The sequence below is a fragment of the Hippopotamus amphibius genome, chromosome 7 (assembly GCF_030028045.1).
Source record: "Hippopotamus amphibius kiboko isolate mHipAmp2 chromosome 7, mHipAmp2.hap2, whole genome shotgun sequence".
In the NCBI taxonomy this organism is placed as follows: domain Eukaryota; kingdom Metazoa; phylum Chordata; class Mammalia; order Artiodactyla; family Hippopotamidae; genus Hippopotamus; species Hippopotamus amphibius.
In genome coordinates, this window is record NC_080192.1 from 41,900,354 (window position 1) to 41,971,880 (window position 71,527).

General features: G+C 38.8%; 2 protein-coding genes across 8 annotated transcripts; both read left to right on the forward strand.

Moving 5' to 3' along the window:
* Positions 1–8,599: 8,599 nt before the first annotated feature.
* Positions 8,600–40,650, forward strand: NAP1L1 (nucleosome assembly protein 1 like 1). Of its 6 annotated transcripts, XM_057741566.1 has the most exons (17): positions 8,653–8,741; positions 9,831–9,885; positions 18,917–18,953; positions 23,354–23,439; positions 24,886–24,988; positions 31,459–31,600; positions 32,081–32,161; positions 32,879–33,007; positions 34,258–34,329; positions 35,179–35,318; positions 35,757–35,902; positions 35,994–36,013; positions 37,300–37,422; positions 38,167–38,196; positions 38,703–38,753; positions 39,749–39,820; positions 40,517–40,650. In XM_057741566.1, the coding sequence occupies exons 3-16, from the start codon at positions 18,937–18,939 to the stop codon at positions 39,782–39,784; spliced, it is 1,176 nt and encodes a 391-aa protein (XP_057597549.1). In that variant the 5' UTR covers positions 8,653–8,741; positions 9,831–9,885; positions 18,917–18,936; the 3' UTR covers positions 39,785–39,820; positions 40,517–40,650. The 6 variants fall into 6 exon arrangements, with proteins under 6 accessions (XP_057597551.1, XP_057597550.1, XP_057597552.1 ...); XM_057741568.1 differs by lacking the exon at positions 9,831–9,885 and having other exon boundaries at positions 8,600–8,741; positions 32,882–33,007; XM_057741567.1 differs by lacking the exon at positions 9,831–9,885 and having other exon boundaries at positions 8,601–8,741; positions 39,749–39,792.
* A 13,810-nt stretch (positions 40,651–54,460) lies between these two features.
* On the forward strand, positions 54,461–60,289 carry PHLDA1 (pleckstrin homology like domain family A member 1). Of its 2 annotated transcripts, XR_009054828.1 has the most exons (3): positions 54,461–55,674; positions 56,128–56,376; positions 59,400–60,289. XR_009054828.1 is itself a non-coding variant. In XM_057743145.1 (2 exons), exon 1 carries the CDS (start codon positions 54,461–54,463, stop codon positions 55,646–55,648), a length of 1,188 nt encoding a protein of 395 aa, XP_057599128.1. In that variant the 3' UTR covers positions 55,649–55,674; positions 56,128–56,504. The 2 variants fall into 2 exon arrangements, 1 of the variants encoding a protein (XP_057599128.1); XM_057743145.1 differs by lacking the exon at positions 59,400–60,289 and having other exon boundaries at positions 56,128–56,504.
* The last annotated feature ends 11,238 nt before the right edge of the window (positions 60,290–71,527 follow it).

The window sequence follows — 71,527 nt, forward strand, 5'->3', positions numbered from 1 at the left end:
GGTCCTCTTATTTTCTTCTTACCTTTCCTACAGGCATCCTCATCTTCACTCCTTATGTTGAGGATTTCTAAGTCCATACTTGCCACTCGAGTTATTCTCCTGAACTGCATGTTCATTTTCAGATTTCTAACTGCTGGAGGCATCACAGCTGTCTCATATGTGGAGTGTCCAGAACTGAACTCATTTTGTGCACTCCTTCTCCTAATATTGGAAGATTTCATATAAAAGTCAGCTTCTCTTGAGAAATTGGAAAGTCTGATAATATGGAGTCCACGTGACTACAGCTGGCTGGAGCTGGGCAGTTGTTTATAATCCCTACCTCTCGCTTTGTCCTCTACCTGGCTGACTTCACCCAGTATGTTCTTGGCCTGGCAACTGTAAATGTTTGAGTTTGTGACCATGATCGAGGCCATACTATACCATGTGTAAATTAAGAACTATATCGAAGAACCAAATAGCGTCAGTCTTTTCTATTCAAGCTGGAATTACCTGATTTTATTGAATCCTGGTTCCCCCAGGTACTAAACTCATTGCAACTTTGCATAAGTTACTTAAGCTCTCTAGACCTTGGTGACCTCATCTGTAAAACAGTGATATTTATGGTAGCCGCCTCATAGGGTTGTTAGGAGAGTTAAATGAGATAAAACATGTAGGTAACTTAGAACAGCGCCCAACACGTAGTACGCCATCGTGGTTGCTGCTCAGCCCCTCTTCTTTGCTATCTTTTCTGGATTTCTGCGACATATTTTTCAAAACTATTTGTAAAAGAGATGGTTTCACAAAATTTCAGAAAACAGATTTAATTTGGTTCATGACCTGTAAAGACTACAACCTTGACTGTGTGGAAATATGTAAATACCTTTTTGACTACTAAGAAATCACATTTCTGGAGTTAGAGATTCAGTTTGACAACTGAAAGTTGGCCCAAACCAATAGGTCCAAATGGAACTGACAAGCACTTGATACGAAGACATTTCATGACTCGGAGAGAGTTTTTCTGTATATGAAATCCATGCCCGGCCAAAGGCAGAGGTTCTTGTTTGAGAAGGTTTGTATCCACACTGTATTTCCTGTGTGACCTTGAACAACGAGACCCAAACTTCTTCCATGTGGCTGTTCTCTTGCCAGGAGTGCTGTCCTGTTTTTGTCACATGGCAAGTTCTTACTTCCCCTTCAAGATTGTTTTCAGTGTCACTTCTGATACTCTTTTCTCTTGCGTCAAGTTGCAACTACTTGTTTACACGTCTGTTGCTCTCAGAGTGAACTGCTTGAATTCTGACACATCTTATGCGCTTCACTAGAAAGGGTATGATGACCGGTTCAGGCTTTGGTGCCAGGCTACCCGGATTCAAATCCTGGCTCTGCCACTTATGGGCTGTGTGGCACAGGGACAGGCGCTGGATCCCTTTGAACCTCAATTTCCTCATCTATAGTAATTCACAGGGTTGTTGCGAGGATTAAATGAGCTAATATTTGTAAAACTCTATAGAACAGTATCTGGAACATGGAAGACATTTAATAAACGTTAGTGATTATTATTGTTGTTGCTGTAGACTTGATTTTCCTTTATTTCCATATTTTATCTCATTTCCTCCAGTTGCTCAAATTTACTCTGCTACAACTGATACAAATCTAATTTTACTGCTCTTTGCTTCTTCTAGTTTAAGAAACAACCGTTCAAAATATGAATCACAATTTGATTCTGCAGAAACAGAATATTGAGAAATGAAAGATATTGAATGTCTAGTTTTGGCAAAAGGTGCATAGCCACATTCCACTCCTTTAAAAAATTATCCTATAACTTCTCCCTGCTCCCTGGTAAGACCTTTCCAAATTAATAAATTGATTCCTTTTTATTTCTGTACTCCACTCTCCTTCCCTTCTACCCCCATTACAATGTGTTTAATATATACCTGTTTGGATATACTAATTCCTGCCCCATCACATCAGGGAGTACTTAATATTAACATGACATAACTGATGGTATTCACCTTGATCATTTTAGTTAAGGTGCTGTTTGCCATGTTTCTCTACTATAAAGTTATCTTTTTTCCCTTTCCATACTCTTTGGAAGTGAGTCATTAAGTCCAGTCCACAACTAAGGGAGGGGATGGGGAGAGAATTAATCTTCACCTCCTGGAAAGAGGAGTACCTACATCTATTCTTTGAAATTCTTCTGTAAGGAAAATATGTCACTTTTCCACTATTTATTTATTAAATAATTTTTGTATCATTATGGACTCATGGATATTTATTTTATTCTTTGTGTTATAATCCAATACCATCATTATTTTCTTACTGAAATGGTTTCAGCTTTGGCCATTGGGAGCTCTTTCAGATTGGCTCCTGTGTCCTTTTGACATGCTTCCATCACTTGTATCTTTTTTCAAACTTCCTTTCTGGCATTATGAGATATTCCAGACTCATATTTTCCCTCCCCAGTCCTAGAATCAGCCATTTCTCCTTTTCTAGGAAAATGGTATTTAGAAATCAAAATCAGGTTGCTGGGCATATGCTTACTGCTACTGGAATGTCGCTGCTTCTAGGCCCTCTCGATGGACAGAGCTAGGAAACATATGTATGTATACCAACCTATGTATACACACATCTGTCTACCTCTATCTATCTATCTATCTATCTATCTATCTATCTATCTATCTATCTATCTATCTATCTATCATCTGATCTATCACATGAGTTTCTACTGATGTCTCTGGCCTTAATTTAGCACCCCAGGGCTCATTTTAGCCTTCTCTTCTTGCTTATTTATGACATTTTCTCTAATAATGATAGAACTGGCTCCCATTATCTACAATTATTTACTTATTTGTTTGAGCCTACTATTATGAGTTAAACTTCTCCCAAAGTTTATATGTTGAAGTCCTAGCCCCCAGTACCTCATAATATGACCTTATTTGGAGAGAGTCTTTACAGAGGTAAGAGTTAAAATGAGAGGCAAGTTAAAATGAGATCATTAGGGTGGACTCTAATCCAATATGACTAGTGTCCTTAAAAAGAGAGGAAATTTGGACACAGATACATGCATAGAGGGAGGAAGATGTGAAGACACAGGGAGAAGATGAACATCTACAAGCCAAAGAGAAAGGCCTGGACCAGATCCTTTCCTCATAGCCCTCAGCAGGAACCAACTCTGTCAACACCTAGATTTCAAACTGTGAGTATCCAGAACTGTGAGACAATCCATTTCTGTTGCTTAAGCTACCCAATTTGATACTTTGTTATGGCAGCCCTAGCAAACTAATATAGATTTTCCAGTGTACAGGTACTTTAGTTTTGAAATTCCTAATACTTATCCCTATGAGGAACAGATTTACCAAACAGAGTACAAAGTTTATGTGTAGCTCTTTTTGCTCTTAGCCTTATAATATCTAGTCAAAACACTGTTTTCCAGAGGCAGTTTCTTTTCTACCTACCCCTTTAATATATATTATATATTTATAATATAGTTAGATTAATTTGTCACGGCCTGCATTCCATCCATCCCAGGATTCCTCAACATCTTGGTTGATTTCTTCTTTTAATTTGAACACAGCAAATGGATTTTGACAAATGCATCAAGTCTATAGGTATCCACTACCTGTAGAATATGGAAGAGTTCCTACCCTAAAACATCTCCTATCTCTGCAGTGCCTTTGGAGTCAACCCTTCACTCCTCCTGAATTCCTGGCAACCACTGGTATGTTTTCCATTCCTATAATTTTGCCTTTTCCATGTCATATGAATGGGATTATATAATTTAGCACCTTCTGAATCTGGCTTCTTTCACTTTAGCAAAAACACATTTGAGATTCATCCATGCTGTTGAGTAAATTAGTAGTTTGTTCCTTTTTATTTCTGAGTAGTATTCCATTGTACCACTATTTATCCATTCACTTGTGGAAAAATATCTTTGTTGCTTCTGGTTTTTGGCAATTATGAAAAAAATTGCTATAAATATTCCCCTCTGGGGGTTGTGTGTGTGTGTGTGTACAGTTTTTTTTTAGAAGGGGTTTATCTGCATACTGTATTTATTTACTTATTTATTTATTTATGGCTATGTTGGGTCTTCATTGCCGCGTGCAGGCTTTCTCTAGCTGTGGCAAGTAGGGGCTACTCTTCACTGCAGTGTGCAGGTCTCTTATTGCGGTGGCTTTTCTTGTTGTGCAGCACAGGCTCTAGGAGCTCAGGCTTCAGTAGTTGCAGCACGGACTCAGTAGTTGTAGCTCGTGGGCTCTAGAGCGCAGTCTCAGTAGTTGTGGTACATGGGCTTAGTTGCTCGGCGGCATGTGGGATCTTCCCGGACCAGGGATCAAACCTGTGTCCCCTGCATTGGCAGGCAGATTATTGACAACTGTGCCACCAGGGAAGTCCCAGTGCAGACAGTTTTCAATTCACAGATACGAGATAGCTAGGTCATATGGTAAGTGTATATTTAACTTTATAAGAAACTGCTAAACTGACTTAATGACTATACCATCCTGCATTCACACCAGCAATAAATGAGGTTTCCTATTGTTCCACATTTATACCAGCATTTTGTACTATCCGTTTTTTTTTTAATTTGAACAATTCTAATAGGTGTGTAATGATATCAAATTGTAGTTTTATTTATTTATTTAATCTTATTTTATTTTTGGCCACATTGTACGGCTTGTGGGATTTTAGTTCCCGGACCAGGGATTGAACCTGGGCCCTCAGCAGTGAGGGTGCAGAGTCTTAACCACTGGACCGCCAGGGAATTCCCTAATTGTGGTTTTATTTTGCAAGCACTGTGTTTTACAGATTTATCCCTGTTGCCATATTACATCCCATGTTCTGCTGCATAATTCTCTATGTTGTGCATCCACTACATTTCACCCTCAATTCTCCCAATAACAGACACTCCAATTGTTTCCAAATAATGCCATGAAGTGTATTTTCTTTATGCATTATGATGTCAGAGATTTCAGTGTTTCTTTACATTCTTTTCATCAAGTTATTTCATACATGAGGGAAAATAATATCCAAATAAATATTCAAACCACATGCAAACCACATCTAAAAATCTTCTTCCATAGACTAGATTCTCAAATTTTTTCACATAGACTCTATGATAAATGTAGAACTGATACAATTGTCTTCACAAAAGGATTATTTAGTAAAGTATTATTATTTCTGGTTTGTTTTCAATAACATTTCTTTCCTTTCACCCTCCCTCTCTTCCTTTCCTCCTTGCTTCTTTCATTTCTCAAAATAATATTTATTGAAGGTCTTTGCCTAGTCATTGCAGTTATATAATAATTTGGGAAAAAAATGGAAAAAAAGAAAACCAACCAGCTTCAAAAATAAGGTATTTAAATATGCATTTTTTAGATGATAATTATGATTGGTGCCATATTTTACATACTGATTGTGAGGGGAGAAAATAAACATTTATTGGGTACTTAAATGCAATCATTGCTCTGGGGGCTTACATATATTTTTCTATTTCATGCTGTTGAAGAGGCAAATTTTATTAGAATTATTAAGGCACTTTTCAGATGGGGAAGCCTAAGGGTCAGAATGTGTAAGTACTTTTGCAAGGTCACAGTGTTTGGACAAAACTAAGCCTGTCTGACTTTCAAGCCTATGTACTTTCTTACAACTTGCCAGTTACAGACACAAGCATATTTAAGGCAGCATCTCTGTCCCTGACTTCTCTAGTTGAGCTCTACGTGTCTGTACCCAATATTGAGAAATGTGGAATATAGTACTTTTGTGGTTATCAGTGTGGATTATTTCAACTCATGAAAACATGTTTTCAAATTTCTGACAAAATAGCTTTGATAAAATATTTCGCAAAAAATAGAGTCATATATGATTAGATAGACTTCAGGGCAATTCCTTCAACCTTTAAACAAAACCAAAACCTCAGTAAGAGGGTTATAACATTTAACTTTTATGGAGTGTTTACTATCTGTCAGGTGCCGGTTAAGCAACTTACATGCTGTTTAACATTGCACAGTAAAATAGGGATAAAGCTTGGGCTCTTTGACTTCAAAGTCACACTTCTAAACCACTGGGCTACAATGCTGTAAGCGTGTACCAAATGAAAATAATGGGGAATGAAGAAAAGAACTCTAACAAAAAGTTTAGCATGATCCAAGATCAGTGACCAGAGCCATCATTTATTGTAAATAAATTACATGAGTTAACTACATTGTGTGATTTGGGGGCCTAAGGGGGTCTAAGCCATGAGAAAAGCTCAGTGGTATGCTCAGCTTGGTCACCTTCTACCCCTTTATGTCATTTTATTTTCTCCACAGCTCTTTCACTTACTAAAACCTAAAATTATTTCATTACGTGTCTATCACTTGCCCCGCCTTAACAGAACACAAGTTCAATAAAATTAAGAATCATGTCTTTCTTGTTCAGTGCTGTATTTCCAGTGTGTCAAGTTGTTCCTGACATATAAATATTTGTTGAATTAATGCATAAATGGTTACCCTTCTTGGGGCTTAAATGGGAGAGGTTTAGATTTACAAACTGTGGTTCAAAGGATCACATTAAAAGGCATGCCTTATTAGCAATTTATTAGTGTTTCATTCCTTAGATTGGCTAGGATAATTGAAAGGGAGGAGGAGGGACTTCCCTGATGGTCTAGTGGTTAAGAATCTGCCTTCCAATGCAGGGGACGTTCGTTCGATCCCTGGTAGGGGAACTAAGATCCCACATGCCGCAGGGCAACTAAGCCTGGACCCGTGTGCCACAACTAGAGAGAAGCCTGCATGCAGCAACAAAGATCCCGAGTGCCACAACTAAGACCCAACGTAGCCTAATTAATTAATTAATTAATTAAAAATAAAAGGGAGGAGGAAGCTGGAGGAAGGAGCTGGAGAAAAGGGGAAAGAGAGAATATAAACTGGTAATGATAAAGCCTTTAAATATGGCGGTGGGTGGGACTCTCTGGAGTGGGATGGAAACCATCACCAAGGCTAACTTCTCAGTTTGGTCTCAGACGTTCAAACCACAAAAGTTTATGGAAAGGAGGTGAAAGTTATTTACCTGTGCTCTTGAGAACTCCATTGAAATTAGTGCCAAGTGTACTGACATTTTGTGAACTGGTCTACCTAGTTTGTGTATTGTGAATTGTTCATGAGGAGTAATTACTGATGTGATTATAATCCTTACTAGCCTCACATCATTGTCAAGTAGGATGTATATGAAGACAGAAGGTTGAGAAAAAGTAATCACAAATGATGAACCAAAATGAATGGATAAACTGAGGCATCTGTAGCATAGAGTGAGAAAGGCAACTAATTTCAATGAGGTTGGGGAGTGCAGAGGAAAAAACTGTAGCCTCTAAAATGGAATAGGGGTAGTTGCTAAAATGTGAGAATTACAATAGATGACTCTAAACAGTTTGAAGTTTCAAGGATACAACAGAGGGAACTTTTATGTGTATTACAGATACCTATATTATATTTGAAATTAAAATTAAGAAACTTTGGTAGTTATTCGTTATTTCATTTTAAACAACAAACCAATTAAATGTTAACACAAAATAATCTTTTATATGAAAAGTAACTACTTTCCAAAACAAACAAAAAAGTTGAGTAGAGTGGCATTGTTTCATGTTTTTGCAAATCTCTTTAACGTCTGGTTGAACAGCAGATGACTGGATTCTAATATTTGCTTCTGTTTTCAGTGTTTCCATATCACATGTCATGTAGCCTCTGTAAAACTCCACTGTACAGTTATGAGAGAATGAGAGTGCCAAGGCAAATAACATTTTAGTATCATTATGGAAATACTTTTGACTTCCCCGTTGAAAGAGTCTGGGGACTCTAGGACCACACTTTGAGGACCACTGTTTTAAGAGTTAATATTAGTCAATCCAGTTTCAACTGAAAAATAGCCATGAGGTTTCACACGCCCTGAGGCTTTACATTGGATTTACTTTTTCAAAAAGATGAAACACTGTCCTCATTATAAAGCATCCAGACAATACACAAACGTGCCATTTTCATCCATCAAAAGTACTAAAGGATCGCAAGTCAGGTAAAAGGATGGAGAGAGAGGAATGAAGAGCATCACGGGAAGGAGACCCACTGAGTAAGGAGAAGCAAAACCAGCAGAAGACGCCGCCGAGGTGGTCCGGAGGAAACAACGGTGGTTCTGAGGGGGAAAAATGGGCGGGGAGAGAAAATGGTTACCGGGGACCGGAGAGTTGCAGAAATTAGGCCGACACAGGGTGGGGAACTAAACAGCGCCCGCCGTCAGAATGCGGCAAGCCGGGGCAGGGCGGCTGACCCCCGCCCTCATCCTTCCGGGTACGACGCAAAGGGGGGTGAGGTGGGCCGGGGGCGCCGCTTGCGGGTCAGGGCCTTTCCCGGGAACGGAAGGGGTTGCGAGCTCCTTTCCAGCGAGGCGGGTAGAAAAGAGATGGCTGGAGGCGTAGTAGCGGGGCGGAGGCAAGGAACCCAAGCTTGGCGCTGGGGGTTTGGAGGTCGCCCGCCAGGGGCGGGAGGAAGGACGGATCTGTTGCTAGGCAACCACCCTGGACCCGCCTCCCGATCGCGTTGCTAGGAGACAGAGAGGCCAGGGGGAGGGCGGTGGAACGGGCCTTACGTGCTGACGCTAATTGTATATGAGCGCGAGCGGCGGGCTCTCGGGTCTTTTTTAGCGCCATCTGCTCGCGGCGCCGCCTCCCGCTCCTCCCGCCGCCGCCCTGAGTCACTGCCTGCGCAGCTCGTCCGCCTGGCTCCCCGTGCTAGCCGCCGGTAACGGACGGGGACGCGAAGGGGCAGGGGGAGGTGGAGGCGGGCTGCGCGGAGGGAAGGGGTGAGGGGACGGGGAGCCGCGAGCGGGGGCCGCCGGGGCCTCCCGGGCCGTCCTGTGAGGCCAGAGCCCAAGCCTCTCGCGGATTCTCGAGCCCGCAGCGGAAGAGGCCCGCCGCATCGGCCGGCGCTTCTTCGGAGAAGCGATCGGGAGACGCGCGGGGGTCGGTGCGGCCCGGGAAGGTCGGGGGCCGTGCTGGGCTGCGCCGAGCTTCTCTCAGCCCCACCGGCTTCTCCGCGCGGACGCGGGCGAGGCCGCGGCGACGCCCGGGCGCCCCGAGGAGGCTGCGGCCGCGCCGCTAGGGAGCGGGAGGCGCCTGGGGTGCGGCCCGGGCCCCAGGCCGTCGCCCACCGCCGCCCCGACGCCCCCGCTCCCTCAGAAATAATCCCCCGAGGGAGGCCGCTGGGGGATGGAAAGAACCGCGGAGGCTGCGAATTCCGATGGGAGGGAGGGGCGGTGAGGGGACGGGGCCCCGGGGCGGGGAGGGGGCGGGGAGGCGGCGAGGCTCCCGGGCTCCCCGCCCACTGGAGGCGGCGACGGGGCTGGGAGGGGAAACCCCCGGCGGCGTCCCCCAGCACGTGGCCGCCGCCGGGGCCTGATTGGAGACCCCGGTCTGGCTGTCCGTACTTTACAAAGTTGTGGAGACGGTGGGATGCGAACGTCAGTAGGGAGCCAGTAAGTCCAGCCCTTGGGTTTTCCGCTCTTCCCTGCTTCTCTTTGGTCTTGATCTTTTTACTGGTACCGGAGGGAAGTGTGAATGTTAGGTGATGGATGATGAAGCGGGGCCTCCGCTGCTAGGATTTTAAAGAATTAACGCGTGTAGGCGCTTACGTTAGCTTTATTAGCAAGAGATTCTTTTGTGTGTCTCAAGTACAAAGTAGAATTAGGATGGGTATCTTGACCAGAGTGTTTTATTCGGGGAGAGTTGAACCTAGTCAAGTCTAATCCTGAACAGTTCTAAGGTGGAAAGTAAGGGATTTGGCCTGCAGTGTCTTTAATTCTAGAACTTCTGTTGCTTCCTTACAAATTAGTTCCTGCGTTCACGTTCCCGCTCCAAGATACTTAGCTAGCTGTTTTGTTTTTAAGGTGAGTGGGGTTGTGGTGGAGGAGGTATTGTGGGGTGGAGTGAGGCGTAAATGTAAATATATTGAGCCAGGTTTGCAGCCTGCTGCCCTGTCAGTGCCCCCGCTTTGCCCTCAAAAGAAAGAGGCAGGGAAGGCAGGCGGGGAATGAGGTGCTATGGGAGAGGGCTGGGTTTTCAGAGTACAAGAACTGGGCACATGATGTCCTCAAGAAGCCCCAGTTTTATTCTCTCACTGTCTGATTAGTTAATTCTGTAAGAATTGCACTTTAAAAGCTCACAACTTAAACTGCTTGCCTAATTTCAGGACAGCTGAGCTGGAAAAACGAAATTTGCCATTTTTGATATTAGGTAGCATCAAAATACCATTTCAGTTTAGTATTTAGTTCCTATTTTCTTGTCGGCTTTAATTAATACTACTTCTATACTTCTTTTACTTAGGAAGTAATACGCCTTACCTTTGGATAAGGGAAAAACCTTATATTTAGAAGAACTTATTTAAAGCTGACAGGAGGTAAATGAGGTTTACAGTGATCTGGGACTAAAGTCTCATGCTTATTTCGAAATCGTCTGAGTTCAGATTAATGGCCCAAATCTAACATGTGCAATTTACTTTTTAAGAACACTGGTCCTTTCATACTAGTCATGAATTCTTTCTGTTGCAAAGTACCTATTTTTGATATTGGACCTGTCGACAGGGAAAACTATTAAGCTAATACTAAATGTGACACGATTGTCCTTGTCCTCTAGAGATTAAAAACAAAACAAACCAACACTTGTACCAGAACTGATTTAATCCAGGTGATGTTGCTTGTTTTATTACTTACTCAGCTTGCGCATATTGCCTCGAGATGACTGACTGATTCTAAACCCCCCAAAGTGTATTAAGTACAGTGTTGTTTTGTAAGAAAAGGGGCTAAAAGAGGTAGAATCTGATTGACTTCAAGGTATGAAGATGTCAAAATACTGCTTTGCTTACTTTATTTTCTGCTTGATTGTAAATTTGAAATATTAATGAAAGAGATGAATCCTTATCAATTTAGAAAACTAATGATCAATCTATTCATATCCGCAAGTCTAATCAAACCTGTAATTACTTGTGTTCTTAGTTGATTCTTCGAGTAAATATTTTAGCTCCTATTTGGACATATATCTTATTTCATGAGCCAAACAGGCAAATTGGTTGTCTAGATATAAAAAGTTGAGTTGTGATGTGTGCTGGGAAGAAACAGAAAGCGGGGCAAGTGGGAGATAGAGTAGTGTCTATAACCTTCTTTACATGAAGGAATTTGTTAAAACGGTACCATTAAGTCCCATTTCATACTAATTTCATCTGAATAAGTTTTCTCCCTGTTGGGCAGAATAGGGGTTTAAAGGTGAGCATTGTGGCTTTCAGTCATCCTTGTAGCTTGCTTAGTACTCTGACTGCAGACCCCTAGATCACATTACTGGGCTTGCCATGGAAAGTGGCCTCTACACTCTGGCTTTTACTGCTACATAGTTTGATGTACTTTTACTTGTTCAGAAGTTTTGTACATTTTGATTTTTATTGGGAAAGGGGGCTATAATTTTGGAGAGTTTATTAATTACTTTGAATTGTTTTCCCTGGTAAAGCGGGTGCATAAGAGCACGGCAGGCATAAAATAATAATCAGCACTTCTTGCATGATTGATTATTCAGGCAGTGTTTTAAATTACTCTAGTGTGTATTAACACATTTAATGCTCCTAGAGATAGGTAGTGTCAACATTTTAATGAGGAAACTGAGGTACAGAGCAGTTAAAGAATTTATCTAAGGTTACATAACTGAGCAATGCTGGTTTATGATAAGGATTTTATATTGGTTTAAAGGGAGTTCCCTTAAATTGTTAAACTGTATGCTCTGCTTGCAACTTAAAAACACTCTTGGTTGGATTCCACTGGGCTTCAAGGGAAAGTTAAAACACTTACAATGATGAAGATTTCTTCCAACATATGTCTGATATGTGAATAAATTGTTTTAGTTAATGCTGAATGAATTTTCTCCAGATTTTGTCTGCTGTTGGGTCAGATGATTCTCTAGAAAATGTGATCCCTTGGACAGAGATAGTGTTCTCAAATAGGAATTCATTTGTTTTGGGACTCTCATACAAAAGTCAGTTCTAGGTTGACTTTTGATATCCCTAAATTGAAAAAGTGAGCATAAAGAATGAGATGTACTAACTGCAAAGTTGTGTTGGAATCAAGTAAAGTACTGAGCCCCTGGACCACCGAAATTGTTAATAGAACAGCAATGTCCAAAATACAGATTTGTTTAGAATGCGTTTGGAATGAGATACGAGGTCTGAAGTAAAGGGAAATATCCTCGGGATATTACTGGTTCCCTTAAACTCTTTTGCTTTAAAACATTAGTAGTTTTTTTGGTTTGTTTTGTTTGTTGTTTTTTGGTTTGTTTTTGTAATCCTTTTGAAATTAAAAAAAAAATTCATTTAAAAGTTTTTTTGCTGTTTTATTTTTGACTGTGCTGCAAAGCTTGCAGGATCTTAGTTCCCCAACCAGGAATCGAACCTGCACTCTCCACAGTGAAAGTGCAGAGTCCTAACCACTGAACCGCCAGGGAATTCCCAAAACATTTGTAGTTTCTAATGATTGGCTATTTCACCATGAAGTAGTCATTTTCTGTAAAAGACTGTAACTGTAGGTTACTGTGTAGCAGTAGGCTTGTAGGGGAGGCACCTTGGCGTTTGGAATAGTGGAATTGGCATGGGTATTAGAAGTCAGAGTTTTTAATTCCTAGTTTTTTCACTTGTGCGTTGCTGAGCAAGTTGCTTACTATTTTATCTGCAAATAGGAGAGCCTATAGTAATCTTGTACAGAATAAGCTCTGTAAATATTCGCTTTCTTTCCATCTCATTGAAAGTAAGGAGAACAGAATCTGGTATTCTGGAATGGTAGGTCATTTGATGTCTAGACATCTGCCTATTAGAAAACCAGAAAATAATCAGATGATGAACTGACTGAATCACTTCCCCCTCTTTCTCCAGTGGAAGATTTTCTTTGTGTTCAAGTTCTTGGGTTAAGATTTGCCTTCAGTCATGTTATGAACCATGTCTTTCCATTGAGATCGTCTATAACATATATTGGGTAGTGGGTTGAACTTTTTATTGTAAACTTGAATCTCTAAGAATGTTTTTCCTTAGAGTGTGTTTTTTCCAATGTTAGTACAGTGATACCACCTTTTAGTTAAGGATTGTATTTTACTTTGAGGCTTTTTGTATTCTTACGTTGTAGATGTCTAAGTGGGATGTAGTTGGATTTTCTTAAATTAGTCTGACAGTTTTAAAAGGGAGCCTTTAGTTGATTTATGTGATCACTATGATAAGGTTTAAATCTGGTGCGTGTGTTTGCGCATGCGCGCGCTTATTTGTCCAAAACCTGTTTTTCTTCTAGGTTGATGTAAAAATAGGTATAATTTACTTGATATTTCTTGTACTTTGGAAGCTACATGTGCTTTTTCTGAAATTTTGGGGTCAAACTGGAAATTACAACATGCTTACTTAAGAACGTTAGAACAGTCTATTTCTTCCCCCCTTATTCTCACCACTGACTTAGTGTTATGGTAGTTTAAATTTAACACACTACACAGTAGTGATATTAGGCCTTTTAAAATATTTGTTTAGATACATGCTGATATCCTTATTGCTTCTCATTTCTTCTTGTATCTTTAGACCTTCTGTTTGGGATCACTTGCCTTCTGCCTGAAGAATTTATTAATGAGCACTGGAGATATTTTTGCCTGAAAGTACCTTTCACCCTCGTTCTTTTTTCTTTTTAAGTAAATTTATTTTTGGCTGTGTTGGGTCTTTGTTGCAGTGCACAGGCTTCTCATTAGGGTGGCTTCTCTTGTTGTGGAGCACAGGCTCTAGGCACATGGGCTTCAGTTGTTGCAGTACGTGGGCTCAGTAGTTGTGGCGCACGGGCTTAGTAGCTCCTTGCTCCATAGCATGTGGAATCTTCCCGGACCAGGGCTCGAACCTGTGTCCCCTGCATTGGCAGGTGGATTCTTAACCACCGCGCCACCAGGGAAGTTCCTCACCTTCATTCTTAAAGGATGTTTTGGTTAGGTGTAATATTCTAAGATCCTTAGTTATCTTCAACACATTGAGCACATAGCACATTCTGTTGTCTTTTGGCATCTGTTGAAGAGAAAACAGCTGTCAGTCTTTTGTGCCTTTGAAGTTAATTTAAGTCTTTGTGTGCTTTTGAGGTGACTTATGTCTCAATTATCTTGCATTTTCACTGATATATCTAAGTGGATTTTTTATTTATCCTGATTGGGATCCATAGGGCTTGTCTTCCGTTAGTTCTGGAAAATTTGTAGCTGTTTATTTCTTCAAATATTCTGCCCATTCTCTCCTCTACTTCTAGAACTTCTGTTAAATCTTTGTTAGACATTATTGTGTCCTCAGATGTGTGTTCAGTATTTTTTATCCTCTAGTCTCTGCCATACTTTGGAAGATTTCTTCTAAGCTTGCTTCCAACTCACTTAATTCTCTCTCCTGCTGTGTTCGGTTTACTGTTAAACCTGCCCATTTAGTTTGATTTCTCTTATTTTTATTTCTAGAAGTTTGTTTAGTTCTTTGCCATATTTGCTCATGATGTATCACCTCTAGTAAATGACTGTTTCTATAGACACTGCTGCAGTCACTGTATTTCCAAACTTCATAAGCATGATTGTTTTTCTAAGTTTATACTTTTTAAAAAAATATTTTGCTTTATTCTTATTTAAGTTGTGTTGGGTCTTCATTGCTGCTTGTGGGCTTCTAGTTGTGGTGAGTGGGGGCTACTTGTCGTTGTGGTACGTGGGCTTCTTAGTGAGGTGGCTTCTCTTGTTGCAGAGCGTGGGCTCTAGGTGCATGGGCTTCAGTAGTTGCAGCACGTGGGCTCAGTAGTTGTGGCAAGTGGGCTCTAGAGCGCAGGCTCTGTAGTTGTAGTTGCTCCACAGGCATGTGGGATCTTCCTGGACCAGAAATTGAACCTGTGTCCCCTGCATTGGCAGGCAGATTCTTAACCACTGAGCCACCAGGGAAGTCCCAGTTTATAGTTTGTTTATGGTCTTTTTGACAAGTATTTAAGTCTTTCAGAGGACTGTTTTTCTTGTATTCTTTTCTGTTGCCTGTATTCTTGAAAACTAGTTTATGAATAATTATTTAAGGTCTAAGATGGGGCATCTTTCATTTACATTTGGATATAATGCAGGTGCCTAGGAATGCTGAGGTGGCTTTAAGCTTATAGCTTAAGGTTTTGGGGGCAATGCTAATGAGGTGAATTTGGGCTTTTGAACAGAAGGACTTGTTTATTATCTCTGAGAATATAGCACTTTGAGGTCCTGCTTAATTTGGCAAGGTTGCTATACAGATTTCCTACCTTGGATAAGTCCAGGGCTTTTGGTTTCACCAGACAGTAGTTCAGATTTGAGGTTGGCAGTTGCCCTCAGGGCAAAAGTAGCTTCCTTCTGCTTGTGCTTTTGCTTCCTGTTTCCCCTTCATTTTTGGGTTAGTAATTTCTTACTGTCTTATTAGCATTTTTCCATGCATTTAAGATTTTAACAGATGTTTTATTCTGTACTTTAATTTTCATTGGAAGAGTTGGTCTGCAAAGTCTAGCTTGTCACTACCACGAGTGGAAATTCTTCACATCTCTTAGAAAGCAATTTCATACCTAATAAATAAAATTCTCATTGATTTTACTTAATGTTGTTGACTGCAGTAAAAAAAAAAAAAATCAATGTAGGTGTTAACCTATAAACTTGTGTTTCTCAATGTGATCTGAATGTCTATTTTTAGCCCTTATCCTAGCTAATTGTTTTGCAGAAACACTGACCCCATGTGAAGGATAATTCAAAATGGACAGAATGAAAAAAAATGTGTATGTTTATTGAATGTTAATTAGGTATCAGACACAAATTTTTTACATGAATTTACTTCTTTAATGAAAGAAATCCAATGAGGGAAAATTTTTCTCCTACTTTTTGAAGATGATGAAGAAATAAGGCCAGAAGTTGTTTGCCTGAGCTAGATTGCTGCAAAGTTGGTGTCAACCCAAATGATGTAACTACAAAATTAGGCATATTTTTCTTTAAAAAACAAGTGTATACAACCAAGAAATCTAATTTAGCCAGAATGGGCAGATTGGAGAAGGCATGTCTGAAGAAGTAAATGCTATTGTGTTCTGTCTTGAATTCTCTTTAATAAAGGATCAGAAATTTCACTATAAGAGTTTGAATTCTAAATGTAAATGCCACAAAGTGGGCACTGAGGGTAGCAGTGTAGCCATTCTTCTGTGAACATGTTAAAATGTTATAAAAATTTGAATTTAGAAGTTTTGGGCGTTTTTTGTTTCATACTTTTGATAATTGCTGGGTTTACTACACTTATGTTCAACCCAGAAAATTCTAAAATGTTATTAAATAAGTGTCTGTATAGGAAAGCCAAATAATGCAGAATGGAATGTTAAGTTCTGATTTACTTCCAATCTTTCCTCTCTCAGAGGTAACGGCTGTTAGGTTTCTGGTGTATCTTTCCAGATATGTCTTATTCATAAGAAAGTATGTACATGTATGAGTGTGCATATTCATATATATCCAGATTGGATTTTGCCATACATCTTTTACCCCTGCTTTGGTGCTTTTTCCATATCAACTCAGCTCTGCTTCATTTTTTTATTGCAAAACATTCCCTTGTATGCATATTCTACACTTAAGTTTATTTTCTATAAGTAATTGTAGCACCATATATGTATGTATATAAAATTATAAAATTTGTATACTACTCTGAAGGATACAATGCAGCAGTTGGAAAAGGCAGATATAATCCCTGTAATCATGAATTTTATGGTGTGGTCAGTTGTGGGAGACAGACCGTAGTCCAAAAAAATCACAATAATTTATAATTACACACTGGAGACACCTTATGATACAGGGTGGAGAAAGCATCTCTGAAGAAGGAAATGCCAACCTGTTTTGTCTTAAAGAAGTAATACTTTGAGCTGAGAGCCAACGAATGTATAGGACTGGGATTTTAGAAGAATCTATTAGGCAGGCATGAAACATGCAAGGCCCTTAGATCCTTTAATTTTTTTCAAGTGGATAACCAAGGCTGGAGATGGACATATTTAAGGCTTTTGTTATTCCCATGGCCAAATTGTTCTCCAGAAAGGTAATAATAGGAACACTAGCCATGTTGCAGAATGCATATTCACCATAATTTTTCCTGCATTAAGAGGAAATCCTTGCTGATTTGATAGACAAATTTGAATCCCACTTGCATTTCTTTGATTCAATACTTTCCTTATTTTTGAATTAGTATCTTTGTAATTTTTTGCTAAATGTTTTGTTAATGCTGGCTAATTAACCAGCATCACCAGATAAATTTATCAATGCTGTTGGAAATTATTTACAGCAAACAATTTAAAATAGAGTAGGATATATCAGGAAGAAATATTTTCTTTATAATTGTCTAAAGGGTGGATGTTGGGTCAGTAATAACACTCCAGATGATAAACACTTCACTGCTGAATCCGTGACTTAATTCTTTAAGTGAAAAGCCTACTAAGCATTTGGTATGAGGAATCACGTCTTGTAGCATTTTTTGAGTTAAAGACGAAGGTTTTAATTTTTAAAAGATTAAAAATTGATTTTAATGTGGCATTCTGAGCTTAATTTTTTAAAAAGTAATCTGCATTACCTATGGCATTCAGCCATTTTTCTGGATCAGTGTAACACATTTTGTCTTAAGTTTTGGTTTTTAAAAGCTGTACTCTCTAAGTGTATGGTGCAAAAGAACTTAGGATATGCTCTGATCAATCCTAACAGTACTCAGGTCTGATAACCGAGAACATGATGGGCAATGTGCCAGCATGGCCTGGGTAGGCTGGAGGTGTGGTGTTCAGTGAGATGACGTGAGGTACATTTGAAGAGAGGGAAGGGTTACTTGACATAGATTGGGACCAGAGCTTTATAACTGCCATGAAATAGTTTAAAGGGCTGACATTTGATAAAAAGAATTGTTAAAAAAAGAGAGATCTCGAGAGGGAGCATAATGAGTTCAGCTTTGCGGCAGATTTTGGCTTTGTAACATGAATTTGATAAAAATTAATACTGTTAAAAATCAAGTGGGTTTGAGAGAAATAAAGCAGTTGTCCATACAAAAACTTACACACAAATGCTCATAGCAGCTCTATTTATAATACCCCCCTGCCAAAAGAACAGCTGAATATTTAAACATACAGTAGAGTGTATCAATATGTTTTCAATGGAATACCAGTATATAATAAAAAGTAATGAACTATTTGATGAACGCTGCAACATAGGTGAATCTCAAAATAATTTTTCTGAATGAAAGAAGCCAGACCAAGGGGGAAAAAAGTACGTACTATATGATGCCATTTCTATAAAATTTCAGAAAATATAAACTAGAGTGACAGAAAGCAGAGCAGTAGTTGCCTGCGGTGGGAGGCAGGAAGGGGAGGAGGGAGTTATTCTAACAGAGCAGGGGAAGAACTTTGAGAGTGATGGATATGTTCATTATCTTGACTTTGTTGATGGTTTCATGGGTGTATATATACGTCAAAACTTGTCAAAGTAAAAAAAAAAAAAAGTGGGTTTGCTCTGTGAGAGGTACTAAGGAGCCCAAAAATTTAAGCAAAAACTGACCATTCATGGTTGTTAAAGGAATTTGAATAAAGACTCTGTATTGTTCCTTTCCTGTGATTCTAGCATGCATCAGATTCATTTAACCAACAGTGCTATTTTAAAAATCCTTGCCTGGTAGATTCTGAATGCCAAGTAGTAACTTACTTGTTTTAAGCAGCATCCTCTGAAAAATTACTTCAGTGACTAGTGTCAATGTTCCATGTTTTTTCTTGGAATAGTTTTAACATGGTATTAATTTAAAGTGTTTTGGTTTCAAATGTTTTTATTGGTTTTAAATAAGTCGTCTGCTCTATGCTCTTTTGTTTTCGTTTTGTTTTTTTTCACACTGTTGTTTTCTCTCCATAGATATTTGGCGTTCGTACGACATGGCAGACATCGACAAGTAAGTGACAGATAGTTGGTTCCTTTTTCAGAAATTTGGCATCACTTTATACTGTGTGATGTAGTTAACAGCAGTGCTAATTATGTATTATGAAAATGTATGGTAATGACTAATGCTTAGTGCCTACTCTTTTAAAAGTTGGGTACAATGTATCCAAGACAAAATATAGTATACATAATCACTGTCATAAATATAGTAAACCATTTGTCAGTATTCTTAGGAAAGTGCTGAGCACAATAAGGTGTCATAAATATTTGGAGAATTCATTTTTACCATTTCTCAAAGATGTTACTATTTGCATTGTAAAGTATTATACATATAAGATAAAAAGTATATAAAATGTATGTGTAGAGTTTAAAGAATAACAGGACACTTGTGTGCAAGTTTTTAAAAATGGGTCATTCCTTTTAGAAGTCCTGTGTGCCCCTTCTCCATTGTATCCTCCTTTTCTCTCCAGAGGTGTCAGTACTATCTTGGCTTTTGTCTAATTCACTTTTTTTTTTCTTTAGAGTTCTGCCCTGTAAAAATTCTTAATCAGTGTTTACTTTTGAAAATCTGAATAGCAGTCACAAACTTAGCTGTGTAAAGAAAAAAGCAATGTTAGTTGGAGGGTCCAAAGTAGGAAAATAAAAAGTAGAAGAGACTATCTGGGTCTCTTCAGCTTTCCTGAGTCTTTACAGGGGCTTATTTTGGAGAAGTCATTGGGCAAGGTCATACATCCTGGAAACAGGTTTATTGAAGTTGGCATCTGGCAGGGTTCTAGTGTGGGTGGATGTCTTGAAGAAGTATGGTCAAGGAGAATGAGATGAGCTGCAGTATTTGTTGCTATTTGTAATTTCACAGTAGTCTGCCAATGCAGAGGAAAAGGTAAAACAGAACATTTCAGGATGAGGGGGTTGTAATGTGATTATCCACAGCTGTTGTAGGCAGCAGACCATGGCAGTGGGAGGGCAGGAAGCTATCACAAGGGCAACACATTCAAGTAATTGTAAGAATCTGGCCAGTCCTCTCATGCATACTGTCTTCAGCATAAAAAGAAGAGTGGCAGCAGGCATTTTAGTGGTAATGGCTATCAAAGTGATTGTCTCCTGAATCACACTGCTCCAATGTGGATTGCTTTGACCTTGGTTGCACAGTTGTTATTGTGGATTTACTTTATTTTCCTGGGGTTTCCTTTTGTTTCTCCTCTCTTGGGTCGCTATTTGCTATATAGCCCATGCTTGCTTTCTTTGGTTCTTTGGTTTAGTATTTTCTTGGAGGAGTACAAGGGAAGTAAAGTATTTTGAGATGACATGACTGAAAACAACTATTTTACCCTTCTGCTTGACATTTGGGGTGTAGTATTATGATTTGGGAATCACTTTTCTTTAGTTTTGAAAGCATTGCTCCATTGGCACCTTGCTTCTAGTGTTGCTATGTTGAAGTTCAAAGTTGTCACAATTCTTGCTCATTTGTATGTGACACTTTTTAAAAAACATAGACATATATATCTGTTTCTGGAAGCTACCCTGGCTTCGGAACTCAGAAATTTTTACGTTGTTAGGTTTTTTTTTTTTGTTTTTTTTTTTTAATCCCTCGTGTTAGGCATTCAGGTGATGAACCCTTTCAGTCTGGCAACTTGGTAGCTATCAGTTCTAGGGAATAGTCTTGGCTTTCTTTGTTGATTGTCTTGTTCCCGTTTTCTGTTTCTGGAGCTTCTGTTATATGTTGGACTGGTTCTTGTAATTACCTTTTGTCCTAGTTTCCATCTTTGTCTCTTTGCTCTTCTTTCTGGGCAGAGCTGAAGAAACTCTCTCTTAACTCTTGCATTGAGTTCCTAAATTTCTATTGTTTTAGTTTTTCAAGCATTCCTTTGCTCTCTGTTCCTATTTTTACAGCATCTTGTTCTTATTTCATTGATTGTAATATCTTTTCTCTGGATGGTCTTTCCCCTGTATAGTCTGTTTGATCTTAAATTTTTCTTTTCTCTGTTTTGGTCTCAATGTAGGAGGCTTTCCTCAAATAGAAGGAAATACTTGTTTGCTCATTAAGATTGGGTGGGGGGAATGCATAGTTGAAGGATGTTTTTTAAAAGTTAATTGGAGAATTTGAGTGTTGGGGAGGGGAGTGCTCGTCAATTTAGGATTTATGTTGGGCTCATCATGGGGGCATTTGTTGTGAGACCCAGTGTCAGAATGGTGTTTTTCCTGGGCAGTAAAGAGTGTATGGGTAAAGATCTTGCTTCCAGTGTGTGGGAAACTAACTTAGAAGAAGGAAGCCAGGGAAGGGTCTCTGCATTCAGCATTCTAGTATATATCTGTGATCCTCTAGTCTGAGCTCTCAGTTCCCTTTCCAGAGAAGAAACTGTTCTGCTAGAGTGAGAGAGAGGATCTAAGGATTTAACTGTTTATCAATTTTTTCTTAGTTCTCCCTATTTTATCTACCTTCACCTCCAAGCTCTAGTTCTAGAAGTGTCCTTTTTAAGGTTCTGTGTTTAGTCTGGTTCTCAGCTCTACCACTGTTGACTTAGATTTCAGTTCTCAGTGGATTTGCTGCTCTTGTCCCCTTGTCCTTCAGTATTTGTTTAAAAACCTCTTTATCATAATTTATTGGAGATTTTGGAAGGATTAAGATCAGGTGAGTATGAGCAGTCTGCCGTCTAACCCTCATTTTGTCTTAAACTTTGAAAAAAGAATTAATTGGTTGTGATAGCTTGATTCTACCCTCGCCTCCCACCCCATTGTTTACTGTTGGATGCCTGTGAGCTCTTAGGAAGGTAGGAGGAAGAGGAAGATCCTTGTTCTTTAGAGCAGGAGTCAGCAGACTTTCTCTGTAAAGGACCTGATCTTAAGTATTTTAGGCATTTTGGGCCTTGTGGTCTCTTGCAGAATCAGCTCTGCTGTTGTAGCATGAAAGAAGCCATAGACAATACAGAAATTACTGTGGCTGTGTTCCAATAAAACTTTATTTACAGAAATAGGAGTGGGCTGGATTTGGCCATGTGACACCATTTGTGGACTCCTGTATTAAAGCTTTTAAGTTTGAGATGTTCAATGAATGATTGAATGAGATGACACTGGAGGGAGAGCTGTTCCATGTTATCTTTAGTTAGTGACCCTTAACTCTAAGTATGCTTAACTTTATAGTGCGTAAAAGATATTCCCAAAATAATCTGTATTGTTTCTGATGTTAAGGCTGGTTTTTTTTTCCCTTAGTTGACAGAAACAAATTTTTCTAGCAGAATACAGTTCACCTTTTCTGTAGTTGTTCTATATGAAAATTAGGTACTATTTGTTCCTATATGAAAATTAATTTTTCAAATGGTATTTGAAAGACATGAAAGCAACTAAGTTTCTAAACCAAATACCATACTAAAATGTAAAATTACATAAGGAATTGTATGATGATCTGTATATTGACTTAGATATCCTAATTCCCCATTTTAATGCTGATTGTAATCTCGTGTTCAAAAACTAGATTTTTAAGATGAAATGGGAAGAATATTATTACTTTTTAATCTTCTCTTTCAGTGGTGCCATCCTTCTGGCTTTATTCTAAGCATGGAGTAGGCTCAGGTCTTCTTAACTTTTACTTTTCTTCCCCATCTCTGCTATGAAGTAAAGAAAAAGGAAAGTCCAGAGATAGTAAGTATAGGCTGATGTGGTTGTTCCACAGCCATCAGGGATCCAGGATCCTTCTGTTTTTCCAGACTCCTTTATTTATTCGTCCATTCTCTGGGATGCCTCATGGTCCACCATGGCTGCTGGAGCTCTAGCCATCAAATCCCTGTTCTAGGGAGGGAGCAATTTCAAAAAGGCCTCTAGCTGTATACTGTTCTATTAAGGAGGCTTTATATATACGAGGGTGAGTCAAAAATTATCCACACTCTGGTTATAGTAAAACTTACATAAATTCTACAGCCAGAGTGCAGATAATTTTTGACTCACTCTCGTATATAAAATTCTACATTGTTTCTTTTTTATCTCACTGCCAAAATACGTTTATATAGCACATCTAGCTGGAAGGTAGACTGGGATATGCAGACTTCTTCGCTTTTGTGTATTACCATCTCATAAAATCAGAGTGCTGTTACTAGGAAGAATGAAACCAATAGATATTGGGTAGAAAGCATATACTTCCTGACATTACATTTTCTGAATCACAACCTATCAAACCACATTTTTAAAGCTTAAAGTATGAACTTTATATTTGACCATATGCTTTTAAATGAAATTTTAAGTATTTCCAATTTGTCCTTGTTTACATATGAAGTTAGAAAACTGAATTACCTTTTGGATTTCCTATTTCATATTTTTGAAACTGGCATATTAACCTAGAAAATGAATTGAAGTTTTCTGTAATTTTTTTTTTTTGGGGTAATTGGTACATTGGAACCTTGGTGTGATACTGTAATATTGTAGCAAAGAACAGTCTGAACTTGATCAAGATTTGGATGATGTTGAAGAAGTAGAAGAAGAAGAAACTGGTGAAGAAACAAAAATCAAAGGTATTATTTTAAATTACTTCAGGAGCCAGTAATTGCTGGCTCATGTCTTCTGGAGGGTAGTAGTAAATTTTCATTCTTTTTTTGGATACTTGTCCACTTTACTGACTAGCCATACCTGCAGTAACAGTTTTGTGTGTAAATGTATGTTTGGGGTGGGGAGGGTGAAGAAGGGAGGGGAAAAAAGGAGGGGAGTATGGAGATGGAGAGGAGTGATAGTGACCTAGCAGAAGTCACTGTGTGTACCCTCTACTGCTGGAGTGACATCATAGCTTGTCAAACAGCTGCTTAGGAGTTTTGTCTGCATTGAAGTATATTATAGGTGGTGGTAGGAGTTGTTTCTAGTGGAGCTTCTAAACAACACTAGCTTAGACTTATTTGAAAATATTTAGTATTTAATATGTAGAAAATATGTAGTGTGTGTCTGTTTTAATCCATTCCAGCCAGTCAAAAAGAGACATTAAATGTAGACAAAATCATTCAAAATTTTCTTTAGCAAATTATTTTTAAAGGGGGTAATAATGGTAGTGGGGAATTATATACCACAGGTACGCCCTGTAGCTAGGGGCCAAGAATATCAAGGTACCAGATGACTCAACTTCTCATTTTTTAGCCAAGATGAGGTTTATTGTGAAAAGACTACTGAACTTCTAGCTTCAGCTTTCATCTTGCAGCGTTTTCTTAAAAGATACAGCACTGCGTCTTTAGTGGCTAATGTTGGTATTTCTGAAAGCATGTTGATTATCACAACTGTATATCATCCAGTAATCAAGTTATTATTAGAAGTAAATTGATGCTTAAAAACATAAATTGGGAAAATTAATGGCAATTTTTTTGTAAGCCTGTATTGATAAAGAAGATAAGATAGCAAAATAATTTGTTTAGCATAAATCTAGGTTATTTGGGGATTGAGTATAATTTTTAGATGCCATTAATAACCAAATTTTGTTTGGCTTTAGTTACAACCTTTGACTGTATCAACTGTTAACTTTGTTCAGATACAAACACATTATACAAGCATCAAAGAAACATTCAGGTCATTCATTTGACTGTCTTTCTCCCAAGCTTGAAACTGTCACTATGTTTGCAGTTTTCTTGTTTGTGTTGTCTGATTTCAAAGGGTTATCAAGGATCATAGATAGGCATCTGGATGAATCTTTGAACTTCCCAAAACACAAGGTGGGTAAAATACATAATAGTAGGAGAAGAAAGGATAACGTTCATAGTAGTTGTGGCAATGGCCTTGAGAAATGGTGTGCATTAGGCATCTTTAGGAATCTGAACTTTCCTGTACACTGGGTTTTCCTGGAGTGAATTTTCTTTAGCTTGCTGCTCATCTCATACCAGCATTTTATGGGCTAGTCAGGAAAGCTTCATGTTTGGATTGTCCTATTAAAATAGCATAATATATTTTCATAAAATCCTTTCGATGCCCTTTTTTTTTTAAAGCGCGTCAGCTGACTGTTCAGATGATGCAAAATCCTCAGATTCTTGCAGCCCTTCAAGAAAGACTTGATGGTCTGGTAGAAACACCAACAGGATACATTGAAAGGTACAAGTTCTTCTTTTTCATAGTCTTTATTTATCTTTCTATAATCAACATTGCAGGTGTATATTTTTAAGGCCATCAGGGACTTATGTATGTCACAGTGGAAAGCTAATGTTCATTAGTATCCAGTATAGGATTATTGGGAGTTTAAAATTTTGTTGAGTACCGATTTAGAGTTGGTCTTTTAAAGTTTATTTTGGTTCATCTCCATAGGAAGGATACCGATCTTAAATCATTTCTGAGGTTTGTTAGAAATGCACAAAATTAGAAGAAATACAGATTTCTTATTTATTTCATTGGTGATATAAATCATTAATAATAGCCCAGATATCTTATTCTGCTTATAATTTTTTTTTACACAACTTTATGATTTTAAGATCTATCCACATATATATCTCTAGTCATTAGTTATTGGCTTCTAAATGCTTCGTGGTTCTCCGTGATGTGTGTCCACTGTGTTTTATTATATGCTTTTTCTTTGATGGACATCTAGTTTGTCTCCAAGCTTCATCAACACAAATTCCATTGTGATGGTTATCCTTGTGCATGTCTTCTTAAGGAGCAGTGTAGGAATTTCTTTGCAATATGTACTTACCAGTGGAATTGTTACTTATGGGATATGCAGGCCTTCAGTACTACCAGGTGCTTTCTGCAATGACTATATCCAGTATGTGAAGGTTGCTTCATCCTTGTATCCTTGCCAGCAATTGGCATCATTCAGCTTTATAGTTTTTCTGTTTTTACCAATCTAAGCAGTGCAGGCTTATTTTGTTTTATTTGTGTTTTCTGATTTCTAATGAGTTGGGCTTCTTAAATAACGATTATGAATGAGCCTTTTAGATTGCTTATTTGTACCTTTTTGTCCATTCACATTTGGGGGTTTACTGTCTTTTTCTTGCTTTGTAGGAGTTCTTACATAGTCTAGGTTTTAATCCCTTGTCAGTGTTAGAGTTTGTAAGTAATCTATTAGGTCATTTCTGTTAATTTTGTCCATGGTGTCCTCCATTAAACAAATCCTTAATTTTTATGTTTGTTAAATTTTTTTACCTGTGGCTTATTCTTTTGAAGATTCTTTTGAAGATAAGTCTTTCCTTGCTCCTACATTTCCTATTGCCTAATTTTACCTTTTACCTTTAGGTCTTTAATCCCTCTAGAGGTCACCTTTGTATTTCATATTAAGTAGGCATCCAGTTCCTTTTTTTCCTTTCTTTTTTGGTGAGCTAGGTTTTATAACACTTCACTGAACAGTCCATTCTTCCTACTTATTTGTGTTACCACCTTTATTACATATCAGATTCTTATAAACACCTTTGTTTGTCTCTGAGCAGCACTCATTGGTTTTTTGCCTGTTCTTTTGTCATTGTCCCACTTCATTACTATGGCTTTATAGTATGTCTTAATATCTGGCAGGGTGAGTTGCCTTCTTCTACCACCCCTCACCCACCGTGGAACATATCTTACCATCTGTAGTGCTTTATACCATGTATGGTTGAGAGTAAGTTTATTAAGGTTCTCTTAAACAAACCAAAAAAATTCCTTAAAATAATAAACAAAAAAGAACTAAAATTTTCATAGGAATTCCAGTATCTTCTTAGTATTAAATTGTCTCATCCATATCCTTGTATTTATTCAGATCATATTCTGTATCTTTTATTACAAAGTTTTCTTCTTGGTTAATTCCTCTATTTGTGTTGCTGTTGTGAATAGTATTTTTTATTCTATTTTCTGATTGGCTATTCTTGATAAAGAAGTGCTATTGATTATTTATTTAAAGTTGATCTTGTGGCCAGAAACTTTGCTACTATTACTGTACAGTAATTTGTCCTGTTATTTCTCCCATGGCCCGAAGGATCTTATCTGCAAATAATAGCAGTTTTAACTCTAATCTTCCACATTACACTACACTGCATGTTTATTTTTCTTTCTTTATAACATTGGCCAGGACTTTTCAATGCTATGTTAAACATTAGCATTAAAAATGGGCGCCCTTGTCTTATTTCTAATCTTAACCAGGAATGAAATACAATCTCTTCATTAATTTGGTGTCTATTTGTGATTTTTTTTATGGCCTTTTGTTTTTCCTTTATCAATTCATATGGTCTTTTGACTTTTTTTGAATCTATTAGTTAAATATATATTTTTGGAAATATGAGTTGGGTAGTTAATATTTTATTTAGGGTCCTAATCATTAGTAAAAAGAGCTTTTGTGTGTGTGTGTGTGTACAATCAAAAAACTTTCAGAAGGTGGTAATTCTATCCCCTGGTTTTAGAGTCAAAAGATTTAATTGCCTAGAAATGAACAGGGTTGCTTTTACTTTATTTTCTGTTTTCTGGAACAAGGTGTATAAGATAAGAATTCCTTGAACGGTTGGTAGAACTCTTTTAAAAATTGACTTGGCCAGGCTTCCTAGGTGGCGCAGTGGTTAAGAATCCACCTGCCAGTGCCAGGGACGTGGGTTCAGTCCCTGCTCCAGGAGGATCCCACATGCCGCAGAGCAACTAAGCCTGTGCGCCCCAAGTATTGAGCCCATGTGCTGCAACTACTGAAGCCCACGCGCCTAGAGCCTGTGCTCCGCAGCAAGAGAAGCCACGACAATGAGGAGCCCACACACCACAACGAAGAGTAGCCCCTGCTCACTGCAGCTAAAGAAAGCCCATGCACAGCAAAAAAAAAAAAAAAATTGGCCTTTGGGATTTGGATTTGGGAACTAGAGATCCTGGGGAATTTATCCTCTTTTTTTTTTTTTTTTAATGTGCTAACTGACCTCTTCAGTTTCTCTTGTGCCAGTTGTGGAGTTTTATATTCTTCTAAAAATGTATGCCTTTTATCTAGGTTTCAAAATTGATTACTGTATGATTCATATTTTTTTAAAAACTGATTTTTCCTTTTCATATTCTATATTTTGTATCTTCATTAGTTTTGCCAGTTGTCTCAATCTTAATGTTTTAAGACAGCCTTTGATTTTCCATTTGCATATTTTTTTGTTATTGTTTGTGTGTGTGTTTTGTTTGTTTTTTTCCTGGCTTTAATGTCATTTCCTTACTTGGGTTTGCTCTCTTCCCTTTCCAGTTTCTTAATTGCATGCTTAGTTCATTTAGTTAAAAAAATTAATCTGTATCTTTTATGGCCATAAGACTTTTTATAAATGTTATGTGAGTGTTAAGTCTGAAGATCTATATGCCGAAATCAATAGCTTAGGCATATTAGTTGTATTGTTCAGATTCTTTTTATTTCTGCTTAGTGACTGACTGCTTGATCTAACAGTTTCTGGAATGGATGGTAAAAAATCTTCACTTAATTTATCTGTCTTCCTGTAATTCTGTCAGGTGTGGATAGTGTCATAGGTTTTGTTTTGTCTGATACTAAGATAGCTGCTCCAGCTTTGTTATGGTTTTTATTTATCTGGCATGTCTTTTTCCATCCTTGTATCTTACTCTAGTATGATTGTTTTCTTTATTAGTAATTTCAACTTATCTACATTTCTTAGAAGTGGTATTGTTTTTGGAGTTACTTGCTGTTCTCTTATTATTTAATTTATGGTACTTTTTTCTTCTTTTTTGTTTACCATTGAATACATCAAGCCTTCTGCTGGTTTTAAAGTTAATGCATTCTGGTTTTTGTTATTATGGTGAAGTGGCTAATAACCTGATACCTAAGTTTATTTACTCTTAAATTTACCAGTATGTTACTTTCTCTAGGCCTCTTTTTTTCCTTCAAGGCAACAGTAAAATTTACCAAGATATTTTTGATTCACCCATATGTTATATAGCATCTCCTGGATTTTTGTTTCTTTACTTTCTGAAGATTATTTTTCATGAATGTAATGAGTATCTGTGGCATACTTTCTAAAGCCTCATATACCTTATGCAATTTTTATTTTGCCTTCGTATCTGAAAATTTTAAGTTCAAAGTTCTTAAATATCTTAAAAATTCACTTCATTTTTTTCTTGTATACAGTGTTCTCTTTGAAGCCTGATATCACTCTGATTCCTTTTCCTTTGTAGGTGATTTGCTTTTTTCATTGAGCACCTTTAGAATTTTCTTTTGTCTTTGATAGTCATAAATCTCATTGACATGTCTAGTGGTTCAAGTAAGGATTTTCATATGTCTGTAACTCTGAAAAATTTTTTATCCTCATTTCTTCAGTTACCCACCTCCTCTTTTTCAACTATTGTTAACATTTGTCATCTGTGTCTCCATATCTCATAGCTTTTCTGTCTTTCCTGCTGCCTTTCTGGAGAGCTTTTAAACCTCATGGATTTTTTTCTCCAGTTGAACGTGTCTTGTTTATGCTATTCATTGGCTATTTTAGTTACTGTATTTTTCATACTTAATATTTGCACCTTGTTTTAGATTTCTTGGTCTTGTTTCATAGTTGTACCTGTCTTTCTTCATCTCTTTAAATATATTTACATTCTTGTTTAAATCCTTAGTCTCTCTAATAATGCTTCATTTGCTAAATATGTCATTCTTTCTTAGTACTCTTCAGGTGTCTAGTTATTTTAGCCTTATAGCTCCAGCACACTGGGCCATATCAGTTACTCTAGTGATGAGTATTGAGGGTGGAATAAAGATTAGACTTTGGTTTGTGACAGCTTCATGGAGAAAGATAGAGAAAGGGGACTGGATGAGCCTAAGGAGAGCTCCAGTCACCTCAGGCTCAGAGTTGGCTGACAATTCCAGGCAGTATTCTTAGCTGCTCTGGGAAAAGGCGGTCTCCTCTGGTTGTCATCCATTGTTCCTGGGTTGGAAGGGGTGGAAGAGTGAGTGCTTATGGGCTCTGAGCCAGTCCAGCTTTCATCAACTCTTCATGTTATCCTAGGAGCAGTGGCACTGGGCTCTGTAAGGGTGAAGGGGACAGGCAGTGAGTGTTGAAGGCATGTGTAGAACTTAAAAGCTTTCCTGGCAAGAGCTTTCTTCCAGCTTTTCCTCACTGCTAAGCACTCTGGTCACCACTACCACCACCACCACCACCACCACCACCACCACCACCACCACCACCACCCCTCCCCCCACCCCCATCCCTGCCTTCCCAGTTGCAGCTCACTGTGTCTGTACCAGTTAAAGACAACCTTCAGTCTTACTCAGAAGTTGTTCATTGCTCATGGTGTGTGTGTGTGTGTGTGTGTAATAGTTGTTTCCTTCTTGGTTCTAAAGTTTCCAGGGTTGATTTGTTTTTTTTTCTTTTTTTTGAGATGAGATGTGGGGAGGGTAGCTGACCAAGGTATTTCACAACCTTGACAGAACATTCTACTTTTAATTGTAAGAAATAAAAGTTGATACTTCAGGGTTTTGCTTTTGTTTTTTGTTTGTTTTTACATCTGATTACCTTAACTGAAGTGGTTGAGTAAGAGAATTTGACCACAACAGTCTGTCTGTGGCAGGAAATTCTAACCTGGATTTTGTTTGGATCTGTTGTATAGATTCCCTGAACTTACGGAACTTTTGAGTGTGAACATTTTTGGGGTGGTAGAGGGATTCATAAGTTTAAAATCATTTTTCGAGGTTATGTATAACCTTTAAAAAAAAATCTATGCCCCATAGTGAATTGTATATGAATTTTATCTCAGGAAAGCTGTTATTTTAAAAATCTGTATCCCCTCTTCATTAAATATTATATACTTAATATAATTTCAAATTCCAAATTAAATACTGAGACTGAAAAGAAAATAACGGTATAGGATACCATTCTTTTTCCAAAAATGCATGTGCTCATCTCCTTTCCCATAATAATAATTGATGCAGGTGAGATATGTAGTTGACCCTTGAATAACAGGACTTAATCAGTAGTCGGCCCTCTGTATCTTCAATTCCTCCACATCCATGGATTTGACCAACCACAGACTGTAGCACTCTTAGTATTTACTGTTGAAAAATATCAGCATATAAATGGACCCATGCAGTTCAAACTTGTGTCAAAGTGTCAGCTGTACATATTTTATTTTTATCTATTTGCTTATTTTGGCTGTGCCGCACAGCTTGTGGAATTTTAGTTCCCTGACCAGGGATCGGACCCCATGCCCCTCCCTGTATTGGAAGCATGGAGTCCACTGGATGGCCAGGGAATTTCCTCAGTTGTATACATTTTTAAAAATAATTCAGGTTATCATTGTTAGGATGGTTAGTCTGTGACTTTTTAACTTTATAAGATAGACTGCATTTTACACCTGAGATGCCAGCGCTAACAAGCCCAGTGCTGAACTTGATTACAGGGAGAGATTTAGGGTTGGTGGTACGATTTACATTCTTATCAATTTTACTGTACCTGATTAAATTTCCTCTTTTGAAATGTTTTATGGTCAAGAGGTCTGTGTATTTACCTCTCTCGTATTTTAATTACTTTGAACGTACCTTTTGCTTCAAAGGAAAGCTATCATTCACTAACTTTTGTGCTTCAATTTCAGCATGATGAAAGAAGTGTGGCTTGTGCTTTACGGTGATGCTATATAACTGGTGCTTTCTAACCTTTCAGCTTGCCTAGGGTAGTTAAAAGACGCGTGAATGCTCTCAAAAACCTTCAAGTTAAATGTGCACAGATAGAAGCCAAGTTCTATGAGGAAGTTCATGATCTGGAAAGAAAGTATGCTGTTCTCTATCAGCCTCTATTTGATAAGGTAATGCTTTCTTTTTTTTTTTAGAACTTTTATTGAGATACAGTTGACATAAAATAAACTGCATATATTTAAAGTGTACAGTTTGATTTTTTTTCTTAATAGTTATGTGTATATGGCAATCCCAATCTCCCAATTCATCCCATCCCAACCCCCGCCCCTCCCCACTTGGTGTCCATATGTTTGTTCTCTACACATGTGTCTCTATTTCTGCTGATAAGGTAATGCTTTCTAATACTCTGTTTATCTAAAATTCAAGAAGATAGTAAAGCTCTGGAAATATAAACAAATTTTTGTTAAAATTTTCAGCAAAATGGTTATTAGAGGTATTTGGGAGAACTATCAGTAATAGCAATTCAAGTTATATGAATTAATTAAATCTATAAGTGTTCTTAATGAGAAACATCTAATTTTTAGCTTGGATGCCAGTGTTTTTAATGCAAGTTTTTTGGTTTATGGGTTTTTTTGTTTTTATCATTTTAGCGATTTGAGATCATTAATGCCATTTATGAACCTACAGAAGAAGAATGTGAATGGAAACCAGATGAGGAAGATGAAATTTCGGTTGGTATTAACTTTAGTGTGCTTTTATACCTTGGAAATAATTTTCTTTATTGTGAGATGGATAGTGAATGCAGATGAGCCACTGTTAGCCAGGCTCCATCTATACCCAAATTCACCTTTTTCTTGCATTTTTATAGCATTTTAAAGTTTATAGATTCATACAGACTTTTCCTTTGAATTTCATGATGACATACAAAAGGATTGTTCCCATTTTTCAAGTGGAAATGGAGGCTTCTAAGTGACCTGCCTACAACTCATAGATGCCAGAGTTGTGATGCAAATCCGGTGCTCTGTTACATGACCCTGTTTCTCCAGCGTTGATATTTTAACGTTGGTAATTAAGAGGAATGTACTTTGATTAATAACACCGATGGGTGAGGCAGTGAACAGGGTTCACATTTCTTGCTTTTCCTCTTTGCTATGCTCAAGTTTTGTTATTTTTCTTTTTCCAAGAAGCTAAAATTTTTCCTATAGCTCATGGCCCTAGTGGCTTTCTTTTTGGTAGGGTATGGTAGAAATATTTATGGAGGTAAGGTTTGGTATGGGTAACAGCAGTGTTTACACAATTAGACTAGAACTTGTTGGGCTAAATGTTAAAATTAGTCATTGAGTTTTTGTTGGATTCTCTGCCACTGCATGTAAGTTAAGGGGATGTAAAAAAAGTTTATCAAGATGTCAAATCTAGGTATCCAGTAATGAATGCTGTCTTTTATTAAGGAGGAGCTAAAAGAAAAGGCCAAGGTTGAAGATGAGAAAAAGGATGAAGAGAAAGAAGACCCCAAGGGAATTCCTGAATTTTGGTTGACTGTTTTTAAGAATGTTGACTTGCTCAGTGATATGGTTCAGGTAATTTTATTTGTGAAAACACCAGTTCACCTCAAAGGGTAAACCTTTGAAATTTAAATGGCTGTGATGAGTAGTCTCTTTATTGTTGACTTTTATAGAATGATTGCTTTCCCTTTTTTGGAGGGCGGCCGTGTAGTGTGGCTTGTGGGATCTTAGTTCTCTGATCAGGAATTGAACCTGGGCCCTCAGTAGTGAGATCGCAAAGTCCAACCACTGGACTGCAAGGGAATTCCCATGATTCCTTTCTTTTAAAAGAGCTGTTATTGGTAGAAAGAAAATTGTAGCTTTGATTAATGTAATCAAATATAATTCATTTACAAAAATTAGGTAATGAAACAGTCCCTATGGTAATTGCTCGTCTCACTCTTTGATGCTTTCTCATATATCCCCATGCCTTCTGTGTTTAGATGCGGAGTATGGAGGTAGGGTGGGGGAGTTTGGATTGTCTTATCCCAGAGACCTTTTCGGTCTGAAATAACTGTTCCAAGGGACATTTGCATTTTAAAAGAATACTGTTAAAATATTTACCTATTTTAAAAATTGTTGTTTTCCCTGGGAAACCAACACAGATGTCACCTTCCCTGGGAAACTTTGCCTCTCCTATTCTGAATTGTTTCTTGAGGCACTGTCATCTGCATTGTAGTACTTGTTACCTTGTATTGTGATTGTTGGAAGTTAATGTCAAGAAAAAGAAGCTGTCTCAAAACTATGCTTATTGGATTTCTACTTTTTAACAAAGTAGGAAAGGAACAAGAAGCAGCTGGAAAAGGTGGCAATTAATGATCAGGAAACTTTTTTTTTTTTTTTTAATTAAAAAATTTTTTGGCAGCACCACGCAGCACACAGGATCTTTAGTTCCCACAACAGTATTTGAACCTGTGCCTCCTGTGGTGCAAGAGTGGAGTCTTAGCCACTGGACCACCAGGGAAGTCCTAACTGGGAAATGTTTTTAAAGCAAACATGCGTTATTTAGATTTTTGGTTTTCAACTTTTCAGCCCATTCAGTCTATATAATGATGTGGTTCTCTATTTAGTCACCTTTTCTTCAGCCAATGGCAATAGAAGGTAGAACTAAGTAAAATAGCTTCATTATAAGGCATAACCTGGAGAATAAGTCTTACGGTTCATAATTGTACATAAACTTTAACAGTAAAATGTCTGTCAGTTAAGTGCTTATTGTCCGATAACAGAACACTAGTCTTAAAATGCCATTTACATACTCATTTTAATATTTTTTTTTTAATTTGAAGGAACATGATGAACCTATTCTGAAGCACTTGAAAGATATTAAAGTGAAGTTCTCAGATGCTGGTCAGCCTATGGTAAAAGAATTTTGAAATATTTTCAGTTTTGTTGCATTAGATGTTTACAAGTAGATAAATGGAACTTCCTAAAGAAAGGGTTAGATGTGTCTAACCCTAAAGGAAGGGTTAGACATGAGAGTGAGAAGAAATTAAAACTGATACTTAATTGTTGGTAGGAAATAAATGTTTGGACGTTGATAGTTGTGATAGCAGTATTTATTCCTTTTCCTCCCTCAGAATTTAAACTATTTTTGAAATATAGTCAATTTTTGATCCTAGATTAAAAATGTATTAAAAATAATAGCAAAGGAGCATGAATAAGAAAATGCTTATTCTATTAAAAGACATGTCTGGGAATTAAAAGAAAAGAGAAAATGTTAGAGGGCTCCCACTTCCCCCATTATGAAAGATCAGCCAACAGCTTCTCCCCAAAACCATCAGTATTATGCAAAGCATGGGGAAAGGTTCTATAGGCTATAGATTCTTATGTTACATGTGATAAGTTTGGGCTTTTTCTCTGTCAAGCCAAGTTCTAGTCTAAGATTTAAAGTCCTCTCTGTGGAGATGGAGGGAGGGTTGGGGGCAGTTGGTCAGTTTATTCAGCTGTACCTAACCTATATCATAAACATGTTACTAAATAGTAATGTTAGCTGAACTCAGTTTTATTCAGTTTGTTTTATGCCACATTTTACTTTTAAGATAATTTGGGATTCATCTGACCCTTTCCCAGCGTAGGACTTTGTCACTTAAGATTTTATATGTTTTATAAAAATCATAGATTAAGCTTTATTTATTGAAACAATTGAAATTTATCATGCAGGAGTTTAATTACTTTTTATGCTTTTTTTTTTTTTTTTTTTTTTGAAGAGTTTTGTCTTAGAATTTCACTTTGAACCCAATGAATATTTCACAAATGAAGTGTTGACAAAGACATATAGGATGAGGTCAGAACCAGATGATTCTGATCCCTTTTCTTTTGATGGACCAGAGATTATGGGTTGTACAGGGTGAGTTTAATTTTGCTACTGTAATAGAATGGTACATCTGTTTTTGTTTTACTTATGATTTGTGATATTTGGTATTTTCTGGTGTGCCTGCTTGGTACATACATGCATATTTATCTCCAAATATTTCAGTAAAATGTTTTCTGAGAAGGGCTTATCCATTTTCCTAGAATTTTCCGTAAACTATTACAGATATTTTTCCAAAGGAGTGCACATTTAAATGTATTATATTGCGAGTTGTGGTAATTGTAAATATAGTTTTTGAGAAAATTTGTTTAGAAATAAAAATTTTCTCTTTGTACTGCTACAAAAAGCAGCACAAATTTCCCCTCTAAACTCTGAAATTAAATAGAACATTTAATTAGTAAAATCTCAGCTTTCGTAGCAATTGAAAGTAATGTGTTAATTGTGATAGACAATCTTTCCCCTTTATTTTGGAAGGTGCCAGATAGATTGGAAAAAAGGGAAGAATGTCACTTTGAAAACCATTAAGAAGAAGCAGAAACACAAGGGACGTGGGACAGTTCGTACTGTGACCAAAACAGTTTCTAATGACTCTTTCTTTAATTTTTTTGCCCCTCCTGAAGGTAAATAGTGCTTTACTTTGGGTATTTATGGTTGTTTTATTATAAGTTTGTTTACTTTTTATTCATTTTAATTCTTTTCTCAATTTTGCAGTTCCTGAGAGTGGAGATCTGGTAAGCTAAATTATTTGTTGAATTGTTTACTATATATGAAATTAAAGGACTAGTCCTTAAATGTGGGAAGTGGGGTAGTTGCCACTAGTATTTTGTTCTAAGGCTTGCAATGCATAGAGGAAGACCTTTACACATCTGAAAAATTAGTCCATTTAAAATGCTTTTGGTGCTTCTACTGAGAAATGGTAAAAGGCTGAAGATTTTCTTTTCTTTTGAGACTTGCAAATAACTACTGTGAGGGATTAAAGTTTTCAAGACTATAGTTTTCTTCCTTACTGAAGGTAGGATGTATTAAGTCATTTATAGTATTTACTAAACACTAACCACGTTCTAGTTAGAGTCCTTTCTGTGGTTATTATTCCAGTGGAAATTTGGTTTATATATGTGGTCATATAGCCGAAAACTATGACATGTGCCTTTGCATACAGCCTGGAATGAGGAACAGCTTTAAAGAAATCTGTACAGGCAGGATGGTATGTTTTGAATTTGGCTAAAGTCTGTTACTAAATACTGATGGTAACAAAACAGTCTTGAGTAGTTATGGACAGAACACCTCTGCCTGTGATTAGAATTCTTTACTTCAAAGTCTGTACCCCCAATCCTTTGGTGTTTTATTATTGTTGTTATTAGAGTGGATTATGTTGATGAATCAAAATAAACATTCAGGAATTCACATAATATTTACTCATTGTTTAGTAGCACAGAACTAGAATTTTAGTTTCATAGAACTTTAGTATCACGGAATAATTTTAATTTTGAATGTCAGCAGCACTTCTATGCTGTACTTTGCCCTTAAGTAGAAATCTTAGATTGACTTAATCTTTATCAAGTAGGACAACATCTCATTTGGCATTACACGGCTGCTGAGGTACTGTCTTTTAGGTAGCGTGAAGTGATCCTTTCTGGTCTTATATTATGTGCCATACACAATGTTATTTAGAAAAGCCTGAGATTCTTTTTTTTACTATTATTCCAGTTGGTGTTTTCAATAATTAATTTTTTAAAAAGAAAGTTGCAGTCATTTAGCAAAGTTGCTTTTGTAACTTTTAAGCTAGAGAAAACTAAGCAATAACCAGTATGTACACTGGTCTGCTAACTTATTTTCTTTTATTAAAAACCTTAAACCTACAATATATGCAGATGACTATTTGATCATACACATGTAAGCTAATTTTGAAAGTTTAAAAGTGAAGTTGATAGTTTCTGCATATGATTTAATCCAACAGTCTCACATATGCTGAATTAAATAAGTTATTAAATTTTGTGCTTTTATTTTTCTTTAACAGGATGATGATGCTGAAGCTATCCTTGCTGCGGACTTTGAAATTGGTCACTTTTTACGTGAGCGTATCATCCCAAGATCAGTGTTGTACTTTACTGGAGAAGCTATTGAAGACGACGACGATGATGTGAGTGCATCTGAATCCTGCAGGGAAAGCATTTGGTGAGGGTGTGACAGTCGAAATTGGTGAGAGCTTTCATGAATAGATGCAGTTGTTAAAAAGGAAGACAGAGTAATTCAAAATTAGGCTGATTACTTAGATCCTATAGATAACGTCCTTGAATTGTTTTAAATAGGTCCTCTTAGGATCTTTGGGTTCATTTGTTGTAGCTTTTATTTTCTTGCTGTTAGGAAGGCTACTTTCTCTGAGATGGTAAAACTTTACTGTGTTGGTTTAGTGTTGTACATCCATTACATGTCTTTGACCAAACAAACCTTGTACATTTTTTAGTGCTGATAAAAATCTTCATTAGGAAGCATGGAATTTTTATCCAAAGGAGTATTAAGTTACGATTAAGGTAGAATTAGACTGCTGTCAAATATTTTGGATATCTTTCTTGTTAAATGGCATACAAATAGGCCTTAGTTCCAGTTTGTACAGGCAGGTAATATTTACAGTCATCTGATCGTATTTCATCCTTGATTTTACTATGTTATTTTAATTTTTTTAAAGTGTCAGGGTTAGATAATGGCACTGAGCTGGGTGATTCCTGAAGCTATGTTCCTTGTTTTAACTTATAATCAGTCACTGTAGGGAATGTATTTTTTCCTCTCTTTAGATATTAGTGGATATAATGGTGGATATTAACTAAATGCTACTTTCAAATGTTTGTTAGCATCATTCAAATGTCATCCTTTTTTCCCTTTTTAGTATGATGAAGAAGGTGAAGAAGCGGATGAGGTAATGTTTACCAAATGAGCAAATAATTGTTTAACACATTGAGAAGCAAATTGAGTGACTTAATGTATTCCTTTGCTATAAATCATTACTCTGTGATATGGGATAAAAACGTTTTTGGAAAAAAATATGATTTTAGAATTCTACAGCCAAACAATGTATGTATGAGGTTTCAATAAATAAATTGCAAAACTCAGAACATTTTTTTTATTTCAAATAATTCTGTTCTGCTGCAGGGTTATCAGCTCTTTGAAGAAGTCAAAAGCTGCAGTAAACTTTTTCAACGTTGGCTGCAGTAAATCTTTTCAATAAAACCTGTCTGGATGTCTCAAGTTGTGTTGGGAAATTTTTCATTTAGAAGCTTTCAAATTAAATTGCATTGTCACCAAACTGTAATCATGAAAATCTGTTGACTTATAGAGTAACTTGTATTAGATTCTCCCTACATTATGAGCCATTTCTTCCTACTATGTACCTACTTCATGGATGCATTTTGAACTTTAATATAGGAAGGGGAAGAAGAAGGAGATGAGGAAAATGATCCAGACTATGACCCAAAGGTGAGCAAAGTTAGCGCTTTCTGTTACATTTAAGGTAGGTTAAATGAGTTAGTGTTTCTGAATATGAAGTTTATTTTTGTCTTTAATAAGTCTCTCCTCACTGGCGTTTCAACAGTGCATGTAATTTCAGCGCACCTTTCCTAAGAAACTTTTATTTTTGGTTCTGACCTTAATTTTTTGTAGTTTCAGATTAAATAGCGCTAGGATTCTATTTTAATGGCACATTATCTTGGACTTTTTTAATGTTTTTTAGAAGCATTTAAAATTACTTACTGTTTGTGTTCTTTAGGTTGATTTCTCCCCAAAGGAAAGCTTATAAACATAGGTCAGTTTTTAACTCATCCGAAAGCAGGAGTGCACAGGAATAGGGGAGCAATACTTTTAGGTTCTCCCAGCCACCTTTTTTCTCCATGTCTGAGAATCCCAGTTTCTTATTCCTGGGAATTTGTCATATCAGGGTTAGTAAAGGACTATATCTCCCACAAATGCTTAGTATGTTATCAGAATTCGTTTGAAACTTTCTCTTTAATGTATTCATTGATTTGCTTATGCTGTAAAACATCCGGAAGATACTTTAACCTAGTGAGCAGGTAAGAGAGGGTAGTTAAAAAAAATCAAATACTCTAACAGGTGTGAATTGGTCTTAACAGCTAGATATGAATGGAATTAGTGTTTTTGAATAGCTGATCTATTAAAAGGCAAAAATAATTGGTAATATGACTTAACATAAATTGCTCGGCTATTTTAAGATTGTAGCTTAATGTGTTCCACTTTATGGAGTTTATTCTACAACATAAAATCGGGGCTTTATTTTAGCATTTTTGTGACTTGGTAATATTTGAATAAATAACTTGCCATCATTACTATATCATTTTTTAAAATTTGGCAAAAAATTTGACAAAACAGTGAGATAATGTGATAATTAAGATAGTTAACTATTACTGAAAAATTAACTGAAGAAAAAGATAGATTGACTTGTTGTTTTCCTTTAACAGAAGGATCAAAACCCAGCAGAGTGCAAGCAGCAGTGAAGCAGGATGTATGTTGCCTTGAGGATAACCTGCACTGTAATAGCCTAAACACAACTATTATTTACTTACAGCCTTATGTTTTTGTATTTTCTTGGTAGACTCAGAAGTTTTTTTTTTAAAGGAAAGGAACTGATATTTTAAAGACCAGATTTGTTCTACTTAGCATTTTAACTAGTTTTTCTGCCAGATACATTGAATGCACAAATTCTCTCACGCATGTTCGTTCATTGCTACATAGTTTGGTTCTTCTTGGAGTATTTTTATCATGTAACTATTAGATTACAGCTATGAAAATGAGCAGAACTGTGAAATGAACCAGATTTTTTGTCTTGCTAATTTTTTCCTGAAGAACCAAACTATTTTTTCAGCTGGTAGTTGAGGGGGTTTAAGTTTGCTTGCACTAGCGCTGTGCCTTTCATTACTTTGTTGGAGAAATACAGTGAATTGTACTAAGACAATTCATCATTTAAAAAACAAAACTTGTCAAGACAAGTATATGGTTAAGAATTTCCAGTAAGACTGCACCTGATCACTTAGGTTGTTAATGGATTTTTGTATTTCAGGTGACATAGTTACTATAAAGAAATCTTATTAACTCATAGTATGGTTATTGGTTACCACAGGGAGGTGAATAAAGCCTAGTATTTTCAGAAGTTAAGCCTCATTATTTTTATTTTAACTGTACTTTTAAAACTTAACCTCCATTAACTAAGCATCTTTTCTTTGTGGTAGGGTCTACCTTCTGCTTCCCTGGAAAGGATGAATTTACATCATTTGACAAGCCTATTTCAAGTTTTTTGTTGTTTGTTTGCTCGTTTTTGTTTTTGCAGCCTAAAATAAAAATGTCAAATATAATTTTAGTTCTCCAAAGATAATGTCTTAATTTTGTACTAATTCAGGTAGAAGCAGAGGCCTAGCTTAAATCATATACCCAGTTTACCATATTATTGAAGAAAAGGGTGCCAACTTTGGAACAGGTACTATATCTACTAATAAGAAAGTATTACAAAATCTTAAATGATTTAATGTTTTGAGTAGAAAGATTAAAAGGGTAAATTTCATTTCCTTTGGTCAGAACTAGACAGAAGCCCCAAGCCTCTATAGTTAATTCCAATCTTATTGCTTCAAGTATGAGTATGTCACTCACTTTCCCACACCTTTTGTTTCACTATGTATTAAAATGGGTAGTACTGTTTACTTAACTACCTCACAGATGTGTTAAGGCATATTAAGTTAAATTTTATGAAATGTTTCTGTCTCATTAAAAGCTCAAAAGTTTGGACCTGTTTGTACCATAAGTATGTGATATTCAGCATTTTATTTATACCAAGGTTTGATAGTTAAACTGGAAAACAAGGTTAAAGTACCTTTATTCTGGGTCTGGTCAGGCAGGCAGCACTTGCAGATCTTGTGTGGCTCCTGTTTTAATAGAAGTGGATGGATGAGCAGCTGCTTCAAAAGGTCCAAGGATGTTTTTTCAGCTGTTTTAATTAGGACCATATTATAGTAAATACTGCAGACATCATGGGACTAGAGTAGAAATAAGACCATTTCTAGAGGGGGGAAATGCCATTAAATTAGAGACTGTAGAGCCACATTTAAAATACCTCAGGCTAATTACTGTTACTTTGAGGATGAACTTTTAAAGCTTTGACAGTGAGGATGGACTAATTGGGTTGTAATTATAGGAAGCCCTAGAATTCTTGCTCTTAATAAAATTATGTTAGGTTCATTTTTAGAGGGGATAGAGCTTCTGTTTTAAAACTTTAGTATTAAAGTCTTGGAATGTAAACACATTGTTATTTGTATAGTACTATCCATTCTTCTGAGATTTTAAGTAACTACTGGAAATCCTTAACCAATTGCAGTAGCTTGAAGGGAAAAAAAAAATGCCATGAAAACACCTGTTTTTCCTCATTTTCAAAGTGATTTTGGTTGTTTTGATTAGACAGTCTGTGTGTTTTATTTTTTGTTTTTGTTTTGTACCCATAGCTCATCTGAACACAGCTTTTTCTGAACTTAAAATTTTTTTAATCTAAAGATAGAATCCCATTTTTAATGAACTTGAAGTAGCAAAGTCACTTTTTCCCCCCCCATTCTTTTAGAAAATAGCTGTTGCCAAAGTGAAGAGGTAGACACTATTTGTCTTGTATTAAGGGGGAACATGGTTTGCAGAGGAATTTTTTTTTTTTAATAAAGTTGGAGCTTCAAGGGATATCATTGTTCATCTATGCCATCTCTCCAGTTTCAAAATGGTTCTATTCCATTCTAGAAATTTGACATATGTAATTTGAAATCCTTAATAAAATTTGCATTTAATTTTATAAAATGTACTGGTGGTATTTTGGGTGGTTTTTAAAAAAGAATGAGTATGTATACTTTTTTTTTTTTTAAGAGCGAAGAGTAGAGATGTTTTGAGTAGGCTATTGTGTGCTCAGGCCATGATGGCCTATAAAATGTGTAATTTTTTAAGAGTGTACCTACCAAGCCTTGCTAAATGGAGTTTGTTATTGGAAGACTAGAAAAGAAGGAATTCCATGTTTCTGCATATTATACTCGGAGTCAACTACAGATGTTTTTGAGGCCCTTCAGATTTTGTCTTTACATTTTCAGTTTATAGTTTTCTGTAGACCAGGCAGTGACTACCAAGAAATTCTCTCATTTCTCTGTAGAAATGGTAAAATCCCATATGATCACCTGTAAAGTAATACTTAAATTTTTTCTTTCTTTTTATTTAAATATAGTTATAAGCAGAGAACAGCAGTCCCATAAATTGATTGGTTTTTAGTTTAACATGGATCTCTGAAGGTTATTTAGTTCACTGAAGCTGTATTAGTAGTTGTATCATAAAAATGTCTTAATTGTGTGGAATTGGTTTACAGAGTAGTACTTTAAAAAATGGGATTCTACCTCTTTCCTTTTTAACACATTTAATAACAACATATAAACCTTAAAAGGACACATTAGCTTTGATAGAAACATTTTAATTAATTCTATGAACAGGTTAATGGTTATTGATTGGTTTATGATAAAGTCCTGACGATAACTAAATTAACTGTTTATATTACTGCTGCTTGTAAGACAGCATGAATTTGTGGTTTATCTGAATTCTAGGCCATTCCCAATATTGAAAATAAAAATAAAATTTTGAATCATTGTGAAAGCCTCATTGTACCATACAGAAATATTAAACTTTAATATTCACATATTCTTTGAATGCTTGGTTTTAGGGCTTTGGTTTAGTCCTTTTTTTATGAGTTAATCTTATAAAAATTTTAGCCTTTATATTTTTGACTATTTAAATCAAGCCAAATGTTATTTTAAATGTACAGAATTAATGGATAGTTTAGAAGAAGCATACGTTCTTTATAGGAACCTTAGGAAAGAGAAATCATATGCTGATGTAGTTTTTAATCTTCTGCACTGTATATATACTTGATAATTGTGAACTGGATTTTGTTTTGAAAATATGTTTATGATTTAGGTAATTTGCTACTTAAAGTACTAAGTCTCTAATAGCTGAAAACTAAATGTAAATGATAATGGTGAAATTAACAGATTAAATTATAGATATATAGTGGTGATTTTGTATACTGGTTTAAAAATCCAGATGCTAGAAACTATAACTTGGAGAAAAGGCCAAGTTTTTGAACTAAGTAAGGATTGCTTACTGACTTAAGAGAAATGGGAACATCTTTGTTGGAGTGTGGAATTACTTTATTTAAGGATAAATGTTTATTAGAGAACAAATTGATGTATTCAGTTAATTATATTTTCAAAAATAATATACACTGTATCTTGTTTTTCTTCCCTTTGACATTATACTGTACTTTAAGTTTTTCAGTTTTTTAAAAAATTGAGGTATTGACTAAGTGTAAAGTAATTGAAAAATGGAGAATAACAATTTAGAAATAAATTGCCAGCAGGAAATAAGTTAAATTGCTTAATTTTCATATTGAAAAATAAGAGTTTATAGCCCTTGTAGATCTCTTATTTTGAGTTTTATTGTTTTGGAACTCCAGGGGATGTGTTCGCTAAAAGCAGTACTTTTTAGTTCTCCATCTGTGCAGGTGTTTGTTTTTTGTTTTTGTTAGAGAAGCCTGTGTCTTCATTGGCCGGCAGGCTGCTTGAGGGGGTGAAGCGGCAGGGGTGGGTGGCCCCGAGTCGAGCCGGCTGTCCTTCCCAGGCTGGCTGTTAGGTGATTGAGAACGCGCCTAGCTAGTGACTGATCATCCCAGGCTTGATTTCCGCCCGGGTCGAAGGCCTTGCCTCGCAGACGCCCACCATGTTGCCCATCATCTTGGGCAGGACGATCACGTTGCGCAGGTTCCTTGTTACCACCGTGGGCTCCTCCTCGGGCGGTGCCGCCTACCTGGCCTAGCGCAGGCGCTGTAGCAGCCGAGCGTTGTAGCAGCCGAGCGTTGCAGCAGCCGAGCGTTGCTTCCTCCGCAGGCCGCGCGGCTGCGGCCACCGCCAGGGCCTCGGGCGCCGCAAAGCTGCGTCAGCCGCTCGCAGGGCGTGTCCAGCGGCGGGTCGAGGTCCGCTTCTGCCGTCTTGTCGGGTTGTCAGAAAGGCTAGGTCTTAATGTGTTTTAAATTTTAAAAAGAAGGAACTGGGGATAAGTGTTGAAAAATGCAAGTGCCGGAAGTGGACAGATCTCATTTCAAGAGTGAGTGGTGTTGATACTTATCACCTTTTCATTCATGATGAAGTCAGGCAGTTGTGGCTCGGAAACTTTCATGGAGTGGTAACCGTTTCTGCCAGAATACTCAAATCTTGTGAGAGCTTTTAGCTAGGGGTTCACGTATGAGGAGGAATTTGTGTGGTGAGGGATGGAGCCTCTGAGCAGAGAGCAGTTGAGGTGAAGGGAAGGTTTAGGGGAACGCCGTGAGGGTCCTGCAGTAGGACTCTCCGTGGCACTCAGAAGGCAGTGAAAGAGTGGGAGACGTAGGGGCCGTGCCATGGAAGGCTTAGCTTTAGAAGTCCTTTTAAAGGGTTTTTCAAGTGACGATGACCTTTCCACAAAGATAACTTTAAAACAGGGTAAGACAGAGTCAGCCATTTGTAGGTAAGAACCTTGGGGCTGGTTAGAGGCGGGGTCTAAAGTAGGGTAGCGTGTCATAGTACGGGATGGAAAAAAATTTTGTTTTTTTCCCAGTAGATTCAAGGTTATCTGCAGTAAATCCTCTTAAATTCCAGGTTGCTTTTTGCGGGGAAGCCCTTATCGATACTACAGCTTTTCTCTAACTCTAAAATCATAATAGTTGAAAGAATTCCTATATATTCTTTACTTGAAATCACCATTTCTTGATTTTGCTAGAATATATCTTTTCTTAAACTACTTGACAGAGTTGAAGACATTGTGCCATTTTACCCTCTAAATGCTGTATCTTTTCAGTAGGAAGACATTCTTATAAAATCGCAATACGATTAATCAAAATCAAGAAATTTTACTCTGTAACCACAATTCATCTTGAAGATTAAATCATATCAAGTCTGATTAATGGTATCCTTCTCGGTTCCTTTGTGCTTTTGGTGTGTCCAGCAACGTTTGAGCACTTGCATACTTTATTGCTCAGAAAGATTTTTGGGCTCATCTTAGGCATTTTTGTCCCAGCTCTGAAATTGGCTATTTCCCCAAGGATCCCTGGTTCCCTTTAATAGGGAGTGGTACTTAGAAACCAAGTCTAGGTGATGGGTTTACTTATTCCTGCGATGTTCTTATTTCTAGGTCTTCTCAGGTGACAGACTTAGGGAATACATTAAAAACTGAGTACACACTGAATACTTCACAGTTAATCCAACACAGTAGGATTTTTTTCTAGTGTTACCCCAGTACATATTTCTAACTACCTTCAAACAGGTGGAGTTAGTAGTAGCTGATCCAACTGGGAATTGTAGGTGAGGTTGCAATATCAGAATGAAAACGAAGAATAAAAGTGGAAAAGATTTTAGACTAAAAACTTTGGCAGCCCTGAACAAGTGACTCTTAGCATGTATTTTTAATGAATATGGGAATAAAATAGTTGACACATTGGATAGTAGAATGGTTAAATAGAAGCTTTGGAATTCTTCTGCCACTTGGTATTTCAGCTTCATTGTTTTGACATCCTGTGAAAGGTTGTGGTGGGCATGGATGAGAGAACACATTAGTTCTTGGAGTAGTTCAGGAGTACTTAGAGCCTGATATATACAATGAGCAATTAGTAAACATACTTCCTAAACATAAGAAAACCTAGAATTTGTGGTTGGGATCACCTAGAATTGTTTCTGGCAGTTAATTTCAGAATTTGTTTGGGTTTTTTGTTCTGTTTTTTGTCCTGGCTAAGATGTGTCCCTACTTGATGTACAAAAGAACCCTGAGACTAAGACTGGATAATAAATATAAAACTATGCCCCCATTTTGAAGGTTTTTTGATGTTTTTTATAAAAGGATAAGAAAAACAGAAGAAAAGAATAATTTGTTGCTCTTACAGACAGTTTTTAAAATCTCATTTCATTTTAAAAAATGCTGATTTATTTTCTTTTGTTAAATCCAGAAATTGTCTGGGTTAAAACTAAATGAAGCTCTTTTGTATTTAGATGCTCCAAAACTTCCAAGTTGTCATTACTCAGCCCATCGCTCTCCACCCCTAACATTTATTAACCTGCATCCCTCGACGTCGTGGGTGGATGATCTAGGGGTGGACAGTGAGACGTGTGTCTTCAGGCCAGATGTGATTTGAGATTTGCATTAGGTTGGTTGTCTTTGCTATTGAGTTGGCTTGGTGAGTGGACCTAGAACCTTTAGAGCAACTTGAACATCAACAAGCTGCCCTGTTTAACCAGCATTTGTACTGTTTAAGTTATGCTTGGCTGCCTTTTCTTTTACTTCCTTCCTTCTGCTGGGTCTTTTGTGCACATATCTTATTAGCTCAACACAGTCTCTTTTTCACTGAAGTAACATACTTTTTTTTGGTTCTTTAGTTCTGAACTGGTTTTGCCAGTTCAAGAAGTACTCTAGGAATGCTTGTCCACTACTGGATTCTCTAACTTCCAGTGTGGGGCCACGAAGATGGTAGATGTACAGGAATTTTTTGTACAGCAAATGTGTAGATCAATTAGGGTGTATCTGGACTCCTTCCAACTTACCAACCACAATACTGTATGGGGCCATGTAACAAGTTAAATGATTGATTCTCATTAGTTCAATCTCCTAAGTCAGTCAAGATGCTCCAAGATTCTCTGTAGTCACATTTCTACATTCTGAGTTGCTTATTTTGAGAAAACCAATAAAAAAACTGGACTGTGTATATTCTACAAACTCAATGGGACAGTGGTTGTTGTTGTTACCTACTATTGCATAACTAAGCCACTCCCCAAACTTAAAGCATCAGCAAGATTTATTTTTGCTGACTGTGCTTGAGTAGTTCATTTCTGCACTACTGAGCATCATTGGTAGCTTTGAAGGATGGGGACTAGAATCACCTGAAGGCTCTTCATACACAGGTGGTCAATGCTGGATGAGACTTCAGCTGGGATGTGGCCAGAAGTCTACCTAGACTTTGCTTCACAGCATGGTGGCTGGGCTCCAAGAATTAGGCAAAATTTTATCCTACCCTGGAAGGTCATCACTTCTGTACTCTATTGGTTATAGTCAAACCCACCAAGGTTTAGGAGGACTCTGCATCTTGCTAGGAGATTGATAAAGTTTGAGGAAGGTGAGAGCAACTGGAATCTTGTAGTGGCCACAATTTGTCTTTGGAAAATACAGTTGGCTACAATGCTATCAATAAAACAAAAGCTACAGTAGTGTCCCAAAATGAAACATCAAGGAAGGTTAAATTATATATTGTATGCCTGTTGATGGAGAATGTCTTTATCATACTGGAATCTATCTGAACAATTGAGATTACCAAATGTACACATAATTGGCTCATTCTGAATCAAAAATGTCAAGCTTGATTACTAAAGGAAACTTAAATGGTAAGCATAAGATGATGATTAAGTACATATTTCTTTTCACAGGTTGGGTAATACATAGGGGTTGAGAAGAAAGCTTCTTCGCTATAGTGTTTGTGTTTCAGACTAGGTGGGACTTTGCATTATAAATCTTAATCAGCATTAAAAAAAAACTCCCAAGTGTGTATTCAACCGATTAAGATAATAGAAGTAATGCTTTATTGCCTAATACTTGTTTAAGGATGGTAATTATTCCCTCTCGATACGTAAGGATAAAAGTTAAGTAACAGGGCTGCACAGTTGGTCTGTGTTGGAGTCAGTATTTGATGTCGGCTTTTTTGGCCTCTGCCTGTGCTCTCACTTGCTCTGAGAGCTTCATCCTCTGTTGTCCTTGACATAAGGCTTCCATCTTTATAGCTGCTTTTAGTCTGAAATGGCTGCTGCCACTTTTACCCACTATTTGCAGGTTTTAGGCAGCAGGTGGGGCTGAAGGAGGCAAAAGACTCCTGGCATCTAGCCGTCATTAGAGATGAGCCTAGGATTTGTGTTTACAGCACCAAAGTGGGGCTGGTTGATATAGCAGACCCTGGATATCTAAAGCTGAAGCTAAGGTGGTTAGAAATTGGGAGTTAACAAAGGCTGGAATCACAGCCACGCATGCTGAAGAGCTTCAGGTTTAGGAAAGGATTGAGAATATTCGGGGAAAGAGGCAAACAGCTGCATTTCAGAAATAAGTAAACCAGTTCCAGAAAGGTAATTTAGGAATACAGCCTGAAGATGAGTTCCAACTAGAGTCTTACTCATCATCCAGGGTTTTTCGCCTTATATTATGTGATATGTTTCCCAAGAACACTTGCATACAACAGGTGAGGCTGAGACAATGACATAAGCAAAAATGTAAATAGAATCTCATTAGAAACAACTACTAAATGTTCCAGTTTCTGACCTATTAAAGGATGCTGATTGTTAAATACTTTGTATTCATGAGTTGTGTGGCAGTTTTGTTGTTGCCTCTAACCTGGGAGTTTGCTTTTCCTGATGGGTTTAGTGGCATTGTGGAAGCTTGCCATAAAAAGATTTCCTGGGTTCTATCTTTGGTAAAAGGTGTTCCTCCATCTTTCTGGGCCTGGCCACCCCACAGAATTCTTTTACTCCATCTCTTTTGCTCTTTGGTTCTCTGTCTGCTGCCCTGTCACATGTGACACACCCTCCACTCTCCAGTCCTTGGTGTACGAAATCTGAGTTCCTCTTCTAAAGTTACCTTGCCATTTACAGCAGCACCCAAGCAAGTTGATTATACCATCTGCTTTCCTTCATCCTTGAAGTTTTGGAAGGAATTATCTATACTCACTGCTTTTACTTTTCCTCCTCTACCACCTAAAAAAGGCCTTTGTTCATATGCTGGTTTACTCATTGTTTTGCAGTTATCAGTAATGATCAAATTGAAGGCTGTTCTCAGACTGTGTGCCATGTTGCAAAAGAAGACTGCAGAAGGGAGTTCCCCCTGTATTCTAGTCCTTAAAAGGAGAGATTTGCCAACCTCCTATCTGTCAGATAGTTGAGTTGCAAGCAAAGGAGCATTTACCTAGTTTAAATAGAAATGGGTTCAGGACATTAGGTGCTTATGGGCTCTTAGTGGAAGGCAGAGGCTTGAAAGTTAATCTGCTGGGGCAATGCTCAAAGTAAACTTGAAAACAAGTTCACCAATGCTTCTGCTGTCGGTCACTGGAGTACCTGGTATTTCTCTACTGGCACCTCTGAAGACCCAGAAGTCAGAGTATTAGTACAATATTGCCTGTTCAAATGTTCAAAAGTGTCTCATATTCTGAATTTTGGACTGAAAGAAGAGCTGAACCTCTGCTCTATTTCATTTACCCTTTCATGTTTCCATTTATCGCTAAACAGCTAACATTATGCTAGTAAGTATCTTCAATGAATAACAGATTCTCCTGAACTCCGTTACTTGCTGACCATCTTCAGTAAAATGTCTTTAGCCTACCTGCCCTGTTTTGAATGTCACTGTATTTCCAGCCAGAGCTAACATTGTCTCCTTCAGTTTAAGCACTGTCAATTCACAATTAGTCCTCACCGTAATCCACTGTGCTCCTAGGTACAATGGTGAAAATACTAACCCAAAATATTAACTATCGATCAGACTGGAAGTAATGCGGTATGATTTGGAAGGAATTAGCTAAAACAAAGCTAAGAGGTGGGATTTGAATTGGACTTTGAAAAATGAAATATTACTGAAGATTTGGAAAAGGAAAGAGCGCAAAGTAGATAAATGAGGAGCTCAGTTAGGGTTGAGTGGAAGGAGAGTCTAAATTGTAAAGGCAAGTAGGGCTTAATTCTGTGGAGGGTTTTTCATGCTAGAGTAAGGAGTTATCTCAGATGAATGGGAGGAGATTGATGTATTAGATTCAAGTGGTTGGGCTATTATAAGAGCATGAATGAGAGAAATGAGAACCTAAAATTTAGTCTATTGGCAGAACAGGAAGGACAGAGACAGCTGCTTGACAGTGCTTGATCTATAAATGGGTGCTGATAACTTTTTAAACTTTCTCAGTTGCTCTAAGCTGTGTTACATAAATTGGTCACTAGGAGGCACAGTTCATCAACTTTAGGCGAAAAGGCAGCTAGAGGACGCATCTGCGAAAACTGGATAGTTCTGTATTCAATCGAAGAGTTAATGAACATTTTCAACTCGGCATTTTGGAAATAAGAATCTATAAAATGTTTTTATTGAATAGAACTTTTAAAATATGGAGGAGATGAATGGCTAAGAAATCTAAATTACAGTCTGAACGTGGGCCTTTGTGCACTGATGAAGCTGACCTGACTTGTATTTTCATGAGTACTTGGCTTATAATTATTTCTTAAGACATTTGAACTTTATCCAAGTCTTTAATAATGATATTTTTCATGAGTTTCTACTGTATGTTGCAAATTAAGAAGTTTATAGGTCAAAAGTTTTATAATCTTGTGATCAAGTCCTAAATGAAAGTAAACACTATAACTTTCCAACTTCTGTTAAATGTATTTAAGCCAGTATTGATTAATGAACTTCCAAGCAAGTATCTGCCAGCTAAGAGAAACTGCTACAATTTCAGTTCCATTACTATTTCCTTTTTTTTTTTTTTTTATTACTCTTACTAGCCAGCAATAGGATGATGTATAAATACCTCTCAATATTAAGCTTCATGTTCCTCAGGAAAAGAAAGGTTTGTAGAACTTATTTTAGATAGCATTTAGAGACTATGGTAGCATTTAGAATTCAGAGAGGGCTAGCATGTATAGTAGTTAATTCATTTTTTTTTTAAACTATCACCCAATATATGTATTGGTATGGCAAGTTTGAGAAATTTTTTCATAAATTCTTGTTACAGTTTGAAAACTTTAAACAGTAGGATGCATTATGAAAAAAATCTGTCAAGCATATGAAGACATTGATTTTCCTCTTACGACAGATGTGGGCTTTTGAGTCAACTTAAAATTTCTACATATGTTGAGCTCCTTCTGTGTCCCTAGAAATGTATTAGGTGATTGGGACACATCAAAACAATAATCTTTGCCCTCTTGAAGAACTTACGTTCTCTAGCAATGGAAACAGAAATAAGCAATAGGCATTATACATTATATTAGGAGGTGTAATACATGCTATGGGGAAAATTAAGGAAATTGGGTGGTGGCAATTTTAGAGTGATTGGGAGAGGCCTCATTGAGATGACATTTGAGCAAAGACTTGAAGGAAGAAAGTGATTGGGATGACTTAGATTATGATATAGATGATAAGACAACGAGGGTAGAATCAGGGAGGCAAATTAGGAGGCCATGGCAGTAATTCAGGTGATGATCTGGGTGGTGGTGAAGCGAAGAGAAATGGACACAATGTGGATGTAGTTTCTTTTTGTTTTTTTTGGGGGGTGGGGGGGTGCTTTTTTTTTTGAAGGACTTATTTAGATATAGTTGACATACAATAAACTGCATGTATGTAAAGTGTATAACTTGATACTTTTTTTCTTATTAGTAATGTATATATGGCAGTCCCAATCTCCCAATTCATCCCACCCCCCTCCTCCTCCCACCTGCTTTCCCCTCTTGGTGTCCATATGTTTGTTCTCTACATCTGTGTCTCCATTTCTGCCTTGCAAATGGATTAGTTTGAAGGCAGAACTGATGGAATTTCTTGACGCAATTTGTGGATTGGGTACTGGAAAGCGAGTAAAGGATTATTGCAAGGCAGGCATGCTTCTAAACATTTGCCATCATGGGGTAAGAGTGCAATGGAGACACCAGTGATTAAATATTTAAAAGTTCTGTTCAATGAAAATATGTCCAATGCTACTATCTAGCCAAATACACCTTCAGAAATACCTGGAAGTCCGGGTTTGAATTTCAGATTCATAAAAGTCCTGTGCCAGAACCTTCCTTGCAAGCAAGCTGATCTATCTGTGTCCCACCTTCCTTCTCTTCCCATCCCTGCCTCTGAATTGTATGGCAGGGGGCCTCCTGCACGTTTGTGTGGACATCCTGGCCTGAATGTTCAAAATCTGTCCACCCGCCTTACACACCAGTGCACACAGTGGTCATGTAATACTCTGAAATAGCCAAGGTCATGTAGGCAGGGTATTTGGAATCCTGAGTACCTGGAGTATAGGCTAGAACAAGTATGAGTTCCAGTTAGACATGTAGTACTGGCTCTTCAAAGCTCAGGGCTTCTTTTGGCTTGTTTTAAGGGCAGTACTTGCTCCAAGGGTTTTGGCCTGAGCAACTGTACAGATAGAATTGCCATCAAGTTAGGTAGGAAAGATTACTATATTATACTACTGAGATTTCCAATAATCAGTTGCACTGTGGTTATGAAATACCCAATTGGAAATTCTGAGTTTTAAAGTGCTTTTGAAAATCATGCTGGTTGTTCAGACATTTTGCAGTAGTTTAGATAGAATGCATTTGTTGCATCCTGATAAACTACAGAAGGTTAGATAACACCAAATATTGTTTCTCAAGAAAATGGCTTAGGCTTCCAGAATACATCTTATGTTTTACCCAGTCAAGTTTGTATTGTATCATTTTTCCATATGAAATGTCTTTCCCAACTACAGCTGCCCTCAGAGACTCTGAGTTACACATTTAAAGGAAGTATCCTTTTTAAATGAGCTGAAGAATGGCATTCTGTTAAAAAGATGAACAGCTGGTCATGAGGAAGTTCTGTGGAATGCTCACTTGTCCTGCAAAGGCAGGGGAAAAACAGATGTTCAGTGTAGCGTTTGTCATTGGTATACAGAATTTTAAAAACTATAACCTTACTAGAAATCTTTACAAGATTTTAATTGCCTTTCTCCTTAGAAGACTTCTAATACCTGAGAGCCCGCTAAGTGCAATTCAGTGCATTTGCTGAACATTGTTCCTTAGTTTAAGACTCAGGACCCTCCCGTGTTTAAAAGTTATCCTTTGTTCTCGATTACCTTGGGTTAAACCTCGTATTTCTTAAGCATGGCACACAAAGAATTGGACTCTTGCTCCGCTCTCCAAGCTCATCTGTCACTACTTCCCCTTTGAATTCTTTGTTCCAGCATCATGAAACTACAGATGAGCTAAGCTCTCCCTTCTTCCTTCTTGAGCTCAAGTAGCAGCCTTTCCTCTTACTTTGGCCAATTCTGACTTGTCCACTCCTGATTTATTTCTTCTTTGTGTAATTCCTCTTCGTATTTTCACGGTCGGTACATAGTTGGGGTTCTCCGTTTAATACATTTCCCCAAGAGCTTTGGTTTCGGTTTATTCTCTTTATTCTGCCTTGTTTCCCAGAACTTCTACAGAAATTGTTTAAAGGGAGTAGGAGGGAGCTAGGGGCGAGTACAGCATTACCTGCCCCAGATAAGTGAAATGTCATGAGTTCTGACCCGTTAGGTGTTTGCAAAGAGAGGGACCCACGGAGGCCAACCTGCCGTCTGGAGGGCTAAACTGCCTTAAAGTGTGGGGTCTCAGCACCGGACGTCACCTGAATTTGTTGAATGTCTGTTGTGAGATATTGCTGGCCGTACGGATAGGTCAAGAAAAAAGCTAGAGCGCTTGTGTCACCGGTAAAGATGGGCAGTGCCTCCGCTCCTGGCTCGAGAAAAGGAAGGCGAGATGCCGTCTCAGGTGGGTCCCCTTCCTCTGCCTCTTCCAAATGGGACAGACGGTAGCGCTGTTGCTTTAACAGTCGCCCTCTCTGCTCCAAGAAGAGCTAGTTGGTGACCGTAAGCGAAAGTGAGTGTAAAAACACCGTGTCCTCTCGGCCTTTGTGCACTCAGATGCTTACGCAGGGTCCGGGGGAGGCCCACTTCCGCGGGCTCTGCGGGGTCTCGGAGCCCAGAGCGAACTCCCAGGGCTGGTTCCCGAGGGCAGAGGGTCAGCTCGGCGTACCAGGCAGTGTCTGGTAGCCGTACGACACTCGCATTCCCATCCTCCTTTTCTGAGGCTGTTAGCAGAGAGCCCCACCGGGAGGAGAGGCGGGACGGCTGGGGATGGCCTCTCAGCGCCCTCTGCGCGTCGGCATTCTTCGCCGGGCAGCTGGGGCGCCCTCGGCTGTGGCCCCGGGCGGAGGAGAGGAGTTTCCGGGGCTCGGGTGCCCGCAGCCATCCCGGTGAAGGAGCGCGGAAGCGAGTGGGCGGCGGGAGGCGGAGCGAGGGACGCGGGGGGCGTGGACGCGGGGGGCGTGGACGCGGCCGGCTTTGGAAAGGCCCCAAGTTAATGAGGCGTGCGCCGGCGGCGGAGCGCCTCTGCGAGCTGGGCTTTCCCCCGCGGCGCGGGCGCCAGGAGCCGCCTTTTCCGCTGGGTGTCACTCGGGGGTGGGGGGGATGGCCCATTCAAAAGCGCCGCGAGAGGGCCCGGCCAGTGCCCTTCAGTGAGCGCTCGCAGGAGGACGGGAGAGGCCCGGCGGCTCGCAGCTCCGGGACGTTGTGGCGCATCAGGACGCGGCTGCCTTGCTGCCCGGACCCCGAGCCGCCGCCGCTCTGCTTTCTGCGCGTTAGCCTCTTCTGCGCGCTCCGGCCGGGCGGCCGCGGGAGCCGTTGGGGCGAGGACGGCGCGCGGCTGCTGCTGCTGCCCCCGGCCCGGGCGGCTGGAAGTGGAGAGGCCGAGCCGAGCGGCGGCCCCCCCTATGCCGGGAGGATGTTGGAGAGCAGCGGCTGCAAGGCGCTGAAGGAGGGTGTGTTGGAGAAGCGCAGCGACGGGTTGCTGCAGCTCTGGAAGAAAAAGTGCTGCATCCTCACTGAAGAGGGACTGCTGCTCATCCCGCCCAAGCAGCTGCAACACCAGCAGCAGCAGCAGCAGCAGCAACAGCCCGGGCAGGGGCCGGTCGAGCCGTCCCAACCCGGAGGCCCTGCTGTGGCCAGCCTCGAGCCGCCGGTCAAGCTCAAGGAATTGCACTTTTCCAACATGAAGACGGTGGACTGCGTGGAGCGCAAGGGCAAGTATATGTACTTCACGGTGGTGATGGCCGAGGGCAAGGAAATCGACTTTCGGTGCCCACAGGACCAGGGCTGGAACGCGGAGATCACGCTGCAAATGGTGCAGTACAAGAATCGACAGGCCATCCTGGCGGTCAAGTCCACGCGGCAGAAGCAGCAGCACCTGGTCCAGCAGCAGCCTCCGCAGCCGCAGCTTCAGCCCCAGCCCCAGCCCCAACCCCAACCCCAACCCCAGCCGCAGCCGCATCCCCAAGCCCAGCCGCAACCGCAGCCGCAGCCTCAACCCAAGCCCCAGCCCCAGCCGCAGCCGCAGCAGCTCCATCAGTATCCGCATCCGCACCCGCATCCGCATTCGCACTCGCTTTCGCACCCGCACCCGCACCCGCACCAACTACCGCACCCGCACCAACAACCGCTCTCGCAGTCGCACGGCCACCGGCTTCTCCGCAGCACCTCCAACTCTGCCTAAAGAGGGCAGCACCCGGGCCAGGCGAGGTACGGAGGGTCCCGGCCGCTCGGCTACAGAGGGCGGTTCCGAGGAGTGGGTCTGGGGGTGTGAGGAGTAGGAAGCCTGTTCACGGGTTCGGCTCTTCGGTGGAAAAATGAGAAATTAATCCAGGTTTCTGAGAGGTGGAAAGAAGGGAACAAGCCGGAGCCAGGAGAGGCCGGGCAGAGAGGGGAGCGAGGGTGGAGGGTTCGGGCCGGGCAGGGAGGTGTCCGGGTCGCCAGCGCGCCCGCGCTGCCCCGCGCGCGTTCACTGGTGCGCAGCCCAGCGACGCCGCTGGCTCGCTCCTTGTCACCAGCGCCACTTGACTGTGCCTGGGCACTCGAGGGAGCGACCCCGATGTCTTTCTGAGCTCGCGTTGTCCGCGGGACAGCCCCGAGGAGAACTGGGTCTTGTTTTCTAGTTCCGAGCCACTTAGTTCAATCGGTGTCATTTCTTTCCAGGTTTTCAGGACTTGAGGAAGTGGGACGAGCACCTTTCTATTGTCTTCACTTGGATCAAAAACAAAACAGTCTCCCCGCCCCGCACCAGATCAAGTAGTTTGGACAGAACCCGACTGATAACTTGCGATTCCGCTTAGTTTTCTGCGTACTCTTCATCACAATGCAGGAAATGATTTTGAGTCCAGAAGGCTTTATTTATGAACCTTTGAGAGGATCTTCCAGTATGGTGGACCTTCTAGGAGCGATGATGTACTGTAATTTTATTTTAATGTATTTTGACTTATGATTATTTATTAGTTTTTTTTTTAATGCTTGTTCTGAGACATTTCTGAATGTAGGCCATCTTCCTAAAAAGAAACTTTATTTTCAAAAACCTATTCCCTAGTAAGTTCTCATCTTGGGAGAAAAAGAAAGTAAAAGGGCGGTGGAGGGGAACATGTCAAGAATTCATTCATGATTCCTAGGGCATTTTCAGAAGGTCTGACACTTCATTGTTATACCAGGTGGTTGAAATTAAACTCTGATATTATGTGGGGTTTTCTTTCTCTTTCTTTCTTTCTTTTTTTTTTTTTTTTTGTTTTTTTTTCCTTAGACATATATTTTGTGTAGAATAGAAGTTTAAAGAAGCTAAAGTTCAGAATTGTGTAATTATAAAAATCTAATTGCTTTTCTAAAAGGAAATTAGTAGTAATGGTATCTAATTCAAAATACTTAAAACATAACCCAGCTAGTGGCAAGAGGATCATATCCTAAATACACAGGAGGGCTGGGTCTGCTGTAAGAAAAGCCTTGCTGAGATTATCTGTGCGTGAAGGGTTTAATAAGGAGTTTTCTATGATTTCTGAGTATGAATACATTAGGTGTTTCATTTCAAAAAACATAGTGGGGGAAAAGAATTGTTCCACTTGTCTGAGAGAATGTTTGTGCTCTTATCCACAATGGAGATTACCCTTCTCCAAGAGCTTTGCACTTGATGTGAACCACATTTTCTGGCCCTTTTACTTTGTTCTGGAAGAATATTCTAGAATCTCATAGTTTAAAATACAGTTTGTAAATATTTCAAAGGACTAGGAGTCATAGCTTTTTGTTTTCATTCTGAGAATAATGTTGATCAAAGACACCAGCTGTTTTGCTTTTTATTGCTCTGTGAGAAATCCAAGGGTTATATGTTTTCTTGTTAGGTTAGCTAAACTCAGAAATTGAAAAAGGAAGGACTGGATAAACACTGGATTTGCAGTAAGAAAACAACCCCAGTCTTGTTTTAGCAGAGACTTGTTCAGGAGTCTTGGAGGGAGGGAAGGATTGGGGAGGGTGAAGAGGATGTGCTTTTAAAGGTAGAACAAACCCCCTTCTGTGTTAAATCAAAAGGATGGTCAAAATCCACAAGGGCAGATGCTACTTAAGTTTAAAAAGAGCCATAGATGCTACCAAATCCTCTTGGGGCTGAAAATCACTTCCTATCTGCATAGCTTTACTAATGGGTCTCTGTTTTCCATTATCTTTTTCACAAAGTCTTGATCCGTATTTTTCCAGCTTCCAAATTGGAATGGTCTGTAGTCAAGAAATGAAAATAGAATTTCTTGCTAGAGTTATCTTTATTCTTCCTCTATCTAAAAAGGGGTTTCGAGGTCCAATTAATTCTGTGTGCAATATTTAAATGATGAAAATTTGAGATCATAACTCAAATCCAATAAGTGGTGGGGGAAAATAAAATTCAACCAAATGGCAAGCAAAACTTAAGTGGACTCCCACTTCCAGAGGCTAAGTTGCAGTTGTAAAAAAATATATTTATGATAGGCAGCTCAGAGAGCAGATCTCAAGAGTTCCTAAGTCAAGTTTGGTTTGATTTCTTTGGAACTACTACTGTGCTTTTTAATAAGCCTCATTGGACTGTCATTTTAATACATGCAGATCATATAACCCCAATTAAACCACAACATTTTTTTCCAGATGGAAGGATTTTCCTTTTGAATTCTTGTGCTATAAAAAAATTAAAATCCATACCAAATACTTTTAAAATTAAGATTCATGTAGGCTTTTAAAGGCACTTGTATGTACATACAGCCTAGGTAGTGCTGTCAAAAAAAGTATGGCCAGGCACCCTCCTGGCTGCTGGAATTTTTTCTTTCTCCCAATGGCTCTTGTTTATAATGCAGCCACCAGAATCGTGGTTCCTTGTTTTAACGTTCCACAACCCTTAGTCCTTGCTCTGCTGTGACATTTATATTGAGTTGACCCTCTTAGTGGCTCTCTAGTCTGAACCGCTCTTAGCATTTAACCGTGAAACCCCAGAAATCAGAAAGGAGAAGCATAGGATGGTTTTTGTTATTTAACAGTTATCACGGCTTAATAATTTTTCCAGAACAAAAAATGAGTGTACTCAACAAAACAAAATACAAATGCAAATCATTTAATGTGTCAGTGGCTCTATTTTACCTGTAAGAAAATGATACAAACCTCATAGGGTATTGTGAGGCCTGACAAATCACCTTCAATGGAGAAACGTGATTTTTCTTTCAACCAACGAAAAGGAAGGAGAGGAGAGGTCCAATAGAAAACCCACTCCTTAAATAAACATAAAATGTAAAAAGTTGGAAAATTAAGAGGCGTGTCCCATCTGGAAACTGAACTTTTTGTCTTTGAACTTGTGTTGGCACCAAGCCTCTTACACAGTGAGCTCAATAACTATTTGTTGGGACAAATGAAAGAAGGAAAAAATGTCTAACTCCCCAGCACCCAGGAGGTGGTTTCTCTGGCCTCACAGTGCTTCCTTTACTTGTCTCATGCCATTCCCTGAGGACAGCTAACACTGGAACAGGCTACACATCATGATGAAACTCCTTGGACATACTTTCTTAGTGGAGCTCCACACAGATCTGCCTATGCCCTACAGGGATTGTTGAGGTCAGAGAGTAAATGGCTATAAAGGGCCCTTTCAAAGTGAATGTTTCCTTCAGAGAGGAAGGGGAATTCTCTCATCATGTAGAAATCAAACCAACTTTATCATTTCATTTCACATATTTTTTCAATGGAGGTTAAAAAAAAAACAACAACCAAAAAAACCCGAAGCCCAATTGTTTCTTAAAAGAATTCCTCTTAATACGTGAGCGCTGTTAGGAAGTCTGGCTTAAATTGAGAGGCCCAGTTTAACTCTTTTTTTGCTCCCATATACCAAACAGTATTTCTCTTAAAGACTCCTTATTTAAATCTGACACCATCCAAGCTGTTGCCAGTGTTTGAGTTCAGACACATCGCTTGTTTTCTGTCCGCAGGGCGAGTGACTTGGTTTTAGCTTGGCTCCAGGTGTCTACAGTGTCATGTTCCGTGGCAGGTTGGCAAGAGGGATCTAAGACTTGAATGAAACTGGAGCAATCTCATAGAAAATAGAGCTTCGCATGATGACGATGGGCCTGTGAGCATTCATTTTCCTCTTTTTCTGGTAAATGTCAAACTAATTGGATTTTGCTTTACCAATAAAATGCCCTCAGTAGAATAAAATTTAAATTTGGGAATTATAGAGCTCGATATTAAATCCAGTAGGGATTCTTTCAAGGGAAATACACCTGTTTACCTAAAGCAACCTAAGATGTATTAATTGTGGAATCACGTTGGATGGGTTTTTAAGAACTATTTTTTAAATTCTTGACACAGTTTAAAGGGTGAATTTTGATCTGCGGTGCTTGAACAGCCAATCTAGATTTACACGGATGGATGACAGAGTGATCTGTGACTTTGTTGGCAGGATATCTGCCAAATGGAGTATAGGATCCAACAGGGTTTCTTAGGGCATTATTTTCCAGTGAAGGAAGCAGAAGGACCCTGGACCATTAGAAGCAGCTGCATAAAAACTCCTACCTGTTCTGAAGCTGGCCTACTGGTGATCAGCTGGGTGGTGGGGAAGCAGATTTTAACAACAGTGGTCCTTCAAGATCATTGTATTTATTTTGAGAAGAAAGATGAAACAATTGTCTGTTACATTCCCCTGTCAACCTTCTGCTTAAAATTTCAGAATATGCAAATACCAGCTTTGAAAACAAGCATCACCATGTACCAAAATGCTTTCCAAACTATCACATTTGTGAACTTAATGAAGTAGTCATAATTTGTATAAATATGATTTTGGAGAGATGTGATTTATTTTTCATATTTTCAAAATGCATTCCATTTCAAATAAAGTATCTATCAAGATGACTGACCTGTGGACCTTTTGAAGGCCTGTTCACCTGTCATGTACACTACATGTTCCTGTGGGAGCAGTGTTCTGAAGGGCCTGGCCATTGTAAAGGCCATGGCCATTCTGGGAAGAAAAAGACCATTTTTTGAGGTTGGAAATTTATTTACAATACTACCTGGGCATTTTGAATAGAGGATATAGACGTTCACTCAGATTATTTGGTGCAATAATAATTGCTTTTTGAATGCTAATAAATTTGAGTTGAGTTTTTCCATAGTGCCCAGAGGACAAGAAGTGGTCCCTAGTGGATTAGCTTGGAGGCAGTTCCTTCTTGAGTCCCAGAGAAATTTGAGTCCTCCTAAGGTTCCCTGAGAGGATGAATCCTTGACATCTTTCAAACTGGTATCTGTAAAGCTTCCTGTTTAGTGTTGAGAGCAGAAGAGACACTCAATTCTTTAAAGGAAAATAGCATAACTTTACAATCTCCATTGGCATCTAAAAGTCTTTAAATCTTAAAAGACATGAAAATAGGAAATTTGAAGGCATTTTTTATTTCAGTATAGTCTTACATGGAGAGCTTTATTACTCTACTGTTTTTGTTTGGTTTTGTTTTCTTTTGCCTTACTTGGTTATGTGGAGGTTTCCTTGCCCTTTTGGAAGTCTGAGGTCTTCTGCCAGCGACCAGGAGATGTTCTGTGTGAATCATTCCACTTGTGGATGTTTTTTTTTTTCCCCGTTGCGTTGGGTCTTTGTTATTGCACGTGGGCTTTCTCTAGTTGTGGAGGGCAGGGGCTTACTCTTTGTTGCAGTGTGAGGGCTTCTCATTGCAGTGGCTTCTCTTGTTGCAGAGCACGGGCTCTAAGGCATGTGGGCTTCAGTAGTTGCAGCCTGTGGGCTCAGTAGTTGTGGCTCATGGGCTCTAGCACACAGGCTCAGTAGTTGTGGCACATGGGCTTAGTTGCTCCACGGCATGTGGGGTCTTCCCAGACCAGGGATTGAACCCATGTCCCCTGCATTGGCAGGTGGATTCTTAACCACTGCGCCACCAGGGAAGTCCCTGTGGATGTATTTTTGATGTATCCACGTCCGACTCCTCCACCATCTTGATTCCTCCCCTGTTTGGTTTTGTTTTTAAAGAAGAAATGAAATCTGAGAAGACACATTACTGCCATTGTGAGGGAACATCACGGGTACCGTATGAAATAAATGTGTGAAGTAGGTGGTGAAGCAGGGTTGGTAAGAGCCAAGATTTATGAGTACATGGGTTCAAGTCCCAGTTCTACCACTTACAGGCCATGTAGATCTTGTGTTACTTAACCTCTTGGAAACTCAATTTCCTTCCCTGTAAAATGGAGTTAATAAAGGTCCCCACCTTCTGGTTATTGAGAAGATTTAGTAAGTTAGTGCACAGGAAAGTGCTTAGAACAGTGCCTGGTGTGGCTATGAAAGGAAGCTCCCTGCGTTTTAGGGCAGATAAGCAGGTTTGGGGATCATTATCACCATGTGAATATATTACATACGGTGTTTTAAAGCTATGAATATATTTTCTGAGACCTCAGCACTTCTTTTAAATGGTAAGAACACTATGATGGCAACATCATTGTTTTCAACTTTGAAAAAAGAAAAAAAAGCATTATTTATAGTACTACTATTTTCATTTGCTTATCACTTTCCAGTCTTGGTTCACGTGCTCGTGTATTTTAAGTGAGTTACAATGAAACAATCAAAATACTCATATGTGTGTCTGGAGAGGATGCTGTGGTGCTCCACCCAGATTGCCGCCTCAGGACAAAGAGGGCACTTGGTCACCAGATATGGGACTGTGGGTGGCTGTCAGTGAGCCCTTTCCCTGGAATCGTCCTCAGCCTTGTGCTACCTTGCCCTAGGACACACCCCCTCCAGGGTGCATTTGGTCTATGGGGAGTGAATACAGACCAGGCTCTGTTGTCTCAGGTCAGGACAACTGTAAAAGACCATCCCAGCTCCAGCGCTCCCTGGAGAAGTGGCTGAGGCCTGTCTGAACAAGGAGTTAGCCTTTAGTTCAACTCTCCTTCTGCCCAATCCTGTTTCCCTTGCTCCTTCACGGGTGAGGCTCCCAAGAACACCACCCAAAACCTCCTGTAGTCAAACATCAGAGTCTCAAGAACCTGTTTCTCAGGGAATCTTGTCTATGACTCTGTGTGTGTGTGTGTGTGTGTGTGTGTGTGTGTGTGTGTGTGTGTATTTCCACTACCATGTTTCCGTAGGAAGAATGGTGCTGTTGGAAGGGGGTCTATTGCACTAAGTGATTAACACCGTGCTTTACAGTAGTTGTTCTCAACCTGGGGTGATTTTCTCCCCCAGGAGACATTTGAAAATGTTTGGAGACATTATTGGTTTTCACAACTCTTGGTAGAGGTCAGGGATGCTGTTAAATATTCTACTATGCACAGGACAGTCCTCCATAACAAAGAATTATCCAGCCCCAAATGTTAGTAGTGCCAAGGCTGAGAAACACTGCTTTAAAGTAAAAAAGTCTTGATCTTATTAGCTGAATTCCCTTGGGCAAGTGATTTAATTTATTTTAGCCTCAGTTTTCATGTGTAAAATGTAGATGATGATTGTACCTGTCTCATGGAGTTGTAGTGAACCCAAAATTAGGTAGTTCACATAATAAGCTGTCACTGTTCCTGTCACAAAGTAAGCATTCAATACATGGTAGCTGTCGCCCTCATTATTATTTAAAGTGGTAATTTTAATGACAGCATAATAGCCTATTGAGTCGATGTATTATTTCATTCATTTGCCTATTGTCATCTAGTGAGTTTCTGTTTCATGCTGTTGTCAACACTCCTGCAATAAATATCTTCATGCATACATCATATTGAAAAGAATATGGACTTGGATTCTAGTTCTGACTCTGCTTAGTCTTGTGACATTAGGCAGCTCACTTAATCTCTGAGCCTAGTCTATTCATTTGTAAGTGAGAATAACAGCCCTGCCCTTGAGGAGCTATTATGGACATACAATGAAGTGGCAGTGACATCTACATGAGTTCAAGTCCTAGAGCCACAATTTAACCACCTTACTCACAGTGAAGCATTATGTAAATGAAAACATTTTCTGGATACCATTTTAAGGATTAGATATTATATCCAAATATCTATCATACCTATATATCTAGATGTAGATATAGATATTGTGTGTCTACATAATACACATGTGTATTCCAATCCAGATAATTTGCATTTGAGAAATAGGATGCTATCACAACTAGAAAAGTAGCATCTAGTAATCCCTAGTTTTTTGTAGAACTTGAGCCAAATTTATATTTATATTCAAGTGGAAGGAATCATATGAATACAACATTACCACTGTTTCGAATTATTGACACAGAAAAACCTGAGTAATGAACTCACTGGCCATATAAATCTATTCAGCAAGGTGTTCTTCCTTGCTTTGTTTCTTTCTCAAACACCTTGTTGGAAACCTTCACCACATAGAAAGGCAATAAATGCCATGGTGTGGGTGCTCTCGACCCCTGGCCTTACTTGCCTACAAAGTAAGTCAGGTTATCAAAGATGGGGCAGGGTGGGGCCAGAGGGGTTTGGAGATTTCGATGCTCCAGGGTGGGCTGTAGATGTATGTAGGTCTCCTTGGTCTGAAGGTTGTTCTAAATCTGATTTTATTTTGAAGGGATTGTTAGGACCTGAGGACAGAGAGGACCACTTTGTTACCCTTCGATATGGAGTCACAACTGACTGCTCTGAAATAGGGTCCATGTGGGAGTGACTGGCTCCGTGTCCCCGGCATTCACCTGAAGCGCTGGATGAATAGTTAGATGCCGGAAATGAAAACTTGAAAAAATAGTCGGTGTGGTTATATTGCATACTCTCAAACGCTGCCAAAGTCATTTCTAACAGAGTGAGCAAACATGCTCCATTAGTCCCTTAAGACGTGACAACCTGTGCTTCTGAAGCAACTGATAAATGAGTACTCAACTACTGTACAGAAAGAAACAGGAAATGACTCTTGAGGAGCTTCAGAGTTTTAATTATGTCACTGTCCTCCGCTGGCTTTCTCCTGAAGCTGATAGTTCATCCAGTGCAGTTCCTACTGAAGCTGACAGTTCAGTTATTTTGCAAGTATTTTGAACTTTGCTGTAACAAATTCTACTGAGTGGTATGGCTTACTCTGTCAGGGCTGACTCATCCCCTCAAAAGAGCAGACTGGCTTTGTGAGTCATCACAGTCAAAGAGGCCAAACTTGTACAGTTTTAGGCATTTTCTCTTTCTAGTTATTAGCTACTGGATAGATGTTCATTTTCTCAAAGCTTGGTTGCAGTTTTTAAACACATACCTGCCTTTAAGGATCTTTCCTAGTAATTCCCAGTGTATGTACATTTGTGTGTGTATATGTCTATGTGTATGTGTGTGTCTGTGTGTATACACATACACTTTTCTTGCTGGTAACTTTCATGTCCTATGAAGGTGGGATGGTCAGTTTTTTGTTGTGGAACTTGGCATCTGAAGGATTTGAAACTGCACTAAGCAGAGCTGGCTTCCTCAGAGCTTTGAGCATCTTGCTTTGAGGGTTAGACCCACGCTGCCTAAACCCTTCTCACAAAGCAGTGGTCTGTGGTGGTGCCAGATCGCTTCTGTAATTTCCTGTTGCTGTGTTTCGGCACCACCACTGGAGGGGATGACTCCGGTCTCCGTGGGAGAACGATTAGTAACTTACTCTCAGTTTCTGACAGCAAAGGAGAGCCTTAAGCTAGATAACAGTGTACGACTTGTGTTTGGAGGCAGGAGAGTGAATCTGATCCTTGCCACTGCATTGGCTCACTATAGAGTAATTGTAATTATTGCCAAGGGTTCTAATTAAAATCCCTGATGCCTGTAAAAAGTGCCTTTTAGCTACCAGAAGACCTGAGCTGTGTGGCTGTCTGAACAGCTTGTAGACCCTGGTTTGTATTTGCTTTCTATACAATGGTAGGCAATCATACCTCTTCTCTATCTGTATAAATGGTGAGTTGAGACTAGAGCTGAAAATAGAATTTTAGAAGTTTAGATAGTCTTATTCATCTCTCCCCTTTTTGCAGAGGGAAAAAATGAAACTAAAAGGGCCAGTGACCTGCCCCTGGTCACACAGCCAATTAAAGTCAAAGACAGGATTAGAGAGCAAATCCAGCTCTCTTGATTTTTTTTTAAAAAAATATTTATTTATTTATTTATTTGGTTGCACCAGGTCTTAGTTGCAGCAGGTGGGCTCCTTAGTTGCAGCTCATAGTCTCCTTAGTTGCGTCATGCATGTGGGATCTAACCCAGGCCCACAGCATTGGAAGCGTGGAGTCTTATCCACTGCCCCGCCAGGGAATCCCTTCCTTCGTTCTTAATTAATGCTCTTTCCACTGTGACTCTACTTTGTAAGGCTTGAAAGATAATTTACGTAAATTCAAGGTGTTGTCATTCTTGCAAATAATCACTTGAAATATTCAGCCATCACATCTCTTCCCCCCCAAATATAAATTTTTCTTAAATTATATAAACTGTCTTCGGGGTTTATAGATATTGAAAATAAACTGTTTAATTCTACTGTTTTAAAAAGTGATTTGTGACTTAGTCTTTCCAAATATAATCCACGTGGGTTAACAGAAACCTTAAGCAAGAAGAAAATTCACAAACGAAAAAGATGTATATTTTGAAATGGACATATTTAAAAATATAGTTGTTAGAATATATTCTTTTTCAAAAATTTATTGAAAATCATTTATTTAGAAACTGGGTTAAAAAGCTACTTGGAGTTTGTTTTATCACCTAACTCCTAAAATATTCATGGACTATTTCCTGTGTTACCGGTTACCCCCACACTCCCCAGGTCTTGAAATTATCTCTGGAGCTGAAAAAGCTGAAATGATTTGAATGTTTATACAGTTACTTAAGGAAGTAGCTTCTCTGTGTAGGTGTCAGGAGAAATATTCCCTGAAAGAGGTTTGTGGAGGATAACAGATCCATAGGCATCTATGAAATGCTAATAGGTGGGGTGGTAAAATTAGTTGCTGCCCCTGCCAGGGAATTCTGTGAATGCAATTCACACAGCCCAGAATTCAGTCATAAATAACAGTTTAAGACCTACCTAGGACATGAAATACCCTAGACTAGACAACTTGGAGAAGATTTCAGAATTTGTGAGTTTTAATATGATGATAGGGGAGAAAAAAGGAGAGGGGTCCCTAACAAGTGTATGTACTCCGACACCCAGCAAACAGCTTTTTAATTCAAAATTTTGTATGTGCCCCGGGTGACGCCACTGTTTCCTCTTACACAAAATGACCTTTTACAGGGCCTCATTCATAGCACTTGGCGCCCTCCTGGAGTCACAGCACTTGTCACAAGGCAGCGGGTTGCCTGCTTGTTCTTATGCAAGTGATGACTGGGAGGGCTTGATAGGGGGTGAGGGTGACAGCCTCCCTCTGACAGCAGACTGTCAGCATTCCTGACCTGGGCCCTCCAAGAGCCTGGGAAAACACTTTGATTTCCATGCGGCTTTAAGAAACAATATCCAGGGGAACCAAATGACTGTGTAAAATAGGTCCACTGGTTTGTGGGATTAGCTGGTTCTCGGTGCCCCAAACAAATTCATGATGATGTCGGTGTCATAATCAGGGTACCCTCTTATTTATGTGCATTTAACTTGACATAGAAAATCAAAACTCTTGCTTCAAACTTACTACACAGAAATTGACTTATAGAACAGGGATGAAAGACAAAGAGTGTGAATTTGAAATCTGGAAAGAATCAGGTATAAAACGGGAGGGTGTGAGTTGCAAGAGGATTCAGCCCTCCTGATGGGCCACGCAGGGGGATCCAGGCAGGCCTAGGAAGTGGAGAGATAGTGCAAGAAAATAGAGGGGAAAGGAAGGCATTTTTCTAAAAACTTCTTCAGTTCTTGCTTTCCCCAAGTACCAATGAAAATTTCCCTTTATCTCAGGATGTAAAATTCTTATAAACCTTTAAGACTTTGGTTTGTTTCTCATAAGTGGTTAAGAATATCACATTTTTAAAAATGGAAATATTTTTAGAGGAAAGGGGGAGTCAAGAATTAAGCTTTCGTCTCTCTTTTGAAGACTTTGTTTCTCCTGTGAGTCTCTGAAAAAGGAAATTAACACAGAATAAAGCGAAACTTCTGCAAGTTTTCTATAGGCTCACATCTCTTAAGAAATATTTTCTGTAATTTAATTTGAGTTTGAAAAGCTAACATTCATTAGATGATTTCCTCCTAGATTCTAACCCTACAATAAGGAGTGTAGATAGGGAGATAATCATGCCTCTTCTGCAGGATTTGTATTAGCAGTTAATTTAGGCAAGGTACATAAAGTGCTTAGCCTAGTGCCAAGTTCATAGTAAGTGCTCCGTAGAAGATGGCTACAATAACAACAGTGAGATGGCTTGAAGTGTGTGATGGGGCGGGGAAGACAGTTTTCAGGTCCAGAGGCCAGACTTTACATGTTTTTTTGGCACTTTTTTTTTTTGTAGGAAAAGATAGTCTTATTAATAACACACTTTAACAAAACTGGTTGCTAATTCAGATATAAATAAAACAATACATACTTTAAAATAAGAATTAGGAAATAGACACCTATATAAAAATTGGAACTTTCTTTAAGCTTTATCAGTTATTAATGAGCCTGATTCTACTCAGCAGATTTAACTGAAAAATAAAGCTACTTTTTCTGTAAGTAGAAGGTGCTTTAAAAAAAAATATGTGCAGGGCACAGTGGCAGGCTTACAGGGGTACAAATAAAAGTAAGTTGTGGGACTTCCCTGGTGGCACAGTTGTTACGAATCCCTCTGCTAAAGCAGGGGACACCAGTTTGAGCCCTGGTCCGGGAAGATCCCACATGCTGCGGAGCAACTAAGCCTGAGCACCTCAACTACTGAGCCTGCAAGCCACAACTACTGAGCCCATGTGCTGCAACTATTGAAGCCTGTGTGCCTAGAGCCTGTGCTTCACAACAAGAGAAGCCACCGTAATGAGAAGCCCACACATCTCAATGAAGAATAACCCCTGCTCACCACAATTAGAGAAAAGCCCACTCGCAGCAACGAAGACCTAATACAGCCAATAAATAAATAACTACATAAATCTTAAAAAAAAAAAGAGTAAGTTGTAAGATTTACTCTCTAGGAACTTACATCTAAAACAAAGGGAAGATGAGATATGATCGTATTGGTGGTGTAATACCAATCATAGTGCTTCATAGAGTATTAGTAATAGCAGTAGAAGCAACTAACGTATTGTGTACTTACTAAATGACAGGTCCTATACCACATGGTTTATATGGATTATTTACTTATTATAAAATCAGTTAGATTTGACTGTGTATAACAAGTAATTCCAAATAAGTGTACTAAGATAAAAATTTATTTCTCTTTTATGTAAAATAAGTCGAGAGGTGGGTATGGTGACTTTGGGACCCAGGCTCCTTGTATCTTTCTCTTCCCCCACCCTTGGTACAGGGCTTGTATCCTCACAATGCAAGGTGGCTGCTGGAGTTCCAGACACTGTATCTAAGTTCTAGACAGGAAGAAAGAGAAACTGGTAGTACAGCAAAAGGGAATGCCTTCCGGATAAAGAATTCTTTTTAGAGAAATTTTGGATTTCCCATATGATGACTTCCAAATACAGCTTATTTTCTATCCAAAGTTACAAGGAAGGCCAGAAATGTCTTCCTTCAGCTGGGCACATTGCCATCTCAGATGAAATCAGGGTTCTGTTAGCAAAGAAGAAGAGAGTGGTTATTGGGAAGGAAAGTAGCAGTCTTTGCCATAGTTTTTATCACCCTTCAGTTAGTAGATGAGAAACTGAGGATTAAGAGTTGAAGAGATTTGCCAGCAAACGGTGGGGCCAGGATTTCTATCCAGGAGTCTAACTCTGCTGCCTTTGTGTTTGACCCCTATGCAAACTATGCCCATGTGCTGGCGTGGAAATGCAAGACAGACCTCTCACAGAGGTGGGAAGATGCTTAGAAACATTAGCTTAGAGTCTTTTATATATTTCTATGATTCTTACTAAGGTCTTAACATTTTCCTTTGAAATACCATACTGTTGTAATGATGTTCAATTTGTTCCTTTTTTTTTTTCCCCAGTTGGTTCTTTTTCACATTTGAACAATTTAAATACAACACAACTGATTTTTAAAACAGAAATATGTAGTTGCTTTCTACCTTCATGTCAGAGTCATATTGACATTGGAGGGAGAGAAAAAGATCTAAGGTTCTCAGAGGAATCTGAAGCACTAAAGCTAGAGTCTCCGTCAGTGGTGCTTGGTGCTTTTCTGGCACCCAGCCCTTTTGGAGATCTCATGTCCATCACCATTTATAGATTCCATGACAAGATCCAAATCAGGGAATAGGAGAAGAAATTAATGCTTTTTAACCATGCATAACACAAGGAGCACTTTAGTGTTTATTCTACCCTGATAGCTTTTTATTCTTTAGGGAGTTCCTTCAAGGGTCAGCAAAGAGCAGTAGAAAGAATCCTAGATTCTAGACTTGGCTTTGCCACTAAACAATCTGTGAGAGCCTAAGTAGATGACTTTACCTTTCTGGACTTTAGGTTTTTTAAAATTTTTTTTCTTTAATTGAAGGATAGTTGATTTACAGTGTTTTGTCAGTTTTCTGGTGTACAGAAAAGGGATTCAGTTATATATATATATGAATATGAAAAGAATATATATGTTTTTCATATTCTTTACCATTGTGCTTTATTACAGGATATTGAATATAGTTCCCTGTGCTATACAGTAGGACCTTGTGGTTTGTTTTATATATAGTAGCGACTTTAGTTTCCTCATCCTTCAAGTAAAGATGTCTTCAATTGCTCTCTTTCAACTATAATATTTTACAGTTCTTAGTTATTTTTAGCCTCAGTTGTCTTTGGAAAGGAGTACAGACTTGCATTTGGAGGACATGGGTTTGACTCTTAGCTCAGCCCCTCATAAGCTGTGTGACTTTGCACAAGTCACCTAACATTTTTGAACTTCAGCTTCTCACCTGTCATAAGGGAGTAAAGAAACCTGTCCCATAGAGCTATTGTGAGTATTGAAGTAAATAATATACATGAAAGCACTTTGCACAGTAGCAGATGGTCACAAAATGTGATCAGTAAATATGTCATTAAGCCATCCTAGCTCTTCCTTTTTAGTGCTTAATGCTTAATATCTACTTTACACCAAAGTAAGGGAGAGGGGGAAAGAGACAGAGGTTTTGATATGTACCATTTTTTTAAAGTCTTTATTGAGTTTGTTACAATATTGCTTCTGTTTTAGTTTTGGTTTTTTGGCCCTGAGGCATGTGGGATCTTAGCTCCTCGACCAGGGATTGAACCTGCACCCTCTGCGTTGGAAGGCAAAGTCCTAACCACTGGACCGCCAGGAAAGTCCCAGAGAGAGAGATTTTATGTCCTCTCTGCTTTGGGAGAGATGAGAAAGGAAGGGGTTTACAGTTTATACCCATAGATCAAAAAATGGTTTCTTCAGTTCATCTAGTGAGTTTAGATACAACACCAAAGACCTCTTTCCCCACGGGGAAGCCTGTGTTATTCAGGCAAAACATCTAGGGAGAGCTTGTCTCCAGTGTCTGCCAAAGAGCATCCCTGTCTCATGACCTCTTCATTTCAGTCTCCTGGAGCCACAGACAGCACAAATCTCTATCAGTTTACAAAGCCACCTGTTCTTATTCCGTGCTTTACCTCCCTCCTTCCTTTAGGAGAAAGAAGAAAACTACGACACGTCCTGCTACTCTGTAGGGTGTTGTTTTTGTTTTTGTTGTTTTGACAGCCCAATAGGCCTTCAGCTCAACCTCCTCTGACTCCTATCCAATGAAAACCCAACGGTACAATGAGATCTACTAATCGGAGTGATGATAGATGCTAAATGATCCAAGCACCTGATTACTTGATGAGGTTGGAATGTAGTCTCACATGATCTGGAATTATTTTCTACGCCATGGCCTGAAATGAACATGGGTGCTGCTGAAAGACTTGATGTAGGCAGAGAATGTGTTTAAGCTGAATCCTCTATTATCTGGAACATACTAATGAGCTGTGTTTTACTTCAATAATGTAACCAGGGAGAATAACGATTGAGTAAATAATACACATTAAACAATAATAGTTGCTGTTTTCCGAGCATTTAATGTATGACAGGTTCTTTATCATAACAGTGCTTTGAGGTGTACATATCGT

Excerpts from the sequence above, each read along its gene's own strand:
- NAP1L1 (XM_057741567.1), top strand. Across the intron at positions 24,989-31,458 it reads CCAACAGGATACATTGAAAG|CTTGCCTAGGGTAGTTAAAA; the intron begins GTACAAGTTCTT and ends CTAACCTTTCAG. Across the intron at positions 34,330-35,178 it reads CAGATGCTGGTCAGCCTATG|AGTTTTGTCTTAGAATTTCA; the intron begins GTAAAAGAATTT and ends TTTTTTTTGAAG.
- PHLDA1 (XM_057743145.1), top strand. The coding sequence starts at position 54,461 with ATGAGGCGTGCGCCGGCGGCGGAGCGCCTCTGCGAGCTGGGCTTTCCC.